The 72,089-nt window shown below is 37.2% G+C and overlaps 1 protein-coding gene and 1 long non-coding RNA gene across 2 annotated transcripts; both read left to right on the top strand.

Annotated features, from left to right (window-relative positions):
• Positions 1–52,308: 52,308 nt before the first annotated feature.
• On the top strand, positions 52,309–59,133 carry LOC132283889 (uncharacterized). The gene is made up of 3 exons (XR_009472157.1): positions 52,309–52,728; positions 53,103–53,156; positions 58,807–59,133. It is a non-coding gene; the product is annotated as an uncharacterized LOC132283889 (long non-coding RNA).
• A 3,248-nt stretch (positions 59,134–62,381) lies between these two features.
• On the top strand, positions 62,382–64,436 carry LOC132285958 (vignain-like). Its single transcript, XM_059788199.1, has 4 exons — positions 62,382–62,848; positions 63,060–63,295; positions 63,401–63,541; positions 63,979–64,436. Exons 1-4 carry the CDS (start codon positions 62,404–62,406, stop codon positions 64,240–64,242), a joined length of 1,086 nt encoding a protein of 361 aa, XP_059644182.1. The 5' UTR covers positions 62,382–62,403; the 3' UTR covers positions 64,243–64,436.
• The last annotated feature ends 7,653 nt before the right edge of the window (positions 64,437–72,089 follow it).

Genomic DNA, 72,089 nt, shown 5'->3' with positions numbered 1-72,089 from the left:
CCAAAGCAGAATGAGTGGTTATACCTATATCTTGGAGTGTCGAACGCTACAACCAATGTTGCCCTAGTTCGAGAAGATGAAGGGAGGCAGTACCCGTATTCTATATTAGGAAAATGATGACTAATCCCGAGAAAAGGTATTTGAAAGCAGAACGAGTTATACTGGCATTTGGTGCATGCCAAAAAGAAGCTCCGGCACTATTTTGAGTTTTACCCCATTGTTGTCCTCACCACTTATCCAATCAAATCATTCTACACAAACCATACCCGTCAGGAAGAGTAACCAAATGGGTGATCGAAAGATAAGGAGGAGATCCTGGGGGACCTACCATGGAGGCTCTATGTTGATGGTTCATCCAACCAGATGGGGGTAGGTGTTGGAGTTAAACTGCAAACCTCAGAGGGCACAAGCCTATGCTAGGCAGTCAGACTTGAGTTTAGGGCAACCAACAACAAAGCAGAATACGAGGCGTTACTAGTTGGACTAAAGCTTATGAAAGAGCTGAAAGTTAAGAGCCTGCACGTTTTCAACAACTCACAGCTGATTATAAGGCAAGTGACTAGGGAGTATGGCACCAAAGACATCATAATGGAGGCTTACCGTTCTGCTGTGAAAGAAGAGGCAAAAGGATTCGATCTGGTCAAGTTCGCACAGTTACCTAGAGAAGAGAATGGCGATACCGATTGGCTAGCTTGCAATGTGTCTAGCTCTAGAGAAACATTAACAAGGATAATACCCGTTGATGTGTTGTACCAACCGTCAATCTTTGAAGAGTCACTCGGCCCCGAACGCCTACAGGTATGCATTATACCATACGTGCCAAGCTGGATTGATCCGATCATGTCTTTTATAAGGGATGGTAAGTTTCCTGAACCGAAAGATGAGGCAAGAAAAGTCTGGGCGAATGCTGCAAAGTATGCAATTCTTCATAACCAAATTTACCGAAGGTCTTTTTTAGGCCCTTACTTAAAATGTGTAATCCTTTCAGAAGCAAGGCAAGTCCTATACACCTTTCACAAGAGAGTGTGTGGCAATCATACCAAGGGCAGATCTCTGGCACATAAGGCAATGACCCAAGGCTACTTCTGGTCACGCATGTCACGGGATGTAGAAGACTATTCTAGAAGGTGCAACAAGTGCCAGAGGTACAGACCACTGATTCACCAACCACCTAAAAATTTACACGTAATGGCTAATCTATGGCCTTTTGTGCAATGGGGGATGGATGTGGTTGGTCCTCTACCGAAGGCAAGGTTACAAAACCAATACATTCTACTTGTAATAGACAATTTTACTAAATGGGTAGAAGCAGAATCGTATCACAACGTAACTCACATATAAGTGAGGCACTTCATTTAGAACAACTTAATTTGTCGCTTTGGGTCCCAAGGTCAATCGTTATGGACAATGGTACCAACTTAGACAACCAGCATGTGAGGAGCCTGTTGGATGAGCATGGGATCAATCAGAAGCTTGCCGTAGTTAGCCATCCGCAAGGAAACAAGCAGGCTGAGATCACAAACAGGATAATCTTCAGCTGCATAAACAAGAAATTGGAAAAAGAGAAAGACAACTGGCTTGAGGAGCTTCCAACCGTCCTGTGGGCCTATCGAACAACCTCAAAAAGACCAACTAGTGAAAGTCCATTCATTAAGCAGTGATACTGATCAAGCAAATAGTGCCAACTGTTCAAAGCATAGCATGGAACCAAGAACAGAATGACAAAATGTTAGAGCTCAACCTCAACCTTTTAAAAGAATAAAGGGATGCGGGAGTGATCAGGCTCACCTTATACCAATAGACGCTCGTGAATAGTCATAACAAAAGGGTGAAGTATAGAGACTTTTCTCCCGAAGAGCTAGTGTTAAAGAGAGTGGTGGGCATCACCAAGAAGATGATGCCACTATGGGAGGGACCTTACAGGATCACAGTAGTCATAGGGAAGGTGGTATACATGTTGAAGACATTAGCCAAAAGGTAGGTTGCCAAGCCACAGAATGCAACATATCTGAAGGGGTACTATCAGTAGAACAAAACTGTTAGATAAGTTTCTAGTTGAATTATCTTTCCTTATATGAATGTAAGATGATTAAACAATAAGAAATTTGTAAAGAAAATAGTTTTTTTTAGAGAGAGAGAAACTTGAACATAACCAAGTTAGTGGCAAATGGCATTTTAGCCGAACGCCAAACACTTGTACAAATTCATATAGTTCGGTGGCAAATAACATTCTAATTGACCGCCAAGAAATGACCAAGCCAGTGGCAAGTGGCACTATGAACCGAACGCTAAGCACTTGTACAAATTCATTCATGTCAGTGGCAAATGGCATTCTAGCCGAACGCCAAGCACTTGACCAAGCCAGTGGCAAATGGTATTCTAGCCGAACGCCAAGCACTTGACCAAGTCAGTGGCAACTGGCACTATAAGCCGAGCGCCAAACACTTGTGATAATTTACAAATAAATCAGTGTCAAATGGCATTCTTGCCAAACGCCAAGCGCTTGACCAAGTCAGTGGCAAGTGGCACTATAAGTCGAGCGCCAAATAGTAGTGAAAATTTATAAATAGGTCAGTGGCAAATGGCATTCTAACCGAACGCCAAACACTTGTACAAATTCATTCAAGTCAGTGGAAAGTGGCATTAGAAGTTGAACACCAAGCACTTGTTAAATCCTTTTAAGTCAGTAACAAATGGCAATAAAAGCGATTGATAAACACTTATAAAACTTTACAAATAAAAATGAAAACAAAATGGAATCCGAAAAGTTTTTCATTGATAAAAATTCTAAGGGTTACATTAATAGGCGTTTTCAGCCTTACAAAATTCAGATTCAAAAAGTAAAAACAAAAAATAACTAGTCCCTAAGCAGTCTTTTCATCCTCCTAGGTGGATCCTGAGTCATCTTGAGCATCCTCCACCACCTCATCCCCTCGGGAGGGAGTGTAATACCCCTAAAATTAAAAAGGATATAATTGGGATTTTACTATTTATTTTAAGTGTTTTATGTGTTTATGTGGATATGTGTTTAGGTTTAATTGATTAAATTATTTGTTCGTTCTTTATTTTATTTAATTGTTTTTGTCTTTAATTGATTTAATTGTCATTTGGGTTGTTTTTGAATTGTTTTGTTGGTTAATTATTTTATGTAATTTAATTGGGGTTTTAATTGATTGAATAATTGGTTTTTTTTAATTTAATTTATTTAATTAAATAAGTTAAATTATTAGGGTTTTGTCTCTTTACCATCATGTGTGAATAAAGCCGCCTTGTTTAATTAAGCCGCCTTAGAGATGTAAGGAATTGTTGATTTCCGTCTCTACGATTAAAGTAGAATTAGGGTTAATATCTTTTCCTAAGCCTATAAATAAAACAATAAGGATCTGCTGAGGGTTGTAAGCACAAACCTTATTCACGAATAGTGTAAATACAGAGAGTGAAACAGAGAGTTTAAGAGTTGTTTGAGGGTTAGAACCGGAGTAGAGGAATCCTTGACGGCGGTCACGATCGCCGGAAAGTTTAGGAAGAAGACGACGTTGAAAGGTTTCAAACCGAAACCGAAAGGCAAGTTCTTCTACTTTCTCCTTTCCTTTAGCTCGTGTTCTGTGCACCTAGATAATCTCTAGGGTTTAATCAATCAGTAACTGGAATTTACATGTTCAATATATGTTATATTAATGATCTAGTTGTGTTGAAATCAAAACTGTTACAATTTCTACATGTCTCGTTTCAATTTTCAGTTCTTTAAGCATGTTACTCTGTTGTAACTTTAGACTTTGTAATTTAGTTCATCAATTGCAAACGAACCATGGGGATGTCATAGGGATTTATATAGGATCCTTAGGTTCAGTGGTGAAGAGGAACAGAGAGTTTGGAAGAGAACTGAAATTTCTTAAATTAGTTTCAGGGTTGTTCTTCAAACATATTGGTTTAATGGCTTTGTTTAATCTCTGTAATTGATTTCAAATTGTTGTTCTAAAACCATTGGGAGTCTGTTTTGGTATTAATAAGACCTTAGGATAAGTTTTTGAAACCAACTGAATGGCAGAAACATGCCGGAGAAGAAGCAGAAAGTCAGAACGGAGCAGAACGGGGACAGGGGCTCTCAAAGGAGGTGAAAGCCGGCTCCATGGATGTGGGAGCCGGCTCCCATACTCATTGAGCTGGCTCTACATTCTTAGAGCCGGCTCCAGGCTCAAAAAAGAGCCTGCTCTTGGAATTTAGAGCAGGCTCTTTCAAATAGGGATTTTCTGAATTTTTTTTTACGATCTGTTTGCAACAGAGGGTTAATGATATGTTTGAGTTAATGATATGGGTAATTGGTTTTGCTAAGAAACAGAGCGTGAAACTGGGGAATTGGCAGAGCAGTTCAAGGAAGACTACAGAAACTGGGAATTTAGAACTTCAAGTCTGTAACTCAAAGGCAAGTTCTTATCTTCCTCCTTCCCTTGGCTCGTGTTCTGTGCACTTAGATTATCTCTAGGGATGAACTAATTAATAATTAAAACTTACGTGTTTATTATATGCTCTGTTGATGATCTGGGTGCTTGAAAATCAAATATGTTTACAGGTTGTGCGTGTTTGTTTCAGTTCTATTCAGTAAAGCATGTTAAACTCTGTTGTAGTTTTAATTATCATACTTGTTTTTATCTTCTGTAAACGGATCATGGAGATGTTATTGGGATGATATAAGACTCCTAGGTGTAGGGGTGAAGAGAAACAGATGGGTTGGGTCATAACTGATATTGCAAATTGTTTACAGTGCTGCTCTTCAAGCATGCTAGTTCATTGGTTTAGTTTAAACTCTGTAACGGTTTCCAATATTGTAAACAAATCTTGGAGATGATTCTAGGCTTAATTAAGGCTTCTTGATTTGTTCTAAAAACCCACAGAGTGGTAGGAGTAACCCAGTGACAAAGCACAAAAGCTGAAACGAAGCACCGGGGACTGAAGGCTCTCAAAGGAGGTGAGAGCCGGCTCCATAGAAGTGGGAGCCGGCTCCCACAACAAGTAGAGCTGGCTCTAAGGAGTCCTAGAGCCGGCTCTAGGCTGAAAAAGAGCCTGCTCCAAAATTTGGAGCAGGCTCCCTTTTTATTTTATGATTTGTTTTAATTTTTTTAAAAAATTTTCTACGTACTGTGCTTACTATTGGAGCATGGGTTTTAAATCTGTTGGGTCTGGGGTTCCACAGAGAGTTTAATAGGCTGAATTTGGGTGTTATTAGGACCTTAAATTGATTAGGGTTTAATTCTAAATTGTAGGGACAAATAGTGTAAAAATTAAGACACTCCCTATGTTGTTAACAAATGGAAGATAAATTAATTGTTGAATTAAATTTCAGCAATTTGATGGAATATAATGTGTTTATAAAACTTGTTTTAGAATGCATTCAAGTGCATGATAAGGTCATTTAATTATTAATTTTGATCTATGCATGCTTAGGAGGCTAGTTGCTGAATTATTAAATCGTTTCCTACAACTATATGGTTAATGCTTGGATTTAAATTGCTAAATTATTAAACAATCTTCTGAAATTGTTTTAGCAATTTATTGGATAATAATAGGAGTATTTAACCTATTCACATGCATGATGGAGTCCCTGACATATTAAATTTGGTCTATGCATGCTCTGGATGTTAGTTGTTGATTTATTAAATCGTCTCCTGCAACTATATGGTTAAATGCTTGGATTTAAATTGCTGAAGCTTTAAATATTTTTCTGCAATTATTTGGATGGTGGTTTTTGGGTCTGTAAATTATGAACTGTTATATATGTTGTAATTTACATGGATATGGAGGATTGTATGTACCGGTATGGGACGGTGACATACTATGGACGATTTAGCTCAAAACGCATAAACCTAACCTAATGGATTAATGGAATGGATTGAAAGATATCGAATCCTAATTGTGACTAAGTCAGATCAGCTGTAAACAAGTTGGATGACTTCCTGGATTAACGGATGGTAGTTAAGTCATATCAACTGAATAAGTTGAGTGACTAACTAGTTGGTTTATTGTATGTCAGTTTAATAAATAGTTGAACTGCATACCCTGGATTTGGACGGACTTTATATATATGTTTATGGTACCACGAGTTGAGCTTGAGTCTCAGACTCGTTGGTTAGGGTGCGTATATGCAGTGGATACGTAGCTGGTTATAATAGGTTGAGGTGTACCCTGTTAGGTCTAGGTACTCATGCCCACCTCTGGGTGCGTATTCGCATGTTGCCTTCTATTTAGGTTGAGACCCCTATTATAGACTAGTGAATGTCCCTTAGTGTGGATATATTTATACGTATGGACTAGATAGATATTGTGAGGTGTCTACGGTGTATCTGCGTATCGGGTCACTGTGTGGATTGCAGTTAGATTAGAACTTGCTCGTGGGTCTGACCCACTCCTTTATTATTCTTTTCAGGTACATGACGGTTCCAGCCTTAGAGCTTGATCGTGCTTGTCGAGGACAGTCTCACATCCATCTGACTACGTAGGACTTCTCTCGATGTTTCTAGCATTATCTATTTCCAGTTTTCAGTTTCAGTTGAATCTTTTGCTTAAGGGTCCACCAATGGATTCCCAAGTTGTAACCTTGGAGTTTTGGAGGATTGGAGTTTTATTTTTTAGTTATGCATGGAGGGTTTTATAATTAAATGTTCTTTCAGTTTTATTTCTATCTTTATTATTTCATTTTGTAAGCCAAACTAAGGAGGAAGCTTGGGAGCTGTTTGAGGGTTAGAACCGGAGCAGAGGAATCCTTGACGGCGGTCACGATCGCCAGAAAGTTTAGGAAGAAGACGACGTTGAAAGGTTTCAAACCGAAACCGAAAGGCAAGTTCTTCTACTTTCTCCTTCCCTTTGGCTCGTGTTCTGTGCACCTAGATAATCTCTAGGGGTTAATCAATCAGTAACTGGAATTTACATGTTCAATATATGTTATATTAATGATCTGGTTGTGTTGAAATCAAAACTGTTACAATTTCTACATGTCTCGTTTCAATTTTCAGTTCTTTAAGCATGTTGCTCTGTTGTAACTTTAGACTTTGTAATTTAGTTCATCTACTGCAAACGAACCATGGGGATGTCATAGGGATTTATATAGGATCCTTAGGTTCAGTGGTGAAGAGGAACAGAGGGTTTGGAAGAGAACTGAAATTTCTTAAATTAGTTTCAGGGTTGTTTTTCAAACATATTGGTTTAATGGCTTTGTTTAACCTCTGTAATTGATTTCAAATTGTTGTTCTAAAACCATTGGGAGTCTGTTTTGGTATTAATAAGACCTTAGGATAAGTTTTTAAAACCAACTGAATGGCAGAAACATGCCGGAGAAGAAGCAGAAAGTCAGAACGGAGCAGAACGGGGACAGGGGCTCTCAAAGGAGGTGAGAGCCGGCTCCATGGATGTGGGAGCCAGCTCCCATACTCATTGAGTCAGCTCTACATTCTTAGAGCCGGCTCCAGGCTCAAAAAAGAGCCTGCTCTTGGAATTTAGAGCAGGCTCTTTCAAATAGGGATTTTCTGAATTTTTTTTTACGATCTGTTTGCAACTGTTGGAGCATGGGAACTGTTTGGATGGGTCTGGGTCTACACAGAGGTATTAAGAGATTTATTTTGGGTGTAATTAAGACCTTAAGTTGATTAAAGTTGACCTCTAAGTCAATAGGACAAACAGTATAAAATTAAGGAATTTTTTTATGCTGTTAACGGATGGAAGAGATATAAATTGCTTAATTAAATTTCAGCAATTGTTATGGGATTTAGTAAGTTATTTAAACTTATTTTATATGCATGGTGAAGTATTTTAATAACCAATTGGACTTGTGGCATAGTGTATGGCTCCGTGCTAAAAGATGAAACAGAATACGAGTATACAACTTAGTACGCTGTTATCGGACGAAAGGAACTAAATTGCCTAGATTAGTTTAGCAATTAATTGGACTATACTATGATTATAAAACTTATTTATAATGCATGATAGAGTCATATATATATTAGATGTGATCTACGCATGCTTTGGATGCTAGTTGATGAACTTTTAAACCGTTTCCTACAAATACATGGTTTAACTCTTGGATTTAAATTGCTGAAACTATAAATAGTCTCCTGCAAGTATTTGGGATGGTTCTGGATTGTAAATTGCTAAACTGTTAATTATGTGTTGTAATTTACATGGGTTGGATGTTAATTGTGGAATCTTATATATTATTCTACAGTTAATTGGATTATGGTTTTGAACTATAATTGTTGTGGCATTGTATAAACTATTCTGCAATGATATGGATAATTGGTTTTGGACTGTAAATTACTTGCTTATTATTTATATGTTGTAAATTACATGGATATGGAGGATCGTATGCACCGGTATGGGATGGTGACATACTAGGTATGGTTTAGCTCAAAACGCTCATTCCTATCTTATGGATTTTAATTGGTGAACAGTTCTACCTGTTCAATCAATTATATGGATTTTGTGGATTGTATGCACCGGTATGGGACGGTGACATACTAGGGACAGACTGATTCAAAATAACTCAGTCCTACCTATTTTGGATTAAGGGTTCGAATTATAAAAATATAATTCTCCTTATATTTAAGTCTGTGCAGCTGAATAAGCTGAACGACTTATTGGATTTCCTATGGATGGATATGAATGGATTTTAAATATATGTTTATGGTACCACGAGATGAGCTTGAGTCTCAGACTCGTTAGTTAGGGTACGTATATGCAGTGGATGCGTAGCTGGCTATAGTAGGTTAAGGTGTACCCTGTTAGGTCTAGGTACTCATGCCCACCTTTGGGTGCGTTTTCGCATGTTGCCTTCTATTTAGGTTGAGACCCCTACTGCAGTCCAGTGAATGTCCCTTAGTGTGGATATATCTATATGTATGGACTAGATAGCTATTGTTGAGACATCTAGGGTGTATCTGCATATCGAGTCACTGTTTGGATTGTAGTTAGAGAAGAATTTGCATGTGGGCCTAACCCACTCTTATTTTTACAGGTGTTCGTTAGTTCCAGACTTAGAGCTGGATCGTGCTGAGCAGATACAGTCATTCCCTCCACCGATGACCAGGGTTTTATTTCATATTTTAGACTTGGGATTCGTTTCCAATCTTTTGAGCTCAGTGAGATATTTTAGGGGTCCACCAGATGGATTCCCGAGTTGTATTATAATTGGAGAAGTTGGATGTAACAGACTAGTTCTTATTTATAAGATTTATTCTGAAGTTTTTAATAAAGGATTTTCATTTAGTTTCTTTCCAACGAAATTTATTTACTCATGTTTATCTTAATTATATTCTGTGTTCGATTATTGCTAATTGGTTTGATATCCTCGGGTAATCGGGCGTGGGCCTGGCCAACCCGCATCCAGAAATCCAGGGGTATCACAGGGAGAGTCAAGGTCAACGATATTTTTAGCCATTTGAGCCTGGCAGTAAGTAACACGACCGGGTGAAGTCCCATTCCCATGATATATGACAGAAGGAGCAGTATTTAGAGGATGAATGGTGGAGACGGGAGGGATGACCCCAGAGGTCACAATCTTCTTCCATTCCTTAAAGACGAACTCGGCCTGATCAGAAGCTAGATCAATATAATTGCCCAGCAGGTTGATCCGGAAATCGCGGTCACAGTCGTCCAGATAATCATAGAACTTCTTCTGCCCTTCGGGGGGTGGGGGAACTGTCTGTGAATTCATCCCTATATCCTTAAGTATACCAGAGGGCTCCGATGTGGGAGAAATGGCCATGCAGAGCCTTAACCCCACCTTCAACCCTGCTCATAATGCCCAGAAGGGCCATACGCTCATCTGAAGATTTATTCTCCAAGGCAAACCGATCAAGTTCCAATTCCTTCTGTTTGGTATTTGACTTTTTCAGGTCATAGGACACTATCTTGTACCTGTTGGAAAGGGTGTGCACCTTCTGGTCGGCTATCTCAAGATGCCTCTGCAAAGTGACCATCCCGAATAGGGTCTGTATACAAATAATAGAAAGCTATTATGCCCAATGTAAGCAAGACATTTTTAGAGCATTCAGAAGAAGAAAGTAAGTATAAAAACGAAGTTACCTCTATAGCAGAAACTGGAAACCGGGTGAACATGTCATTACGAGACATTTCCCACTACACCTTCACGTCCTGAGGAGACCATAGGTGAGAGTAGTAGGCCATGAAAGTCAGAGCATGCTTGAACATGGTGTCGTTGGGAACAACCACGGAGCCATCCGCCTGGGTGAACTTTAGCGTCCATGGGATTACTGCAGGAGGGTTAGATGAAGTCCCCCCTGCTTCCCCAATCATGCCAACTGAAGCGGGCACCTTTATCTGTGCATTGGGCTTAGGCATCCCAGAGGTCCTAAACCTCTGGGATAAGGGAACATCATCCAAGTCAGCCTCAGTATCCCTCTCGGATAAGTGCCTCTTTCCTCTCCCCCTCTCTCGGGCAGACTTCTGAGCCTGTGAAGGATCATCAAACCCAGAAGCTGAGGCAGGGGCAGCATTAGGAGTACCTCTCTTCCTTCCAAACGAGGGGATCTATAGTTCATCCATGTAGAGCCCTAGGAATGAGATGTTGTTAAGAGCTGCTGAGGTAAGTAACTTGAAAGACGAGGGGATGCTATTCCACACCTTAGCTTCCAAAATACGAAGAATAGCCCTATAAACGCCGGAGTAACCGAAGTTATCATAAGGGATTTTCTGGGAGTGGCAGAGGAAAGAGCAATAGTGTGGGAGACAAATTTTGCACATACATTCGCTCTTATATTTTTCATATTTAGTATACAGGGGGACAGAGCACTCGCTAAAGGCGGTTAGGATAGGGAAGTTTTTAGAGGATGGAGCTTGCCAGGCCCCTCTAACCCCTATAAGGCCTTTCTTCCAACCCTTCTCAGAGTTAGGGTTATTAGTGTAGATCGACCATTCAGGAAGAGAGAAAAAGTGATAGTACACGTCTTTTTGCCTAATCTTATAGATCCTATAACAAAGTAGAAAAATCTAGAAGGTTAAACTCTAGATTTCTGTCATTGTTCACTACTAAAAGGACCGACATGATCTTAAGGAAAGGTTTAGTTTATTAAAGGCATAGTGAAAGAAAGGGTACAGAGGGAATCTAATTACATTTATATGGAGGGTAGAAAAGAGGATCTCCCCTTGCAGGAGACCCTCACCAGTTCTTACATTTAGATTCCTAGAGCAACGTCTAATGAAAACGTCGTCGGAGATCTCATATCGGGCTCAAATGGAATCTAAGTTACTAGACATGACGATGGCAGGAGGTACCCTCAAATATAAAGAGAAAAAAAAAAAAGAAAGAATTTTCTAGAAAAGAGAAGAGATCAAAACTGACCTTAAGGAATGGAGTTAACGAAGTCACTGCCGAGAGTTGAAGATGAAAAACCTCTAAGAAAGGCTCGCCAAAGAAGATTTCCTCGTTGCCGAAGAAGAATGGAAGAACGGAATACTCAAAGAAGAAATGGAAAAAATAGAAGAAAGATCTGAGGGCACGAACCAAAAGGTTTTAAAGAGAGTAGTCTCATTGGCTGAGGCGTCATAACAATAATGAAGCTTCAATTTTTAAAGCATTGATCTTTGCGTTTACCGTCCGCTTCCCCACGTCATCACATCGAGCCATCACATTATGATTATATCCCCTCATTAATCTCACCCTAATTAATTAAGGAGAGATTAGGGGGCAGGTGAGGGTACCGAAAGTGGACCAGGCCATATATGGTCTGGTCCGCTAGGCTCAGAGTTTAGAAGGGCCATTGGTCTGTTTGCAAAATAACCCGTCAGGCCCAAAGATCTATTAAACCACCTTCAGGCCCAACCTCTTCAACATGGTGAGAGGGCCCTCCATTCACTATGGCCCAAAGAAACGACCCATTGAAGATAGGCCCAGGTTTGAGAGTCTTGAGAGAGGTTTTAGGGCAAATGTACACTTCTATAAATAGAAGTTAGATAGATGAAAAGAGGCAAATTGTGTGGAGTGTAAGAATATACTTTCCTAATATAGAGAGCAATTTCTTGAATCTTCACTTATCTAATAACATATTCAGTGCATTTCACTTTCCTGTCCAATAGTTACCTTTCTATAAGTAGCACACATCATTTCCTTTCAACCATCACAAATTTTTTTTTTTTTTTTTCATAATTATGGTTGTATAAAAAAGAAAAGAAAATTATATACAAAAGCACAGAGGGCACTCCCCCGTTGGAATGGATACATACATCCACCCCCTGAAAACTTAGAAAAATAAAACTAGGAAATTAGTGGATAAATCTCCACTGCCCTAGCACATTAAATAAAAAAGAATCTAAAGCAATAAATCTGAAATTGAGGTATTGTGTATACCTAACACCTCCAGCAAAAGATTTCTAACAACAACTTCAGGATCAGTAAAAGATCCATGCAATCTAGCATTTTTCTCATGCCAAACTGTAATACCCCTAATTTTAAAAGGATAGTCCTGGTATTTAAATTATTGTTTAAAATTGCTTTTCTTTATTTCTTTGGTTTGATTTACTTATTTTAATTGTTTTAAGTTCTATTAAATTTAATTGGATTAGTTATGGATTTAATTTAATTGTTGCATTTGATTACTTGTTTCAGTTACTTGCATTTAATGGAGTTAATTTATTTAATTTATTTGTTTTATTTAATTGTCTTACTTATGGATTTAATTGTTTTAAGTCAAATTTAAATTTAATTGGTTTTAGTTGGTTTGCAACATGAATATATTTGCATGGGGTTTATAGTTTTCATAGGCAGCCGACATTGTATATCCTAGGTTTGCTTATGGGCCGAATTAGACATGGATTGGGGTTTTGTGAAAATCTATAAATATATGTAATGAGCATCTGCCTAGGGTTTTAAAACCCTATTCACGGCATACTGGAAGCAATAAACGTATAGAGAAGTCTGGGACAAAACTGAAGGATTTCTGGAAACACTTAGAGGAAGGACATTGAGATTTTTGAACCGAATCTCACAGGCAAGTTTTATATCTAACTCAATCTCTTTGGCCTGTGTTCTTTGCATCCCTAATTCAGTTCCAGGAAGAATTAAAGTTAAATTAATTTGGTTGCACAATTAATTGTTTCATAACAATATTTGTTCTTATATATGTTTTTCCTTCCGTTTTTGAACTGCTTTTGTTTGTTCTTGTTCTAATTGTTTTTGGTTAACAAGTAATGAATTTAAATAACTTTAGAGCACCTTGGGGCTTAGTTTTAATCAGTAGTGAAGTTGGTTTAGAGGATCTAATATTGCCGGAGTGGAAGGAGACGACGCACAGAGGAGGAACTGGGTCACCAAAATGCAGAGCAGGCTCCACCATGAGTGGAGGCGGCTCCACCATCATTGGAGGCGTCTCCACTTTGTGTGGAGCCGGCTCCTCCAAGGAATTTCAATTTTTATCTGTTTTATTGTATTTTCTTGCGAACTTAGGCTACTGTATTTGGAATTTTAAAGTTCCAGAATGTTTTAGGAATGGTTCTAGGGGTATTTTGTAATGAATAAACCCTTGATAAATTCTAAGAAGGCATGGTAACTCATAATATATCATAAGAGGCTAAAATAGGGACACAGTCTGAAACTCTTAGAGAAGTTTTCAGGTTTACTTTGATGGGGATGATCAAAATTGCTTAGTTTTAAATTAGCAATTTTAACTTGGAATTTTTATATTTATATCATATAACAGTGGCAAGATTAAGCATGTCTAATAATAATTTCTATTGTGCTTAATAAGAAGTTAGTTGATGATTACAAATCGGTGTTTATATTAACTTACGGATATTGTGGTAGTTACAGTAAGCATTTAATTCTAATGTTATTATGCTTATCGTGGGTTGCTGAATGATTATATTTATTCTCTGTACTTTAAAATTTGTTAGAGAATCATATACTGGATGTATTTAACAAGCATGATATTTAAACGATCTTGTTGTGCTTAGACTGGGTATGCTGGTATTTACTGTCGTTTATATTGAAAACACTGGATGGATGGATTGTATGCACCGGTATGGGACGGTGTCATACTAGGGGGATTAGCTCAAAAATGTTAAGTCCTACCTACATTGGATAAAAGGATGGATTAACTACAAAAGTTAAGTCCTACCTGTATTTTGTGTCAGATCACTAAATGGTTGAGTGACACTTTTGGTTTGGAACGGATTTTAAATATATTTTTATGGTGCCACGATATGAGCCAGAGTCTCAGAGTCATTGGTTAGGGAGCGTATATGCATTGGGATGCATAGCTGGCTACGATGGTTGGAGGTGTACCCTGTTTAAGTTAGGTACACATGCCCACTTTGTGTGCGTTTTAGCATGTTACCTTTACTCAGGTTGAGACCGGCCTGTAGGCCAGTGAGAGTCCTTTAGTGTGATTATATGTATATATACATATATATATATATATATATATATATATAGCTACGGACTATTTAGTTATTGTTAGATTGGTTAGAATGTACATGCGTATCGGGCCTCTGTTTGGATTATAGTAGTGTAGTAGTATAGAACTTGCGCGTGGGCCTGACCCACTTCTATTTTTCAGGTACACGACAGTTCCAGACTTAGACGTGTCCGTGCTGAGCAGAGGTTTCTATTCACTCTACCGATGATGTAGGACTTCTCTTCGTTGCTTACTTCTGGATGTCTTATCAGTCATTTTTATTATTGTTTAGATTATTATTAGGGGTCCACTAGAGATGGATTCCCGAGTTATACCCTTGGAGGTTTTGGAGTTGGATTATTTAATCTTTATTATTTAAGGATTTTATTTTAGTTTATTTCAGCTTAAACTTTATTTCTTATTTCATGTTGTAATCTGTGTTCATTACGTATTAATTGTTTGATATTTCCCTCGAGTTTGGGCCTGGGCCTGATCAACCCATGTCTCGGATCCGAGGGGTATCACAGTTGGTATCAGAGCACTCCAAGTTCAAGTGTCTCTAGGATGTTTCGTATTAAGACTTCCGCGTAGCGTTCTCCATTGTTTAAAGCTTAAGTTTAGGATTCGTCGTATTCTTTTACGGTTCGTTTAGAAGTGACTGATGTTGAATTTACTCTGTAATTGCAGAATGTTTGGCACCAGGAAAAGAATAAGAGCCACAATGAAAGCCAAGAAGGGCCCAAGGCCGAGGAAGGTTACTCGGGTAATTCCACTACGAAGGCCGATCAAAAAGGCGGAATTGGAGACCAACGAGTTGATTCCAATAGGTGTTGTTTAGAAGTATAAGTCAAGGAAAGTTTCTTGCGTGCGGGATTGGCCACCATACTGTGGGCCTAACACAACTTCGGTGGTGCTCGAAGCTGAGCCAAGCGGAGAGGAAGACTGTAATACCCCTAGTTTTCAAAAGGATAGAATTAGAAATTTAATTTATTTTTTCATTGATTTCTTGTTTTAGTTATGTGACTTGTTGTTTTGTTTTTAGTGATTAATTATGTTTGCCTAATTAATTTAATTAATATTTGTGTGTATTTAATTTACATGTTAATTATGATTGTTTTAATTATATTATTTGAATTTATTTAAATTAATTGCCTTAGTAATATGTAACTTGGATTCATTACCTGTTTAATTACAATACTTATTTAATTGTTTTATTTAGTTAATGTAACGTGTATTTATTTTCTGTATGGTAACTTAGGGTTACAGTTATAATTTTTGGCTTATAATTCACGTATAGGTGAGCCGCCGTAGATTAGAACTGAGATAGTTCATGGGCCGATTAGGATGGGGATTAGGGCTTAGTCTCTGATTATTCGTGGACTAGGGTATTCATATACACCTATAAATATAAAGCAAGACAAGGTTTAGGGTTTGAAGAACAGAATAAACTACGTTCTGTAAACCACAAACAGAGCCCTAAATTGGTAGTGAAAACCAGAGAGATACAGGGAGAATCGGAGTGGGAGGTTGAGTGGTTCATAAAACAGAATCATGGAGGGAAGTTTGGTGTGTGTTTCTGGACTGCAATAGGAGCAGCAAGGGTGGTTTAACACTCAGAGACGTGGAATTAGCTTTACAAGTTTGAGTTTCAAAGGCAAGTTTCTGATCTTCTCTTTCCCAGGAATTTGTGTTTTGTGCATGCTTTGATAGCCTCCAGGGATTAAATTAAGTCTTAATTACATCTGTTATGCATGTTTAATTTGTATTTAAATTCATGAAATAAATATGTTCTTAGTTTGCTTTACAATGTTAACTTGAAACCTTGTTGTTGTTGTGTAACAACTTGTGTTTAAATTCAAGTTTTGGTTGTATGTTCTTATTCTGTGACCAATATGGAATCTGGGTGGACTTTAAAACAAGTATTAAAAACTACTACAGAGGACTGGTGATCATCAGAATCGGAGAGGAGGAAGATGAAACGAATAGAGGCTGTTAAGAGGAGGGAGAGAGGGCTCCTAAACCTCTTAGAGCCGGCTCCCAAAGGGGGGAACCAGCTCTTAGTGTTCTTGGAGCCAGCTCTAAGAGCCTAAAGCCGGCTCTAGATGAAAAGTAGAGCAGGCTCCCAATTTTGAGAGCCTGCTCCTTCTTAAAACGCACAGGAACGAGTTTTAGGGACTGTTTGGGTTGTACAGACTTTTCTTAAATGGTTTAATTGATTTTCTTGGATGTAATTAATTACTAGGAACTTATAAAACTATTGGAAAACATTGGTACAGTATGGTATTAAGAGATGGAGTAGCATTCAGTTTAAGAAACCTTGTAGTATTGCAACTGTTTTGCTAGGTTTATATACTGGAACTTATCAAGGCTTTTAAATATGATTTAATTATAGATATAATCATGTTTTCCATAGTGTTATAAGTATGGTGAATTAATTAAATCAACTATACTTAGTATAGATTTAATTGGTACTCCAATTGTATTAAACAATAGGGAAACATCAATTCATAATTGAACTAAGGAATGGAGTAGGTTGAATTTGGGGGAAAACCTGTAGGTGGTGCACTGTTGTGGTTAAGAAACCTATTTACTATACTTGGAGATTGTTTTATTTATGATTTAATACTGTAAATCATATTTAGGTGGAGTTATAAGTGTAGAGATTTACCTGAAATTATCTATGTTTGGTTTGGATTAAAAATTAATATATGTTTGCTATTTAACTGCATCAATTTATGGGCAAGTTGGAGAATGTAAATGCTTAGATTATTTTAGCAGTTTATATTATTGGAATGTTATTTTTAGGCCCTATAGTGAATGCCTAATATTCATATATATGTGTTAAATTATATTGATGCATATTTTGGAGAATAGTTGTTGAATACATAGTGTTATTTTATAAACTGTGCTCTTGGGAGGATTGTATGCACAGGTGTGGGACGGTGGCATACTAGGGATGGATTAGTTAAAATACTAACTCTTACCTATTTTGGAATAAGTTGGATTAACTATAAACATTAAGTCCTACTTATATGGATGTATCTGTACCGGTATGGGACGGTGGCATATTAGGGATGGCTTAGTTCAAACACTAAGACCTACCTACTCTGAAATAAGATGGATTAACTACAAAAGTTAAGTCCTACTTATAACTATGTGTCAGGTCAATAAACTTTTTTGAATAACACACTTTGAACGGACTTTATATATTTATGTTATGGTGCCATGGTATGAGCTTAAGTCTCAGGACCATGGTTAGGGTGCGTATATCGCCTAGGATGGATAACTGGACAGTGGTTTTGTTCCCTGGTAAGTCTAGATACACATGACCACATTACGTGCGATTTGCATGGTATCTCTACTTAGGCTGATACATACATATTGGACTATTGAGCGTCCTATAGTGTGTAATATATACATATATGGACTACTCTAGATATTGTTGAGTCTATCTAAGATGTATCTGCGTATCGGATTCCTGTTTGGATCGTAATAGAACAAGACTTGCATGTGGGCCTGACCCACTTTATTATTTTTTTCAGGTGGTTGACAGTACCAGGCTTAGAGCGTGATCGTGTTGATGCAGATACAGACACGCACTCTTCCGATTACATAGGATTTCCTTTCCATTTTAATGTTGGCTTTTAATTCTGTAAATTTATTCAAGGATTTGGGATTAGGGGTCCATTAAGTGGATTCCCGAGTTTTACAGTTTTAAATTATACTTAATTTATTATTTCAAGTTTGAGGATTCTTATTTTAGATTTCTTTCTGTGTATTATTAATTTATCCTTAAATTCAGTTTTTAATTTCTGCTTGTTTACATATCGATTGTCTGATATTCCTCGGATTTGTGCTAGGACTTGATCACCCGTGGCTCTAGAATCGAGGGGTATCACAGTTGGTATCAAAGCCTGACCCAGCCGGAAGTGTGTCGACGGGGACGTCGGGCCTCCAAGGGGGGTGGATTGTGATGACCTTATGGGCGGGTGTGCCGTAGGCGGGTGTGAGAGACACTGTCAGGCTACCACACTGGCGAGCTGCGGGTGCACAGTCCCACATCGCCTGGGTAGAAAAAAGGTGAAGTGCTTATATGTAAGTGTGTCTTCTCCAATTGGTATGAGGCCTTTTGGAGTGAAGCCCAAGAGCAAAACTATGCGGGCTTAAGCCCAAAGCGGACAATATCATACTATGTGGTGGAGTAGGTCGTTACAGTTGGTATCAGAGCACTCTAGGTTCTAGTGTCCTTAGGAGTGTCTTTCGTTAGAAGTCTTCCGCGTTGCGTCTCTTAAAAACTTAGAGCCATATTAGGATTCGTTGTACTCTTTTACGGTTCGTTAGGAGGAGCAACTGATGTCAATTATATTCCATAATTATGGAATAGTTGACACTAGAAAGAGGATGGGGTCCGCGGCGCCAGCGAATCAGACCGAAGGAGTAGAGAAGTACGTTAATAAGTTCTCTATCAGTAGCTGAACTTGGGATTGAAGGTCAATTCCGATTGGCACTACATTTAGAAGTATATGCCAATGAAGGATTTAGGAGTGTGTTTTAGGTCACCGCATAAAGGGACCAACACGATTTCAGTGTTCTCCTAAAGGAGACAACCAAGGAATAGGAGTCCAAAGAGGATTCTAGGGGAGGAGTTTTCAACATACTCAAGAAAGAGGGTATTGAATCTTGGAAAGCAAGGATCACGCGAGAGTGATCTTGTTCGCTAAGAGTATAGTGAACGATGTTAGTCGAGTTGGCATGGATCGACTTTCAGATAGTTAACCTTTGGGATTACCTTTAGAAAAGGTAGATAAAGTGAACTCTTCAGGAGTTTAGGATCGGATGGAGTTCTTCTCAGAACAAAGTGATGATTTTATATCACGTTCTGAGGAGTATGGGGATTAGGTTGGGACTTTCTAAGTTGCTTTACAAAGCTATATTAGACGGTTTGCATTCCGGGGATAAGGAGGGTGAAGGTTAAGCCTTTGGAATTTGCTGAAGCAAATAGATTGTATTGAGCTATGATTTGAGCTTATGTTTTGAAGTTGGATGATTTCCTCTGAAACTGTAAAAGGGAGATTGTGAACCAATCAGGTAAAGTTGATTTCTAAAAGGAGATTTTCTTTGCTAGGAGGAACGATGTTTTACGTAGGTTCTATCGTGTTTTTATTGTGTTTATTGTGTGTGCTTTATGTGCTTCCTTTTCGTTAATAATTCAGGATCGGGAATACGGTTTGGTTGGGGACACAAGAAGGTGATCAGTCAACTACCGTTTTGGAGGAATAGCGTTAAGTACGCTAGGCTTTTAGGCATATGGTCATAGGATTTGGTAAGTCTATCTACCTTGGGACAATTTAATGAACCTAGCTATGCGTAGTTATAGTATGTTTTCAAGGTGGGATAAGTAAACTAGCAGTTCGAGTCAAATGATATAGATTCATTTGATAAACTGTAATGTCACGATGATTTATCGGAGGAACTGACTTGGCTGAATATTTTCTTGAAAATTTTTAAACAGGTGCTTGGAAGTCAGTAAGAGGATTTTGGTACTGGTTTAAGTACTTATGGAAATGACATCGACTGAGGTTAGTAGGCAGATTAACTATTCGTCAGTCTATCCTTAAATCAAGAATTTGGTTCATAAGGGTGTGTCTATAGGAGGAGTTACCGGAGTTGCATATCGAGGATGAAGCAACATCTCTTTATTTGCACAAATAGTATGGAATTTTTTTTTTTTTTTTTTTCTAGGTAATGGTTCGCAACAAATAGTTTTTGCTCGGGAATTGTTATCTATTTGGAGGATGATAAGATTCCATATGAAGTTGCGTTTGGACAGGATGTCTATTAGATACTTGTATTAGAAAAGTAGGGTGTCGAAGACTTGAAGGTGGGACCAAACACCTAAATCTGGAAGCGGGTGTTACCGGATTAACAATACGTCCACTAAACAAATTGGAAGGGGAATATACAGACTGAGGTTCGTAACTTTTAGTTCTTTAATTGGTCTCAAAGGAAACTTGATGCTTCGCAAAAAGAAAGCAGATGTTTGGGAGGCAGGTAGGAGGAGGGACATAATGATTTGTCTTAAAGTCTGATATCTAGTAAATAATCTAGATGGACCGTCAGAGATCATTAGATCCTTGCAGCCACTTCTCATAATAGAGCGGGACTGACGGAGTAGTTTCGACAGAACTAGATGCGAGATTGCTGATTCTACACAAGGGTCAGGATTCTGGGTGACTGATACAATTTAATCAGCTTTGTGTTGTCTATTTTAGAACTAGTAAGATATCAGTTCCTACAAATAGCACAGATCACGAGATGGCTTAGATGGACAAATGTGGTGATTCATACTTTACATTAAGTTGTGTCTAGTGGAGGTGGTGGGGAGAAGGATGATGTTACCAACCGTTATGGTAATTAAACATTCGGTGGTTATTTTGGAAGTCAGTTAAGTTTTAGCATGTGGAAATAATAACACTTGCTGTTACCAGAAAAATGTAGGCGATCAACTTGGAATGTTTGGGCTGACCCATTGGAGGTAGTACCTTACTCCGATGAGTTTAGGGTACTGAAGGAGTAGTAGTAGCTGTCTTTTTTATTCTGGTAAGGTCGGAGTGACTGAGGGGTAAAATTCATAAATTTTACATTGTAGTTAAATGGATAGGAGTTATAGTACGACTTATCAGGTTCGTCTTGGTGAGCCGGTATGGATAGAGACGGGTATATCACTGTTTCTAAATGTATCACCTGTTAACAAGGTGGAAAATTGATACTTGGCTATCACTGGAGGTTTTAGCCACTTCTTATATCGAGATGGGAGTAGGACTAATCAGGAGGGGATGGTTGGTAGAAGTTACCAACATTAGTTGGAATTTTAATTCCATATGGTTTAAGAATAGTGGATAAAGCAAGTTCGCTTGGGGACTACACTTTAGTGGTGTTTACTTTGGCGCTTCTTATCCGTTCTCTATTGCACTAATAATGGATTTATAGCATGTGGTTATTCAATATAGAAGATAACCGATGTTGTGTCCAAGGAGTTTTCTGAAGGTGTTGGAGCAACAACTATGCTTCGCATCTCTAGACGGGAAATATGATCGCAATATTATATTTAAATCATGGCAAATATGTTTAGGATATATCTTAGGTTGGCATGGGTAATTGGAAGCGGTACTTAGCTTTTCAAATATTATCTGTGCTATTGTTGGCACAAGGGGGGTTCATGCGACAATGTCTGGGATTTTGGGTAATAGGTGGTGCTGATCTCTCACTGGTTAGTCCAGCCTGGAAGCGAGGTTATATGATAAGACCTTGACTTTATGTAAGGATACATTGGAGAAACATACTCTCTTTTAGTAAGGAGTGTGTACGGTTTGGAGGCAGCAATTGGATTTTGTAGATAGTTGAACTCGTACATAACAGTTCTCTATCAGGAAATGGTTGTTTTGGAGGAAGGTTAGTTTTTTGTATTACACTGCCTTTTCATGAATTTGGCTAATCGAGTTAGGCAGTTGCTTATACTATAGCGTTACCAACTTGTTAAAGCGCTGCATGCATAAGAATTTTATGCGTCTGTTCTATGGAACATGGAGGAATAGGGATCATTACCCTTCGTTAAATATTGGGTATGATTAGATCGTTGATAGATACAATATGGGAGTTATACAAATATGCTATTTCTTAAACATGGTATATTGTTGGATATGTTGGAATTTGGTGGAGCTCATCTAATGAAGCTGTGCCACACGAAAACGGAAATGAATTTGGTAAAGTCATTAATTCAGAGTTTCGTGAATTCCGAGGACGGAATTCCTTTTGTTAGGGGTGAAGAATGTAATACCCCTAATTTTCAAAAGGATAGAATTGGAAATTTTATTTTATTTTTCATTAATTTCTTGTTTTAGTTATGTGACTTGTTGTTTTGTTTTTAGTGATTAATTGTGTTTGCCTAATTGATTTAATTAATATTTGTGTGTATTTAATTTACATGTTAATTATGATTGTTTTAATTATATTATTTGAATTTATTTAAATTAATTACCTTAGTAATATGTAACTTGGATTCATTACCTGTTTAATTACTATACTTATTTAATTGTTTTATTTAGTTAATGTAATGTGTATTTATTTTCTGTATGGTAACTTAGGGTTACAGTTATAATTTTTGGCTTATAATTCACGTATAGGTGAGCCGCCGTAGATTAGAACTGAGATAGTTCATGGGCCGATTAGGAGGGGGATTAGGGCTTTGTCTCTTATTATTCGTGGACTAGGGTATTCATATACACCTATAAATATAAAGCAAGACATGGTTTAGGGTTTGAAGAACAGAATAAACTACGTTCTGTAAACCACAAACAGAGCCCTAAATTAGTAGTGAAAACCAGAGAGATACAGGGAGAACCGGAGTGGGAGGTTGAGTGGTTCACAAAACAAAATCACGGAGGGAAGTTTGTTGTGTGTTTCTGGACTGCAATAGGAGCAGCAAGGGTGGTTTAACACTCAGAGACGTGGAATTAGCTTTGCAAGTTTGAGTTTCAAAGGCAAGTTTCTGATCTTCTCTTTCCCAGGAATTTGTGTTCTGTGCATGCTTAGATAGCCTCCAGGGATTAAATTAAGTCTTAATTACATCTGTTATGCATGTTTAATTTGTATTTAAATTCATGAAATAAATTTGTTCTTAGTTTGCTTTACAATGTTAACTTGAAACCTTGCTGCTGTTGTGTAACAACTTGTGTTTATATTCAAGTTTTGGTTGTATGTTCTTATTCTGTGACCAATATGGAATCTGGGTGGACTTTAAAACAAGTATTAAAAACTACTACAGAGGACTGGTGATCATCAGAATCGGAGAGGAGGAAGATGAAACGAACATAGGCTGCTAAGAGGGGGGAGAGAGGGCTCCCAAACCTCTTAGAGCCGGCTCCCAAAGGGGGGAGCCGGCTCTTGGCGTTCTTGGAGCCGGCTCTAAGAGCCTAGAGCCGGCTCTAGATGAAAAGTAGAGCAGGCTCCCAATTTTGAGAGCTTGTTCCTTCTTAAAACGCACAGGAACGAGTTTTAGGGACTGTTTGGGTTGTACAGACTTTTCTTAAATGGTTTAATTGATTTTCTTGGATGTAATTAATTACTAGGAACTTATAAAACTATTGGAAAACATTGGTACAGTATAGTATTAAGAGATGGAGTAGCATTCAGTTTAAGAAACCTTGTAGTATTGCAACTGTTTTACTAGGTTTATATACTGGAACTTATCAAGGCTTTTAATTATGATTTAATTATAGATATAATCATGTTTTCCATAGTGTTATAAGTATGGTGAATTAATTAAATCAACTATACTTAGTATAGATTTAATTGGTACTCCAATTGTATTAAACAATAGGGAAACATCAATTCATAATTGGACTAAGGAATGGAGTAGGGTGAATTTGGGGGAAAACCAGTAGGTGGTGCACTGTTGTGGTTAAGAAACCTATTTACTATACTTGGAGATTGTTTTATTTATGATTTAATACTGTAAATCATATTTTGGTGGAGTTATAAGTGTAGAGATTTACCTGAAATTATCTATGCTTGGTTTGGATTAAAAATTGGTATATGTTTGTTATTTAACTGCATCAATTTATGGGCAAGTTGGAGAATGTAAATGCTTAGATTATTTTAGCAGTTTATATTATTGGAATGTTATTTTTAGGCCCTATAGTGAATGCCTAATATTCATATATATGTGTTAAATTATATTGATGCATATTTTGGAGAATGGTTGTTGAATGCATAGTGTTCTTTTATAAACTGTGCTCTTGGGAGGATTGTATGCACCGATGTGGGACGGTGGCATACTAGGGACAGATTAGTTAAAATACTAACTCCTACCTATTTTGGAATAAGTTAGATTAACTATAAAAGTTAAGTCCTACTTATATGGATGTATATGCACCGGTATGGGACGGTGGCATATTAGGGATGGCTTAGTTCAAACACTAAGACCTCCCTACTCTGAAATAAGATGGATTAACTACAAAAGTTAAGTCCTACTTATAACTATGTGTCAGGTCAATAAACTTTTTTGAATGACACACCTTGAACAGACTTTATATATTTATGTTATGGTACCATGGTATGAGCTTGAGTCTCAGGACCATGGTTAGGGTGCGTATATCACCTAGGATGGATAACTGGACAGTGGTTTTGTTCCCTGGTAGGTCTAGATACACATGACCACATTACGTGCGATTTGCATGGTATCTCTACTCAGGCTGAGACATACATATTGGACTAGTGAGCGTCCTATAGTGTGTGATATATACATATATGGACTACTCTAGATATTATTGAGTCTATCTAAGATATATCTGCGTATCGGATTCCTGTTTGGATCGTAGTAGATCAGGACTTGCATGTGGGCCTAACCCACGTTATTATTTTTTCAGGTGGTTGACAGTACCAGGCTTAGAGTGTGATCGTGTTGATGCAGATACAGACACTCACTCTTCCGATTACATAGGATTTCCTTTCTATTTTAATGTTGGATTTTATTTCTGTAAATTTATTCAAGGATTTGGGATTAAGGGTCCACTAAGTGGATTCCCGAGTTGTATGGTTTTAAATTATACTTAATTTATTATTTCAAGTTTGAGGATTCTTATTTTAGATTTCTTTTAGCGTATTATTAATTTATCCTTAAATTCAGTTTTTAATTTCTGCTTGTTTACATATTGATTGTCTGATATCCCTTGGATCTGTGCTCGGACTTGATCACCCGTGGCTCTAGAATCGAGGGGTATTATAAAGACCCCGAAGAAGATCAGGATGGAGGAAATACTGGAGCATCCGAGATGGAGGGCACCGGTGTTCAAGGATGACTACTCTTTTAAGAGTACTTTTAATTACTAGTAGAAGATGAGGTATTAGTAAAAGTGTAGTACGGATATAATCACGTGCATTAGGATTATGTTAAAATACCTTACGGTTATTTGTTTGACAGTTTTGGTATGGAAAAGTTCTTAATAAAGTAAACTTGTAGTTTTTGCTATCACTATATTATTTTATGGAAGTTGTGTTGTGATGTGTACATGAATGGTTTTATTAAACTATACTGGAATGTGTACGTTGCGATCAGGAAGGAAAGTCACAGTAGAGTGATTTGTATCTGAGCAAACACGCAAAGCTTTCTTATAAGTTCGTGGTGTTAAAACGGAACGATTACCAAGAAGTTTATAAAAGACCTTGTAAATCAATATAGTAGGTTTGGTTTGGAAGGAGGAATTCCCAGGATAGAATAAAATCTAAAAGGGAAGATTGCGGAGTATTTTTTTGTCTTCTTAGTGTGTTCTGCTCTACGGAGTATTCAGAAACAGGAAATTTTCATAGGTCGGTTGGTGATACACTTATACAATAGACTTTAGGATATTTGTTTTGAGGCATACTGCCATAAAGGATGGACCTGTGACACTAGATATTGGTAGACTCAGATATCTAGCAAATCTTTTGGTCTTGGACAGGCATACTTATGCCGTGATACTTGGGATGGATTGGTTACCACTACCATGCTCAAGTTATATGTTTTGGATAGGTTTATTGTGTTCACCATACTTGGTCAAGATATCTTTTGTAGTCGCTATGCCGCATTCTAGCAGAGTCATTGGCACCTATTTGTTCCATGTGGAGGGGGAAACGGAGGAGGGACTACTGTATCATTAGATAACATACCAATTGTACAGGATTTCCCGGATGTATTTCAGGAGATTCCAGGGTTGCCACCTAGTCGCGAGATCGATTTTGTGATAGACTTAGCTCCAGGCACTGCGCCTATTGCTAGGGCACCCTATAGGATGGCACCAGTGGAGATGAGAGAGCTAAGGGATCAGATTCAGCAGTTACTCAGCCAGGGTTTTATTCGTAGGAGTACATTACCTTGGGGAGCACCGGTTCTATTTGTGAAGAAGAAGGATGGTTCGCTTCGCCTGTGTATAGATTACAGGGAGTTGAACAAGGTTACTATTCGTAACAAGTACCCTCTACCCAGGATCGATGATTTGTTTGATCAGTTACGGGGAGCCACAAACTTCTCCAAGATTGATCTGCGTTCTGGGTATCATCAACTGAGGGTTAGGGAACAGGATGTTCCTAAGACAGCGTTTCTCACGAGATATGGTTCTTATGAGTTTCGTGTCATGCCGTTTGGGACGACTAATGCACCTGCAGTGTTCATAGATTTAATGAATAGAGTCTTTCGAGCTTATTTGGATCAGTTTGTCATTATCTTTATTGATGATATCTTGATCTATTCTAGGTCTAAGGACGATCATGCGAGACATCTGCAGATGGTGTTGCAGACGCTTCATGAGCACCAGTTATATGCCAAGTTCGAGAAGTGTGAATTTTGGCAGCGGGAAGTGAAGTTTCTGGGTCACGTGGTGTCAGAAAGGGGGATAGCGGTTGATCCAGCCAAGGTTTCAGCTGTAGTAGAGTAGGGACAGCCTACTTCACCTACCGAGATTCGGAGTTTTCTCGGTCTGGCAGGATATTACAGGAGGTTCATCCAGGGGTTCTCAGAGATAGCGAGACCACTCACTCATCTAACTAAGAAAGGTGTACGGTTCATGTGGGATGAGCACTGTCAGCGAGCTTTTGATGAGCTGAAAAGGAAGTTGACTTCTGCACCGGTTATGGCTACTCCACAGAGCGGGATACAGTATCTTGTTTACACGGATGCTTCGTTGCAGGGTCTTGGATGTGTTTTGATGCAGGAGGAGCGACTGATTTTTTATATGGATCTCAGAAGCTTAAGCCTCATGAACTTAATTAGCCAATGCATGATTTGGAGTTGGCAGCTGTGGTCTTTGCCTTACGTATTTGGAGGCATTATCTGTTGGGTGAGTCTTTCAAATTGTTTAGCGATCACAAGAATCTATAGTATTTGTTCACTCAGCGGGAGCTGAATATGAGACAGCGCAGATGGTTGGAGTTTGTGAAAGACTATCACTTTTCTATACAGTATCATCTAAGGAAGGCGAATGTGGTGGCGGATGCACTCAATCGCCAACCTGTTGGTAGTCTTTCTGCTCTATTCACTACTAAGTGGAATGCTTTGAAAACGGTGGATGAGTTGTCGGATGCTTTCATGGTTTGTATGGTAGTTACACCTTCTATCATTCATAAGGTTCTGAAGGCATAACTCACGGATCGGCAGTGCATTGACAAAGTTGCAGAGATAGCTTTCGGAGAGGTTCCATTCTACTATGTTGGGGCTGATGGAGGTTTACGATACAAGGGACGGTTAGTGGTACCTTCTGCTGATGATTTGAGGAAGGATGTGATGACCGAGACTCACCACTCTGAGTTTTCTGTTCATCCAGGAGGCGACAAGATGTATCAGGATATGAAGCGACAGTTTTGGTGGGCAGGTATTTAGAGGGACATTGCTCTTTTTGTCTCGCGATATAGTACTTATCAGATGGTCAAGATTGATCATCAGAGGCCGCTAGGAGCTTTACAGCCACTACCGATACCGAAGTGGAAATGGGAGAGCTTTTCTATGGATTTTATGGAAGGTTTGCCAAACTCCTTTAAGGATCACAATTCCATTTGGGTCATTGTGGATAGACTGACTAAATCAACTCACTTCTTACCTATTTGCACTGACTACACTTCGGAGCAGTTGGCGAGGCTTTATATCTTAGAGATTGTGAAGTTGCACGGTATCCAATTGTCTATTATATTATACAGGGATTCGAGCTTTGTGTCGGATTCTGGAAGAGTTTTAAGCAGGCTTTGGGTACAGGGTTGCACCTTAGTACTGCTTATCATCCTCAGACTGATGGACAGACTGAACGGGTGAATCAGATTATGGAGGATATGCTTCGGTCCTGTGTTCTTGACTTCAAGGGCCATTGGGAGGATTACTTACCGCTTGTGGAGTTTGCTTATAACAATAGTTTCCAGAAGACTATTGGGATGGCACTATTTGAGGCATTATATGGCCGACCGTGTTGATCGCCTGTTTGTTGGATGGAGGTTGGTAAGAGCAGATTCTTGGGTCCTGAGTTCATCAAGGATACTTCAGAGAAGATTGCTCTTATTCGAGATCGCATGCGTACTGCCCAAAGTAGGCAGAAGTGCTATGCTGATCATCGCACACGTGCTTTGGAGTTTCAGGTTGGGGATCAGGTTCTTCTTAAAGTATCGCCTATAAAGAGTGTTATGCGCTTTGGGAAGAAAGGGAAGTTGTTTCCACGGTTTGTTAGTCTATTCATGATTACGGATTGAGTTGGAGCTATGACTTATCGGTTGGCACTTCCAGATAATTCGAATCGTGTGCACAATGTGTTCCATGTTTCCATGTTGCGGAAATTTCTACGAGATGAGGATCGGTATCAGCATATCGATGTTGGGGAGGTTGAGTTGCAGCTGAATGCAACTTATTTAGAGCCACCGTGTCGTATTATAGATCGTCGGGATCAGATCCTTCGTAATAAGGTTATTCCTTTGGTATGTGCTCAGTGAAGTCATCACAATGAGGCTGAGTCCACTTGGGAACGGGAGAATGTCATTCGCTCGCAGTTTCCTAAAATATTGGAAGGAGGTAAGAGCGAATTCTGAGGACGGAATTCCTTTTTGTTAGGGGGGAAGAATGTAATACTCCTAATTTTAAAATGATAGTCCTAGTATTTAAATAATTGTTTAAAATTGCTTTTCTTTATTTCTTTGGTTTGATTTACTTATTTTAATTGTTTTAAGTTATATTAAATTTAATTGGATTAGTTATGGATTTAATTTAATTGTTGCATTTGATTACTTGTTTCAGTTACTTGCATTTAATTGAGTTAATTTATTTAATTGATTTGTTTTATTTAATTGTCTTACTTATGGATTTAATTTTTTTAAGTTAAATTTAAATTTAATTGGTTTTAGTTGGTTTGCAACGTGAATATATATGCATGGGGTTTATAGTTTTCATAGGCAGCCGACATTGTATATCCTAGGTTTGCTTATGGGCCAAATTAGACATGGATTAGGGTTTTGTGAAAATCTATAAATATATGTAATGAGCATCTGCCTAGGGTTTTAAAACCCTATTCACGGCATACTGGAAGCAATAAAGGTATAGAGAAGTCTGGGACAAAACTGAAGGATTTTTGGAAACACTTAGAGGAAGGACGTTGAGATTTTTGAATCGAATTTCACAGGCAAGTTTTATATCTAACTCAATCTCTTTGGCCTGTGTTCTTTGCATCCCTAATTCAGTTCCAGGAAGAATTAAAGTTAAATTAATTTGGTTGCACAATTAATTGTTTCATAACAGTATTTGTTCTTATATATGTTTTTCCTTCCGTTTTTGAACTACTTTTGTTTGTTCTTGTTCTAATTGTTTTTGGTTAACAAGTAATGAATTTAAATAACTTTAGAGCACCTTGGGGCTTAGTTTTAACCAGTAGTGAAGTTGGTTTAGAGGAACAAAACAGTCTAATACTGCCGGAGTGGAAGGAGACGACGCACAAAGGAGGAACTGGGTCACCAAAACGCAGAGCAGGCTCTACCATGAGTGGAGCCGACTCTAGGAATCAATGGAGGCGGCTCCACTTTGTGTGGAGCCGGCTCCTCCAAAGAATTTCAGTTTTTATTTGTTTTAGGGACAATTACACTAACCTCCCCTGAGGTTTCGTCAACCTACACCGACCTCCCCTCTTGTTTGTCATATTACACTCACCTCCCCTCACAAGCATAAAAGATGGATGGCGTTAATGGAGAGAGTAAAGTTACTAATTTACCCTTTGTCCACACTCTCTCTTTACAATAACATCACGGTGCTCCAAACACCTTCTCCGGCGAACTCAGTTCAGTCTGGTGAAAGCCACAATGGCAACCGCTGTGCCACTTCATATATATATATATATATATATATATATATATCCACATATATAATGAGATATACGTATCCCACGGCCACTGTTCTCTTCAAGCTCTCTCTCGGTTGGGTCTCTTAATGAACAAGCTCTCTCATATATAAATCACTAACCTATCATATATACACGTGTATAGCTCTGTATTTGTATCGTTGAAGTACGGTTCAATCAAAGTTCACCGAAATCAATGGAGTTCCAATTCTATTGGATGTTTTTACCTGAATCAATGGAAGATGGTGCCGGCGAACACCATGTCCACGTACCCTGTAATCCTGTATACAATATATACATACATACATACATATATATATATATCTACACATGCCATAACCATCCACACACCGTCATCTTCAACCCAAACATGACCCAAACCACATGAATGATTCTAAACTGATTCTTGATCTTTAATTTCTCAAAAAAAAAAAAAAAAAAAAAAAAAAAATGAAAGTAAGAAAAAGAAGAAAAAAAAAAAAACCAGAAGTTGTATCTGTTCGTAGAGAAAGAAAATAGCTTTCTCAACCATCATGAAAATAGGTCCGCTCGTTGCATGAAGCATTGCCGGAGAGGAGTGTACCAACTTGCCAGACTGAAATGGGTTTACGCCAAAACTATCAGCTCACCGTCACAATTTGGAGCTTTGCCCTTTGCCGTTTGCCGTCGTGAGCTTCGCCAATGGATTCTTCATTCCTCGCCGGTGAGTTCTCCATGTCGCAGTTTGTCCTCACCGATAAGCTCCTTTACCGCTGTTCATCATTGCTCGCCCCTGTTCTTGTTTGCTTGCCAGCCTGTTCTTGTTAAATTCAGTGATTGCATCACGGCCGGATCCTTACACTATGTTGCTCACTACCGTTGTCGGAATCGCGACTATTCACTATTATAGTCGTAGCTTGCTCGGCGACACCTAGTTCCAGCGAGAGTCCATCATCATCTTTAGCTTCGGCCAACCTTTAAGACCCATCTTGACAAAGCTTCCCGGCACTATCACAGACCGCCCATTGTGAGTTTTACCTTCCCAACAACCATTGTTGCCCTTATCAAAAGCTAAGCATTCTTTCTCTCTGGGTGTGTATCTATATTTCTTTGTCTACAAATTTTTGGTTCCGATGTGGTTCAGTATGAACTAGGTTTTGGTGTCACCGGAACCAAGGAAGGTCTCAAAAGACAATGATTTTGTTGTCACCGGACTTGCAGTTTGTTCGCCGGAACTGGGTTTCACACCGAGTAGTGTTCTTGCCGATTTGTTCCCTGATTGGTTCGTTTAAGCTACACTGCTGCTTGGACCATGTGTCTCGGAGGCTCACCGAAATGGTGAACCCAAACTGAAGCTCGTGGGTTTCGTTGAAGATGATGGTCACCCAAACTGAAGCTCACAAGGGTAGAATGGGAATTTGATAAATAAAAAATTGCTGTCATCATCATTTTACGTCAGAAACAGTGTTTTCCATTAACGGAGGGGAGATCTATGTTATCTATATAGAAACCTCGAGGGAGGTGAGTGTAATATAACAAACAAGATGGGAGGTCAGTGTAGGTTGACGAAACCTCAAAGGAGGTTAGTGTAATTATCCCTTTGTTTTATGTGATTTTCTTGCGAAATTAGGCTACTGTATTTGGAATTTTGAAGTTCCAGAATGTTTTAGGAATGGTTCTAGGGGTATTTTGTAATGAATAAACCCTTGATAAATTCTAAGACGGCATGGTAACTCATAATATATCATAAGAGGCTGAAACAGGGACACAGTTTGAAACTCTTAGAGAAGTTTTCAGGTTTACTTTGATGGGGATGATCAAAATTGCTTAGTTTTGAATTAGCAATTTTAACTTGGAATTTTTATATTTATATCGTATAACAGTGGCGAGATTAAGCATGTCCAATAATAATTTCTGTTGTGCTTAATAAGAAGTTAGTCGATGATTACAAATCGGTGTTTATATCAACTTACGAATATTGTGGTAGTTACAATAAGCATTTAATTCTAATGTTATTATTAATGTTATTATGCTTATTGTGGGTTGCTGAATGATTATATTTATTCTCTGTACTTTAAAATTTGTTAGAGAATCATATACTGGATGTATTTAACAAGCATGCTATTTAAACGTTCTTGTTGTGCTTAGACTGGGTATGCTGGTATTTACTGTCGTTTATATTGAAAACACTGGATGGATGGATTGTATGCACCGGTATGGGACAGTGTCATACTAGGGGGATTAGCTCAAAAATGCTAAGTCCTACCTACACTGGATTAAAGATAGATTAATTATAAAAGTAAAGTCCTACCTGTATTTTGTGTCAGATCACTAAATGGTTGAGTGACACTTTTGGTTTGGAACGGATTTTAAATATATTTTTATGGTGCCACGATATGAGCCTGAGTCTCGGAGTCGTTGGTTAGGGAGCGTATATGCATTGGGATGTATATCTGGCAACGATGGTTGGAGGTGTACCATGTGTAGGTTAGGTACACATGCCCACTTTATGCGCGTTTTAGCATGTTACGTCTACTCAGGTTGAGACCAGCTTATAGGCCAGTGAGAGTCTTTTAGTGTGATTATATATATATATATATATATATATAGCTACGGACTATTTAGTTATTGTTGGATTGGTTAGGATGTACATGCGTATCGAGCCTCTGTTTGGGTTATAGTAGTATAAAACTTGCACGTGTGCCTGACCCACTTCTATTTTTCAGGTACACGACAGTTCCAGACTTAGACGTGTCCGTGCTAAGCAGATGTTTCTATTCACTCTACCGACGATGTAGGACTTCTCTTCGTAGCTTATTTCTGGATGTCTTATCAGTCATTTTTATTACTGTTTGGATTATTATTAGTGGTCCACTAGAAATGGATTCCCGAGTTATACCCTTGGAGGTTTTGGAGTTGGATTATTTAATCTTTATTATTTGAGGATTTTATTTTAGTTTCTTTCAGCTTAAACTTTATTTCTTATTTCATTTTGTAATCTGTGTTCATTACGTATTAATTGTTTGATATTTCCTTCGGGTTTGGGCCTGGGCCTGATCAACCCTTGTCTCAGATCCGAGGGGAATCACACAAACACCCCACAAAGCAGCAACAAACAATGTTTTATGATAGCCCACAGTAGTGAGTTCCTTATACCAGTGAAATAGGTCCTCCAATGACACAATTGTAGCAAACTGTTGCATATTCCACTGCAGCAACTCTCCTAACCATCCCCGAAATTTCTATGAGATACAGTATCCAATAAATAAGTGATCAGTTGTATCCAAGGCACTATGACATAGTGTACATCTAGCCACCAAACAGATCTTCCTTCTTTGAAGATTCACCATAGATGGTATTCTATTTAATAAAACAAATACTACAGTAATAGACCATCTAGGCCTAGCTTTTCCCCAGCAAAAACGATGCCAGACCACTTCAGTTGCTTGAACTTTATTAGCTAACCAAGCTTTCTTGAAAGAAAACTTGCCATTATCCCACAGTAATTTATCCACATCAATATGTATAACCACCAATCCCAGAAATTTTCTAAGCTGGTGTAGATCTTGACCTTACAACCTGTTCAAATCCCAAACACCATTCCTTATTAAACTGTTCAAAACAGCTGTTCGAGGAACATTTAAAAACCTTATTACTCTATATCCAAACTTCTAAGCAATTGTCAAACCATTACACCATGGATGTTGAAGAGAAAAAACTAAGCCAGTTCCAATATAAAAACTAACATGTTCTAACATGGTATCTCTCTTCTCCACCACAGATTTCCAAATAACTGAGTGTGTGACTTTAGGAATAGCAGTCTAGTAAGTTGAGTGAGGAGTGTATTTATTCTTGAACCATGCCACCCACAACCTATCTTTGCTAGTCAAAAGATCCCAGGCTAAAACAACTTTAGAAGCATCCTGAATATCCACGAGTTTTCTCAAACTAAAGCCTCCTTCAGTTTTATCTCTAGTAATCAAATCCCAGCTCATAAGATGTGATTTCTTTGAGTGATCAGTACTACCCCACATGAAATTTCTACACATTTTCTACCAATTGATTAACCACTGAAACTGGAATATTATAGATGTTACACCAATACAAGAATATAGGGGTCAAAGTTGATCTAATGAGTTTCACCTTACCAGCAACTGACAATAACTTAATGCACCAACAATTGATCATGTTAGAGACCTTATCAATTAAACCTTGACAGATTGCTCTCTTTAGACCAAATGGACACAAAGGCAGTCACAAATATTTAATGGGAAATTGATCCTCAGAGCATTTCAAAATTCTCAATATAGACTGCTTTCTCCTCACCACTCTTGAGAAGATAACACTACTCTTCTATGGACTGACTTGAAGACCAGTTAAATCCTCAAATTTCTTAAACAAATCACCTAAGGTTTTGGCATTAGAAACTGAAGCCTTACAGGTAATCAAGAGATCATCAGCAAAAAAAAAATATGGCTTAAAAGTGGTTGAATTTGACCAGCAGTATTAGTAACACACAGTTTCTCCCTCTGAACAGCATCATTGATAATTGAAGTAAGATGTTTTGTAATTCAAGTGAACAGCAGAGGGGACAAGGGACATCCTTATCTAAGACCCCTACCTGGCTGAATAAAACCATGTGGAGAACCATTAAGCAAGACAGTGTATCTAGTGGAAGTAAGAATATTGGATATCTAAGCAATCCACACATCATTAAAGCTATACCCCTTGAGAATTTTTAGCAAAAAACTCCATGATACTGAATCATAGGCCTTTTTAATATCCACCTTAAGAGCCATAGAGGCATGTCTTGGACTTTTAAATTCCTTAACCATTTCATGAGCCAAGGTCAATGAATCTTGAATTCTTCTACCTTTCACAAAGGCACTTTGTTCAGGACCAACCAAAGAGGTTAAAACCAAAGACAGTCTATTAACTATAAGTTTAGTAATGACCTTGTATAACAGATTACATAAGGCAATAGGTCTAAACTCACCAAGCTTCTTAGCATTGCCTACCTTAGGGATTAAAGTAAGAACGCAGCTACTGACACCCATAAGCAGAACACTAGTACTAAAAAAATATTGAACTGCATCAATCACATCCATTCCCACTGACCAAAATGTTTGATAGAAACAAGCAGGGAAGCCATCTGGACCAAGAGATTTATCTGGATTAAAACCCATGATAACCCCCTTAATATCTTCTGCACTTACCATCCTATTAAGGGCTTCAACCTCTTCAACTTTAAGCTTTTTAACAGGAGTAATAACCTGTAATACCCCTAGTTTTCAAAAGGATAAAAATGAGAATTTAAAATTTATTTTTGTGTGAAATTTTATTTTGATTGTGTGGCTAGGTGCTTATGTGTCAAATTGGTTATGTGTTTGATTTTGTTTTAATTAATTGTTTATTTTATTTTGTTGATTTAAATAGATTGTTCTCTTTACTTGTATTTTTAATTGATTTAATTGATAAATTGTTATTTAATTGGCTTGTATATTTAAATGGTTTATTTTTGGTAATTATTAATTTTGATATAAATAAGTTAAATGAGTTTTTGGTTATTACGTTAGTTAACTAGGGTCTCTAGGAAGACAGTTTGTTTAACCGACATGGATAAATCTTGGTTGCTTTATGGGCCGACTTGGGGTAACATTAGGGCTCTGTCTCTAATATTACAAGGATTAGGGTTTTAGGATTAAGTCTATAAATACAACCATTATGTTGTAACCTAGGGTTTACACTCATAACTCATAGCACAAGAACGTGAAGATAATTCTGTAAAAACAGAGGGTAGAAGGAACAGAACACTGTATGGGTGGCAAAGAGAAGAATAGAGGGGACCAAGGTGGGATTTTGGTGGATTATTCCAGAGCACTAGGAGGCTTTACAGTGGTTCGTGTTGCCGGAACAGTGGACACGATACCGAGATTTCATAATTGAAATCACAGGCAAGTTCTTTCCTTTCTCTCTCCCGTTGCCTGTGTTCTGTGCATCCTTAGACTGTCTCTAGGGTTTTAATTGATCAATAATTAAATTATACATGTTTGTTATATGCTAAATCAGATGTCTATATGTGTGGAATTATTCTGTTAAAGTTCTTGTACCTTTGGTTTGCAGTTTGGAGTGGAAGCATGTTTAATCGGTTAAGGTTTTAAACACTGTAATTGAATTGAACTATTATGAATAAGTCATGGGGATGATATTGGGTGTAAATAGGATTCTTAAACTCAGTATTAAAGATGAACCGAAGGTTGGGAATAGCTGAAGACGAAGCTAATAGTCAAAACGGAGCAATAGAGCAAGAAAAATGGGCAGAGAAGGCTCTCAGAGAAGGAGAGCCGGCTCTGGGAGTAAAGAGCCGGCTCCCACTCTATTAGAGCTGGCTCCAAGGGTTGTAGGAGCCAGCTCTAGGCAGGTTAGAGATTCTAAGAGCAGGCTCTGTGATCGTTTAAGTGTTCTGAAGTAGTTTGGGGCTTGTTTGGTTCAACTGTGGGCTTCAGAACTGTGTTTAGGCTACTGTGATGGTTTTAAACACTAAACCATGGAATATTAATGCCCTAGGATGTATAAACTTATTTATATGCTAAGGTTTTAAATTGTAGGAAAAATCTAGGGCAAGTCGCAACAGTTTACGGACTTGACAGACCGGAAGGATTTAATGGTACAAACGGTGTCTAGAAATTAAAAAGGGATAGAACATAGATTCTAATCATTGTACCATGCTACATTAGAGCCACACTTGATAAATTAATGTCTCTGAACTCATGGATTTAACCGTAGGAAAGTATACAACAGTGCAGGTTGTTAATGGATGGAAGAGGTTTAATTGCTTAATTTACTTTTAGCAATTTAATGAAGTATGTATATATTTATAAATCTGGTTGTAGGTGCATGCTAGTATCATTTAATTAACAAGTGTGATCTATGCATATCCTAGATGTTAATTGTTGAAATATATAATACTTTTCTGTTATGCATGGATTTAAGCTTGGAACTTTAGTTGCGGTAATTTTAAGCATTACACTGCAATTATTTAGATTAGAATTTGGACTTAAATTGCTGAACTAGTACTTAGGTTCTGTCAATCTAATTGGATGTTGGCTTGGAATTAATTGAAGAATTAAATATATATATTCTGTCAATTACCTGGATGGACAACTGAGTGGCACTACATTGGTTTGGATGAGAATTTATATATATAAATTATGGCACCGCGATCTGAGCTTGAGTCTCATAATCGATGGTTAGGGTGCGTATATGCAGTAGGATGTGTAGCTAGCTATGTTGGTTGAGGTGTACCCTGTTAGGCTTAGGTAGTCATGCCTACTCAGGTGCGTATTGCATGTTACCTTCTATTCAAGTTGAGACCCTCAGCATAGTTTAGTGAGAGTCCTGTAGTGTGAATATATATTTATCTATTACGGACTATATAGATATGGTTGAGACATCTAGGATGTATCTGCGTATCGGATCTCTGTTTGGATTGTAGTTAGGATAGAACTTGTTTATGGACCTGACCCACTATTATTTTTCAGGTAACGGACGGTTCTAGGTCTTAGATCTTGTTCATGCTGAGCAGAGACGGCTTCTCATTCTTCCGACGACGTAGGACCTTCTTCATGATTTAGCAGTGGAGTTCTTCAATTGATGATTTCAGTGTTAGAGTTTTTAGGGGTCCACCAGATGGATTCCCAAATTGTATTAGAAATGGAGAATTTGGATGTATCGGAATAATTCTTTATTAGTTTAATTTTATTCTGAGGTTTCAGTATTTGAATTATCATTCTAGTTTCTTTTCAGCAAATTTTTATTTATTCCTGTTTCCTTATTTATATTCTGTGTTCGTTTATTACTAATTGGTTTGATATCCTCGGATAATCGGGCGTGGGCCTGGCCAACCCGCATCCGGAAATCTAGGGGTATCACATAACCTCTGGAAGACTTTCAGTTTTCTTAAAAAACAAACTTTGATAAAACTCCACAAACCATTCTCTGATTAAATCCTGATTCACAGTAGACTGTCCATTCTCTTTCTCCACAGAAATAATAGCATTGAAATTCCTATGTTGTTTCATTTTGTTGTAGAAATAACCTGTATATCTGTCATTATCTTTTAACCAAAGAATTCTAGATTTTTGGGCAACCAATACCTCTTGATCCACAGTAGCAGCCTGATAATCAACTCTAGCTTCTTACTCAATTTGAAAATTAGTGTCAGTAGGATCTCTCAACAGATTCAGCTGTGATTGTTTAAGATGTTGCTTAGTCTTGATTAATTTCTCCCCCACATTTCCAAAACAATTCTTGTTCCACTACTTGATATCATTCTTCACTAATCTCGGTTTCTTCTAGAGAATATGAATGGGATTACCACTTACCACATTATTACAGGCTTTCTGCATAATAGAATGAGTACAGCCTTGCATACACCATACCTTTAGCATTTTGAAAGGCTTAGGACTAGTAGCAAATTCTTTAGAAATATGGATAGACATCCCATAGTGATTAAAGCAAGTTATTGTTGTGTATAACACCTTAGTACCAGGTAGTTTATCTAGCCAGGTCTCATCCAAGAAAACTCTATCCAATTTGACAAAAATTCTCTTAAAAATATTTTGTCTATTACACCAAGACCATTTACTATTTGTAGGATGCACTTCACTAAGAAACAAACAGTCATTGAATTCATTTAAAAGTCTCTGTGGAACCCTTCTCCCACCCTTCTTGTCACTAAAGAATCTAATGGCATTCTAATATCCCATAGCCATCCATAGACAAGTGACCATATTTGAATATTGCCTTATAGAATCCCAAAGATCCTTCCTATTCTTAGCCAGATTCAAAGCATATACAAGGGTACAAAACAAATCTTCTCCAGTCTCCACAATTCTCACCTTGAGTAACATACATTGACTTTTCACATCAATAACTTGGACAAAAAAGATAAGAGGATTCTAGCCCACCCAAATTCTACCATAGTCATAAGCATCATAATTGTGGGTCCACTCCCAGTAAAATCTCAATCTTCTAGAAATAGAATCAAAAACATCTTTTTTTCACCTTAGTTTCAATAAAGCAAACAAATTGAGAGGCCTCCTTAGCTATCCAATTTTTGACCTCCCTTTGTCTTATGGGCTTTTTCAAGCCCCTTATATTCTAGAAACCAATCATTTAGAAGTCGAGGTTGGGGCAGGAACCCCTACTTGACTCCTAGTAACCCTATTAGAAGCAGACAAAGCTCAATATTTAGATATTTTTCCCAATTCCATCTTTAATGCACCATCTGTACTTAATGATTTTTGCGGAGTAGCTTCTCCCAAACTCAATGCAGTGGTTCTCTCTTCCAAGATATCACATTCAGCAGCATTGGAACCATCAACCATAATCTTCTCTATAACTGTTTTTGATAAATCAATCATTGATTCATCTCCTATAGTATCACCTGCTAGCACTTCATTAGCATCCTCCACATTGAGAACTGTAAGATCTTCAATTAAATCAGTATTCGTTGCCGCTTCAACCATTGGTTCCACCTTATCAGTTGGCACTCCATCAATAGCCTCACATTGGGTAATTCCTTCATTAAACCAGACACCTCATTCTCCATCACCTTGGCATTATTGCATCCCTCTTTCTCATGAGTATTCTCTATATCCACTTCCAATTCAAGCATTGCAAAAGAATTATGTGTAGCAACTTATGGGATTTTAACCTCTCTCATAGGCGTTTTAACAGACACTTGATGGGCTTCATCAATATCCACCATTTTCCCTTTCTGTTTCACAACCCACCTATCGCCCATGTGTTTTTCAGGTTTAGGTATATTCAAAACTTTTTGAGGACATCTCTCTGCTACATGATCCACCCGTTTGCACAATGAACACATAGCAGGCTTCCATTCATATTCAATATTGACCATGCAGTCCTCATCATGAACATCAATCACCAATTTCTCTGGTAACTCTTGCCTAACATCCACCTCTACCATGACACGAACAAATTGACCTTTATCTCGATGTAGGGAAGGATCATCCATGTATATAAGCTTCGAGAACAAAGAACAAACCTTAGAAAGTGATGTAGTATTTTGACAATGCATGGACAGGAAGACCATAGATACGAATCCAGACTGGCAACAAGTCAAACTCCTCCCTTTGTAGAACAACATTCTTGCTTCATTGTTTGATAATAATCACTCGACCTTCAAACGTATGAATACGTGATAAAACTTTTTGTACATCAACCGAGTGTTGAGAACGTACCATAAAAAAAGTTATTGTTCAAGTAAACCAACGTAGCTGCCTTGGACCAGTGTTTTTCAATGAACGATTTGAAATGAGGGTAATATGGTCGCTTACCCATCACATAACCCACAACAGACGACTTCTAATATTCAATTTCGTCTGCAACATCTTCTTCAGTGATAGTAACCTTGAAACCAACCGCAGGTGCAACATAGTGTAAATTAATAAAGGACTGAGATTCAGTTCCTTCAAAAAAAACTTTGCCAAAAGGGGCAAAAGGGTACTCTTAATTGGGAACTTTGCCAGACAGTTGCCGGCGGGGAGGAGGAGGTGGTAGCCTCCTCCATCAAAGCCTTCCCCGACCAACTCATATGTCGCATGCAAACCCTAACCCTAATTCACCAAAAATAGCATACTAGAGAGAAAAAGGGTATCTTCGGTATATAGCTGTCTTCTATATTTGGTATCGATGAGAGTGAACTTGTGAATTTTCAACCATCACAAATTCTCTATCATCAAGTTTTTCTAACTAGAGAGAGAACCGGGGACGACTTGCAGAACACACAAAAAAAGATGGCCATTCGCGTGGAAATGATCGGTTATTTGATCGTTGTGGCAGCCACTCTACTGGTGGGTGGTGCAACTGCGACAACATACACGGTTGGAGACGATTTGATGTGGCTGAGGTATCCCAGGCCGACTTCAGCAACTGTACAACCGCAAACAGCATTGGTGCAGTCCAAACAAGTAGTCCAGTAAACATCACTTTTTACTTCCGACGTTACACGCTACTTCATCTGTTAGTTCACACTGCTATCTTGGCCAAAAGGTTGCCATCGGGTTCGGAACTTTGAGTGCATCTCGGACCATCAGTGCTTTGTCTGTGCCTGTGCTCCTCTTGGCCATTGCCATCTCTTTCTTAAGTCATCTATAATTTTCCCTCCATATTTATAGTAGATTTCTTGCGTCTTTTGTTATGTTTTTCTATTGGTACTGAGCTGCTACGCATAAACTATTTGAGTGCATTATACTATTCAAATTGATTGCAGATAGATTCTTTTAAGTGTCATAGTAGTAACCAAACCAGCAAGATTTGTGACGATCAGACTGTGTCAATATCTATAGGCAAACACTTTTTTTTTATTATTCTTTTTCCTTTTTTTTGAGAAACTTTGATGAATTAAATTTGAAAATTTATATGTATTTACTAACATACAATAACCACTCTTCATAATTGGGAATTCATAGACAAAGGCATGAGTTAGGCTTGTTTGTAGGGTGGCATATGAATTGAACTGTTTATGAATTGTGTTTGGATCGTTAAAAGCTGGGTTCAGGATAAACGAACCAATCCAGATTGAAGCTCTGTTTACATTATTTATTGAGGAGTAAATTTCCTCAACTCCCATAAGCCTTGAGTGCAAAAAATTGGACCGGGCCTCAATTCCTTATATTGGATTGAAGTAGGAAAAAAATTGGACTGGCCTCAATTAGCCTTATATTGGATTGAAGCAGGCTTGAACTCCATTATTGTAATGGTGGGCCTACAGGCGCTTTCCAAATATCAAGATGCCAAATCCAGTAATCCTAGTAAGAGACGGAAAAAATAAATAAATAAACCAGTAATGACGAAAAATTATTACCTTCCAATTGAACAGACAACAATTTTAACTACTGCACTCTTTTTTTCAAAGTTGCATGGTGGTGGCATGCATGTGATATATAAACATGCATGTCACCACCATGGAACTTTGAAAACTCTCAACATTTTCTTTGGAGGGGAACGGAGCTAACTATTCTTTTAATAATTTTATTTTTACCTATAATAATTACACTAGTATTTCCATAATCTTATTTTTGCCCCGCTTGTTGCTTTATTTTTCTTCTCGCTCATGCCTACTTACATAAATAGGGTATTCGGATCCGATCACCCAAACTCGCAACACACTCCTTACAATCAGACCAGCCTACCTATTTGGCCTAAATTTCTTTCCCATTCAGATCCAATCACCCAAACTCACAAACGCCTTCATTGCTGATCGGGATCTCCCAAGTAGGCGCTTCGCAATGCCCCTATTGTGATTAGACTATCCTGCCTATTCGGCTACTGACTGGGACTTCCTGACAGGAATTTGGAATGACATCCGGGCATTGTGATTAGATCACCATAACAAGGGCTTGGCATGACATTGGAGTGATGTGATTGGTGAGGGTAATTTAATAACCACAACCCCCTGGGTAGCAGATAAATTCTCCTTTCAGACAGGCATTTAATCTTACACCGTATGAAGGATTAAATTTGACTCTGAGAATGAGACTTTCCGAGCAGGCGCTTGGTATAAATGATACCGGATCAAGAACTGAATTTGACTTAAATACCATTATAATGGGTCGAGTACCTGCCTTCTAGATTTTGATAAAAAAAATAAGTTGTTGAGTAGCACTACACCCATATATAGCAATAAACATTTTCATCCGAATCCAACGGGTAACAAGAACTTCGAACACAAGTCTTGTTCTCATATAAATTCACCAAACCAATGAAACTTTTTTCATTTTTTAATCGGAATGCAGGGAGGAACTTTTTGGATTTCTTAATCTAAAACACATGCTAATATATTCTTCCTAAACGCCAAAAAAAAAAAAAAGTGTAACACTTGTTTTTTCACATAAATTCATCGATGTGTGGTAAAATAATTTTACAAAAGACATACAAATACTTTTGGATCGAGTATTAAGAATGCTAATATAGTAATGAGGAAAAAGGAAGAAATAATACACTTTCAATATCCATGTTAATTTGCAATGTTGATCCAGTTGTGTTTGAATAGCTAAACCTAAAATATAACATTTCTTTTAGTTGGTTCTTAGAGATGTATTGAAAAAACATAAAGTATTTAATTAGTATGTAATACCATGTCATCACTGTATAAGGAGCATCATCACTGTATAAGGAGCATTTAATGTGTGATATATAGCTATTTTTATTTTTTATTTTTTATTTTTTATTATTATTATTTTTTTGGGGTATGATGTGAATAAAAATGCTTGTAAATATTTTAGTCAAATTTTGACCTCCTAATATAGGTTTAGATTGGAGAGAAACTAAATGAAAATTAGTGGTATCAGAAAAGAGTGAGTTGTTTTGTATTTATCTTTTACTTTCTATTTTATTTATTTATTATTTAAATAAAAAAAGGATTATAGCAGGCGACCTTGAAAAGGAAGTTTGGAAAATCTAGTAGCATATATATTCCTTCTTATATAGTTATCATTGATTATAATATTTACTAATTCTATAAATGAAGGAAATGATTCTATAGAATATACAAGATTTGAATGGTAATGTATGCGAAATATAAAAAAATGGCATCTTATATTTTGTGAAAATGACCCATCAAAAATTCAAAACTTGTACATTAGACCATTCCCTTTCCACCCAAATATCACTACTTATAATTATGTTTTTGATTTGGTCAATTTCATCTGTATCTTTCTTTACACTAATGATTCCTAGGATTCTCAGTTCATGTCCTTAGTGGGACTTGAACCCGATCATGTACCAATCAAAATTTGTCATTTCAATTGTTTCTCATATTTGTCTCTTTATATATATATATATATATATAAAGAAAGGTAGAACGTACATACTGTTATGTCACAATACACATAATTATAAAGGCATAAGCATGCTATTGGGTTGAAAATAAATGCTGTGGTAGTTCAATACAACATTTGAGTCTGCAGGAAATTAGAGGCAAATATTTAAATACAAAAGCCCAAGTCTGAGTCTATAAAAGAATACATTTTGTGGGAATACATCAAAGATTTATTTTGTATATAATGACTAGAGAATGCTGTTTTCTTTGTTTTAAATTTTTTTTTCCTTTTGTTTGGCTTTTTTTTTTTTTTAGGGGTGTGTCAGAGTCTTTCGACCCAAGGGATTGGATAGCCAAACTATCCTTGGCGCTGACCGAATTAGTAATCGGCCCTTTCGTGAATGAGGCGATTGTTGGAAGGCAAGAATGACCCCTTCCTTCAAGTTCTTCAACGCCTCAATAAAGAAGATTTTTAGCACTATAAGTGGAATGGATAAAGGGAGTAAAACAAATTACACGAGCATTCATTTATTCCAAGAGACTTAGAAAATAAAAGTAAAGGGAATTGAAACCAAGCGTTTGACTTTTATTTCATAAGTAAAAGTCTCATACAGAGTATAAGAAGTGATTTATTCTAAATCTAACACTAGATTACTAAGTAAAATACTAAGTAAGAAATGGCAGAAGTAGGAAATTTGTTGTGGTCAGGGACTACCTTCTGCACAAGGCTCTCATGGTGTTATTTATAGATGTCTAGAGCATCATTTCCTTCCGCAGTTTCCTTTTCAATTCAAATATTATATTTGAATTAAAAACTTCCTTTGTTTAAGCTTATCCAAATGCAACTCTTTTTGTCTTTTGTCTTAAGCTTATCCAAATGAACGTGTTTTTGGAATTAAATTTACATAACTTTAAATTAGACAATTTATTGACTTTAGATTCCAATTTGAATAAGAGTCCTATTAGTAACATGGTATATATCTTCATTTAATAGGCTCAAGCATCAACTTGAAATAATCCTCTATTATTGCAGCCTATTATAAGAACTCACCCATCAATTAATTAACTTTAATTAATTAGAGTAAGAACTTTTGTCAAGTTATTCTACTTGTGCCACGTGGCCGAATAAATATTTATTTTTACTATGCAAACAATGCCACCCAAATCTTTGAAATAAGGGTAGACCGAAATTTTAAAGAGTTGAACTGATGGATCATAATTTTAATCAGTTACTCTTATTCGACCCTTCGCATAGCTAACCAGTCCCTACATCTTCTGACAATTCTTCGATTGCTTTTCCGATCAGCACCTTATTGCCGTCAGTCCATTTTTTTATTTCGTTTATTAGCAATCTTTCAGCCACATCCTAACTACGGCACATTCACTATACAATCATTTTGAGCACTTAATTAATTGAGGTACTGATCAAACCTTGCCACCAAAGTGACAAGTAAGTGGTCTAGGTGTAGGATTGAATTATGTAAAGGCTGATTGTATTTAGCCCCCGGGTAATTTTCAATCTCAGTACTAAATTGTTGACATTTACAACCAAAACGTATATATTTGGTTGTCAATCAACAACTCATAATTTAAATTGGTCACAATAACTGATTCTTCTTTGGTACCCTAAGTGGTTAAACAACCTAATGGATCATCCAGGATCGAACGAAAATTCTTTTGGCCTTTTTGGGCTTCTTGGGGCCGAACAAATTGCCATCCATGGCCAAGTAGGCCTTGGAGCAGAAGCATATTTTCTTCCAGCTTTTTTTAGTGTCCTTCTGGTTGTTGAATCTGACACACGGGCACCACTGACGGTTTCTAGCAACTTTGTCGACCCTTGACATATGCAAGGTGCAATACTTATTTTTTCAGTAGCGTCAACATCAAGGCCAATTTTAGCCTCTGTCAAATGAATCTCATAAGTAGGATCTTTGACATAATTATTATTTGACGCCTTTGTCACTTGAATTTCATAGTTTGGGTCCCTGTAATAGGTACCCCTAGAGGCATTCTTCTATATTGTTATTCTTTCAGGACCTTTTCATATCTTGCAACACTAGAGGCTAGTTGGAACAAGTCCCGAGATTGCATTCCCTCAAATACATTTCGTAATTTAAAGTCTAAACTATTCAAGGCTAGACTCACACATTCAGTTTCTGGAATGGCCACTCGGCATTTATGTCTCGCTCTTTTAAACCTACCAATAAAGCCTTCAGCCGTCTATCCAGGTATTTGGGACAACCTAGATAAGTCAGCCATCAATACCTCTGGTTCGGTCTTATAAAATTGGGTATGAAACATTTCTTCCAATTGTTACCAAGTATAGACCGAATTTGCCGGTAAACTTGTATACCAAGAAAATGCGGCCCCTGTAAGGGGATTAGCAAATAGTCTTAATTTTAAGAATTCATTTGCTCTAGCTTCACCACATTGAATGGTAAACCGACCAATATGTTCTATGGTCGAAGTGGAGTCTTCTCCGAAAAAGGTAACAAAATTGGGAACTTTGTAACTGATAGGGAAAAATATAAACTTACCCTACCCTCGATAAGATTGATTAGATTTCATTATCAAGGATAATGAAATCAAATCTGACGTGGTTCAACAAGTAAGAATAATCCTACTATAACTAGAGGAGGTCAAAAGGATTAAATCATATCCCGACAAATCTGGTAATAAATCTCCTATGATTTCGCACAAGCGGAAGATAAGGTCAACCATCGATATCAGCGGAACGATTTTGATTCCAATCGACAGCCATAAATAGGGCATCAAGCCATTAAAGAAGGTACGACGTAAAAACTATTATTGATCCCTGCCTTCTTTTTAGACCTCCGTGACTAATTTGATCGTCGGAGAGCTCTTGGCAGGCACCACACCGGTGCCGTCAAGGTTCATCGATCTTCTTCTCTCTTCCTTGCAAGAAAGCGGTATCGTATCGGACTGCGCGAATTTCAGCCTCAACAGTTGGCGCCGTCTCTGGGAACCACGATTCCCTTGAATCAATTAATTACTCGTTGGGTATATACGTTTGCAGTCTGGTATGGTTACCGAAAGAACACCGTCGCAGGGATCTGGTCAAAGGGTACAGTCGGGTGAAAACCTGGACGTCCCAAACGACCAGGCACGGCTTACAGCGTTGGAACTACAGGTTCAAACTCTGAGTCAGGGTATGAACCAGTTGATCCAGCAAAATGCAACGCTCTTGCAACACCTTGTTCCACCGGCTCAACAAAACTTTCCAGGACAAGATCTCTCAAGTCCAAATAGGGGTAATGAAAATCTTGAAGAGAGGGATAATCATTCCCCCCAAAATGAGACTGAAGTGGAACAAAGCCAGGTGGGAACCCGACATAGAGAGGTGGTTCACCTATCTCTCCTACGGAGTTCCCGACCTCCTGAAAGCATAGCTTTCTATCTTAAGGAAAAGACAAAGAAAGTTACCCATCTCGACTTGCAGATGAAGGATCTCGAGGGGAAAATGGAAGATGTAATGCAGGCTATGAAAGGGAAAGGTCCTGCCGCCGTAGATGATCTGGTACAAAAGACTAACTTACCTTTCAGCCCCGCCGTTATGAAATGTCCACTACCTAACAAGTTCAGGATGCCTTTGTTCAAAAGCTTCAATGGGACCAAAGATCCCCTCGATCACCTGAAAACTTTTCAAGCTCTTATGCATTTACATGTTGTGCCAGATGAAATCATGTGCCTAGCTTTTCCCATTACACTTAAGGGATCAGCGAGAGCTTGGTTCAACAAGTTGAAGCCAGGAACCATCAACACCTTCGAAGAATTGAGTAAGCAGTTTGTGAGCCACTTCATTGCAAGTCAGAGGCATAGGAGGCCGGCTACCTACCTGTTTACCGTGGAGCAACAAAAGGAAGAGTCGATTCGGGAATACATCACCCGATTCAACGCAGAGATGTTGCAGGTAGAAGAGGCGGACGACAAGGTAGCTTTGACCGCTTTCATAGGAGGACTCCAAACCTCCAGATTCTTGTTCTCCTTATCAAAAGAACCTCCCACCAGCATGATAGAGTTGCTAGTCAGAGCGCAAAAACACATCAACGCTGAAGACACCATGAGTGCACGGAAGGAAGGAGAGGACAAGAAGAGGCCAGCCCCTCTCGTCAAGGATGAAAATAATACCAAATATAAGAAATCGTTCTTCAGCCAGAGTGACAGCACATATCATGAGAATGACTCAGATGAGTATACCGACTAGAAATTGTCTCGCGGCTGGAATTAGCCTTATCAAGTCATTCACAATAAAGACTGGGGGCATCTTAGTTAATCATTTTAAATGGAGGGTAGCTCTATCACGTGTTATTTTGTTTTTAATAATGATGGTCTTTAATAAAATTCCTTTTAGTTTATACGTGCAGTATCCCCGTACTATAAGGGATAGTAAATGAGTGTCCTGTATTACAAGGACCCGGGCTGAATGTATCCCGTAATCCGTATCCCCGTACTAAAAGGAGATAGTAAATGAGTGTCCTGTATTACAAGGACCCGGGCTGAATGAATCCCGTAATCCGTATCCCCGTACTATAAGGGAATAGTAAATGAGTGTCCTGTATTACAAGGACCCGGGTTGAATGAATCCCGTCATCCATATCCCTGGACTATAGGGGATAAGTATCTTGTATTATCAGGACCCGGGTTGAATGAATCCCGTAATCCATATTCCTGTAATATAAGGATAATAAATGAATGTCCTGTACTACAAGGACCTGGGTTGGATGAATCCCATAATTAATATCCCCTTACAATAAGGGATAGTAAATAAAAATCCTTTATTAAAGAGGTGAGCTGAGTAAAACTCGTAAAGTTCAATTCCTTTACTAAAGGGACGAAACTCGTATAATTTATTCCCTTATAAAAGGAAGAGTACTGTTCCCTCGAAAAAAAAAAAAAAACCCTGAGTACTATTCACATGAATAGTGCCCGCGGGAATAGTACCCGCGGTACTGTTCACCGGGGTTGGAAAAAAAAAAAAAAAATTATTATTACTATTCATGAACAGTACCCGCGGGTACTGTTCCCTCGGGTGCAAAAAAAAAAAAAAAGGAACTATTCAGGAACAGTACCTGCGGGTACTGTTCATGAAAGTACCTTGTTCCCTCGGGTGCAAAAAAAAAATCCCTAAGTTACTATTTTTGTGAATAGTACCCACGGGTACTGTTCACCAGGGTTGGAAAAAAAAAAGAAAAAGAAAAAGAAAAAGAAAAAGTATTATTATTATTTATTACATTCCCAAGCTAGACGTGCAAGCTTGGGAATGGGGAGCAACTGATAGGGAAAAATATAAACCTACTCTACTCTCGATAAGATTGATTAGATTTCATTATCAAGGATAATGAAATCAAATCTGACGTAGTTCAACAAGTAAGAATAATCTTACTATAACTAGAGGAGGTCAAAAGGATTAAATCATATCCCGACAAATCTGGTAATAAATCTCCTATGATTTCGCACAAGCGGAAGATAAGGTCAACCATCGATATCAGCGGAACGATTTTGATTCCAATCGACAGCCATAAATAGGGCATTAAGCCATTAAGAAGCTACGACGTAAAAACTATTATTGATCCTTGCCTTCTTTTTAGACCTCCGTGACTAATTTGATCGTCGGAGAGCTCTTGGCAGGCACCACACCGGTGCCGTCAAGGTTCATCGATCTTCTCCTCTCTTCCTTGCAGGAAAGCGGTATCGTATCGAACTGCGCAAATTTTAGCCTCAACAGTAACCTCTTGAAAACTTATATCGGTCTATATAATCCGAATATGTCTTTCTATATGTAAGGCGACCAACTCTTCTTAGGGCTGGTCCATAAGTTTCTTGAATTAAATTAACTAATTGATTTCTATCAACCATCAAGGGTTGATGATTTGGTTGTTGTGCCTGAGGCTGATGCATATAAGGTGCCTTAGGCTGAGGTACATACGACACCTGAGGCTGAGGCACATACGGCGCCTAAGGCTGAGGCGCTGGAAAATTAAAACTAACATTAAAATTATCTCACCCCTCTTGGGGCTAACATACCTGTGGTTGGTATTGATAAATCAGATTAAGTGGTCGCCAATTCACATTCTGATTGGCCCCTCCGATTGGTTAGTACTCCGCTGGTATCTGATGTTACGTCTGATTAGCCTGCAGTTGATCAGCCTGGGGCTGACACAAATAGTGCCTTAAATGTTTTTTTGAGCAAAAAAAAGTTATAAAAAATTGAAAAAAAGTGATTTTATTTCATTTTCAAAATTTTCAATGTTTCTATTGACATTATAGCCGTTTTAGGTACTGTTTAGCGTACCCAAACAGTGTCTTAACGGCTATATTGGCTAACCAAACAAATTTTTTTTTTTTAATTTGGTTTTTCTAACAAATTGAAATTTATTTTAAAATATGATTTTTTATTAAAAAAAATGTGTCTTTATTTTCACTATAAATTAATAAATCAAATAATATTAGATATTGTATTGTTTACAAGATTTCATACATATTGGCTAAATAATTTAATTAATGATGATGAAATAAACAAATGGTTGTTTATATAAGATGAAAAATATAACTATTATAAATATAGATGTTAGGAAAAAATTAAAAAATAAAATTTATTAAAAAACTTTAAAATATTAAAGTATTAATATTTTTTAAGAGAAAAAATGCACCATTGGAGTACATGCAATAGCTAAAATTTGAAGATTTTAAAACGTTGATGTGGCTATGGAAAATACTGACGTGGCTATTGAAAAATACTAATGTGGCAAATACGGAGAGCCCATTGGAGATGCTCTAAGGCCATCTACACTTAGCCTCTTTGGATTTTGGCTATCTAAAAATGCCACTTCGGCTTTTTCAAGAGCCACGTCAGCAATTCCAAGAGTCACGTCAGCAACTTTCGCTCTCAAAAAATATAAACTTCATTAGGCTGTCTGAATTCTCGCTCTCCAAAAAAAAAAAAAAAAAATTAAATTTTAAGATTAAAAATAATGAATTGGAATAAGAAAATAAAGGTTACAAATTCTATGGGAATAAGAAAATGAAAATTTAATTCTAATTGTTTTTTTAAAATTTTTTTTTACCAAATTGAATTTTTTGAACTTTTTTTTTATAAAAATTATAGTCATTAAGACACTGTTTGTGTCAGCCAAACAATGCATTAAGGACCAAATGCATTGTTTATGGCAGCAATTTAAAATTTAAAGCAAATTTTTTTTAAAAAAAAAAATCAAATTTTTAGGGGAAAAAACAAAAAAAAAAAGTTTTTTAATTTATTTTTGGCCCAAATAAATATTTTTTTTTTTGGGACAAATAGAGCCTAAATAATATATTTCTTATTTACTGAATTTTATTTTATTTTTTAATAAAAAAATGAGCTCAAAATAACCTATTTTTGAGTTTTTCCAAAAAAAAACTAGGCGGCCAAACAGTGCCTTTGCAGCCTGAAGTAAATCGCAGGCAAAAACGCACCATTTCGCTAAGGAAAAAAGACAAATTTTTTTTTTTCATGATCGGGCTTAATACCGTGAGCCATCCCGTGAGCCGAAATGGACTCCACTCATTTTTACTAGCCCGCTACAGTGCGCTTGGGCCTCATCATCGTCACAAATGAACTTTGGTGCATATGCTCTAGGATGGGAATCATAACCAAAATCGTACTCTAAAAAAATCCTAAGCAGCGTTTGTGCACCCCCACACACAATCGAGAGACTAATTTTTTTTTTTGATTTTTTAACTGTGAAATATACTAATAGCAGCTCTTTTATACAGTAAAAATAGTGCTTTTATTCGTTTACAGCTAGTTGTGTGATGGTCCTGATGGAGTACAGTAAATCTGACCCAAACCCCATGCATTGTCTGGCATTTTTAATATTTACAGCTAGCTTTTTGAAAAAGTCAAAAAAAAAAAAAAAAAAAATTGACTTTTTAACAGTGAAATATAGTAATAATAAGAGTTGTTGGGAAACGTAGCAGCTAAACGCTGTATAGTGCTTTTTTACAGTAAAAATAGTGCTTTTCTTGGTTTTCAGGCAGTTGTGTGATGAGTACAGTAAATATGACCCAAACCCCCCATGCATTGTCATTTTCATGGTAGCTGGCATTTTTAATTTTTACATCAACCTTTTCAAAAAACGTAAACAATATTTTGGATGAATACAATATATATATATATATATATATATATATCTATGCATCAGTTCATGGACTGTCCTCTGTAGATGATGATCTTATCTCATCTCTCTCTCTCTCTTCCTCACACTCTCTCCCTTCTCCATCAGTTCACGGACTGTCCTCTCTCACTCTCATCTTCTCCATTTCCCAGACACCTACACATTTTTTTACGTCTTTTTATCTCCATGACACATCTCCATCTTTGTCTTAACCTTATACATCTCTCCATCTTCTGATTTTAAAGGCAACACACACACTCTCTCTCTATCGTTTCTATCTACCCTAAATATCATATCATGCCTCCTCAATCATTAGGTACCTAACTCCTCTTATTCTTCTTCTCTCACATTTTCCAGTGTTGATGTGAGTAACTCTGGCGAGAAGGCGAGAAAGGACACAACCTTGTGAGAGTTTGAGCAGAAGGAGCAATTTGGAGGTAAGTCATTGATCAATTAGGTTTATTTGATGGAGTTTTAGGGTTTGATTTTTTAGTTGTTCTATTCGATTTGATTTGGGACTGTTCAGCTTCTTTGATTTCTACCACTGATTTGTTAGGGTTTTAGATGTGCAAGCATGATGTTTAAATTTAGGTATATTTCATTTTATGAGTATATTTCATTTGATCTGGAAGATATGTATGATTGTTTGGATTATTTTAGTAAATCAGAGTTATATATATATATATCATGAATTTCTTAGAAATTGAATTATTTAATCCCTCTGCCACAATGAAATTTACAACTCTTTCTGAATTCTTATTTACTGAAATCATCATTGGATCTAAAACATGTAATCAAATTTCTATCTCAGGTGATTGCTAAGTAGCATCGCGGATCATCGAAGTATCTGAATCCAAGTTTGAAGGTGACCTCTTATTCTAAGTCGATGTTTCTGCAATGCAAAATGTTACATTTGTTATTTGGTATTTTTGTGGATTTGTCAAATAGTTCTTGCATTCATCTTTACAGAAGCTGCAAATGCATTTGTTCTGAATGAATTTTTTTTTTTTTTCATCATTCTATTACGCTTGTAGCAAACCATATGCTTAGCATCCTTGTACTAAATTAAGGCATCATATTATCCATTAGTTCTCTATAAAATTACAATCTGATATACTTAACAATTATCTATTCTATGCATTTCATACATCACATAAATAAATAAATGACAGATAAAGCAAATAAAATGGCCAATGGACTTAGCTTTTAACATTTAAATGATGTTTTGCTGTACGGGCGTCCACCAACGGCTTGTAAACACCTGTAGGGAGCTTATACGCGCTAGGAGAAGCAAAACAACGCTTGGAATGCGCCCGGAGGACCCCACACGCGCTGGGGTGATCAAGTGGCGCGTGGCACGCGCCTCCAAGTGCTGGCACTTGTGTGGACGCGCCTCCACGTGCGTGCACGTGCGCGCATGGAGATGGAAGCCTTGCTTGGCGCGTGTTCTTCATGCGCCAGCAAGGTACTAAGGTCCGGCGTGTGAGGAGCACGGGCCGGAGTGTTTCTTTGGTGCGCTGCACTAGATCTGGACCTCAATCGTGTGGCTGATATTCCGATTGCACCGCAAAGCATGGGATTAACCAACCTCCTTTCCGGCACTGCCCTCGCCGCCGGCGACACTCCGGTTGCCGGAAAATTGCCGATGAATTCCAGAAAATATTATTTAGGCCCTAAAAATTTTAGAAAAATTCCGAAAAATTTCTAAAAAATCCCAAAAAATTCCTGAAGCCTAATTTAACGCTCTTGGACCTTCTTGAAGCTTCAGAGCATCCTTTGACGAAGATTACATGGCTTTAAATAAATTTACAATTTGAAATACAATGGAAAAAATTAAATTATATCATTGAACTTTCAAACGGCTAAACCAAAGCCTTAATTACATTCAACCAAAGATAAAATTACATTCAATAACTTATAAGCTTTATACATAGCCCAAACACACATTGTCATCCATTCACAATTATATTTACATCATCATGTATCAATATATTAATTCATATATCAACATACATCAATAAATAAATATATGTATATCAAAATTGGATCCATGAATGATGAATTTTGATAAAAACATGATCTCTAGTAATGAATCAAGCCATGCTCTGATACACTGTTGGGAAACGTGCTAGTTTTAAAAACTTTTCGAGAGATTTTCATTCACAGATCTTGGTTCATCACATAGAGACAAGTTTTATGCAAGAATAAAACATGATATTTCATTCAATTAACAGATTGAATATTTACATCAAAGGTCTGAGTAAAGTTTTAAATCTTTCCTCTAAAGTGAATGTTTTCACTTATTGTAGATCCCTTAGCAAGATACTTTCTCCTTGAGTCTCCATCTTCTCGGTAATTGTTTTGCCTTTAGGAATCACTCATAAGCTTCCACTCCATGAATGACCTTGGAAAACTAGGCTTGTGGGAGCCTCCATTAAATGAGAACACTAACCCTAATTTTGTAGAAAGAGAAAATATATTCTTTTTTCCTTCTTCCAAAAATCACCCTAAAATATACATAGACCATATATATATATAGGCAACATAAAGATAAAGAAAAAGAAATAATAAATCATTCTCAATCTCTAATTCACATGTCTCAAATGTAATAGGATTCCAATATCAAGTTGGGCTATGATTGAGAATCCTTTGGGCTTATTATTTTATTGGCTACAATGAATTAATAATTGATCCGGTCCATAGACTCAATTCAATTAATTCATAAATTAATTTCTACTCCACTAAAAGAAATTAATTGAACTCCAATTAAATAATAAATAACCTCTAAGTCAATGTTGCACTTTGACCTCTCTATGCATAATTAGTTATTGAATAAATAAAGCCATCAATTCGACTACTTAATTAATATATTTATTTTGGTACCATTGATTATATCTGGCTCGATCCCAATAAAACATTTGTTTGACAAAAATAATAATTTAAATAAATAAATATATAATAAATCATTTTGTCTAAAAACACACGAAGGCTTTCGAATTTACTTTATGATCAACCATAATCAATGCAAAATAAATACAAGTAGCAATGATGCAAATATTAAAAATATAACTCTCTAACTATTAATTACATAACTACCCAAAGTGTCAGTCTAAGGATCCCGAAGTATCCGTCGAACAAATCAAAGTAATTATTAATTAATAAAAGAGTTTATACTTTTCTCATGCTTAAAAGTCAAATACCATGACGGTGATAGGGAACAATTGCATACGACGGCTCTCGCAATATATCTCAACCTATGGCGGATTCAGTTCAAGTCTTAATTAATTATGAGTCCATCCATAATTACCGATTATGAACAATTTATGATTACTATTTATATTCATATATTGATCGCCATCACATACGTATATAAATATCTCTTGTAATCAAGTGGACACTATCAATTCTATAATGAATCGAAACATAATACATTGAATTCACCAATTGTATAAAGCATAAATATATCAGAAACGTCAGGCACATATGTCACTATAATCCAAATAAGAATTTGCTATGCTAGGGCATATAAATCCCAACACTTAGGTACTCATATACCAACCATGGAATATGGATATGCATTAAAATTGATGGGAATATGGATATACTTTAGCTTCTTTTAATGGAAAACCCCACTCCTTGCTTTGCCAAATTAAGAACCTCTGTTAATCTCTTTACTTGAACTGACGACGTCTCAGCACATAGAGTCTCATAAACTAATAAATTCTTTTTCTTTAATTTTGTGTGTTCGTATGTAACTGAGGAAATGTTCTAACAATGCTTCCTTTTTCCATTACCTTAACAACTAAAGATGATGGTATCACATTGGGTATGTTCAAGCTGCTGAAAACTAACTAAATTAACAATGTCCATTTTGCATATCATTTTACTCCTTAATAATTATTAATTAGGATGTGCCTCAAGTCTTTCGATCTTGTGTTTGTTATATTATATATTCATATGTACTTTTCTACTAATCAGATAAGATTAATCTATTTTATTTACTTCCATCTTGCCAGGCAGAGCTTAAGATTATGAGTAGTCATTGTGTGCTCTCTTGTATGACACCCTAATTTTACTTGGCTTCACCTTTATTTTTTTGTTGGCGCCTTAATGTGATGTTTTATTCATGTAGTTATATTGTTCTACTAATATATTTTTGTATTAGATACCGAACTACTGGTTAAAATTTATAGAATTGCAAATTTGGATAGAAGTTCGGACTTGTTTTTGGAGATTCGTGAGCTCAAAAAAGAACTTAAAATGAATCAAAGGTAAGGGCACCCTTGTTTCTTGCTTTACTAGTAAAAAAACTCAGTACAAGTAAAGCAAGAAACAAGGGTGCGCTTGCCTCTCTTTCTTTTTAAGTTGTTTTTTGAGCTCACGAATCTCCAAAAACAAGTCCGAACCTCTATCCAAATTTGCCATTCTATAAAATTGAACCAGTAGTTCGGTATCTAATATGAAAACATATAACGGTATAACTATATGTGAATAAAACACCATAAGGCGCCAAAAAAAAAAAGAAAAAAAAGGTGAAGCCCAAGTCAAATGACTACTCATAATCTTAAGCTCTGCAAGATGGAAGTAAATAAATTAATCTTATCTGATTACTAGAAAAGTACACCTGAATCAATAATATAACAAACACCTCTTGAAGACCGAATTATTTCAAGACTTGAGGTACATCCTAATTAATAATTGTTAAGGAGTAAACTGACTTAAAAAATGAACATTGTTCATTTAGTCTTCCCATGCCAACTGTACGTCTTCATGTGTCCTAGCACATCCAAATTAGCTACTGTGGCTATGATAAATAACTTTCAGCCAAGAGAGTTCTATTATCCAAATTCCCATTAAGCTCCACTAGTTCCAATTGCATCCTTTCAATGAAGCAAGAAACAAGGGTGCCCTTACCTTCTTTAGAGTCTTGGGATATTGCATTTCTGTGCCATCACCTAGTGTTCTGATTGTGCGACTGCACAACCAAAGGCCAAAGGGATGAAGCTGAAGAGGAGTTGCATATCATGGTAATGTTAAAATGCATTGCACGGATGGATTGATGCTTGAGACAAAGTTGTCAGGAAGTACTGTCATTTTTCAATGTTCCTAAGCTGTAGTTTGTATTTCTTATATAGACGATGTGAGTGTTGTTGTTACTTGGATATTCTAATATTTTAATGTCAACCTCCTTAAACTTAAAGGAATTTTTGTGGCCGAAAAGGGGGGAACAATACATATTTCATAAAACGCCCCTATTCATGCATGTGTTGTGGTTTTTTGATGATTAAAGGTGTATGTATTTAGTATTTTTAAATGGTGGGTCAATCTCTTTTCAGTTTTCAGTGGAGCTAACACTGTTTAATAGTGCATGCAATCAAAAAAATCAATGAAAATTAGAACAATGAGAATTTATGATGGTTCTTATCAAATCCAGAGGGCTAAGGGATCATTCTCTTAGAAGAGTGTCTGGGAAGCATATAGAATTGTACCCAATGTTAACTGGTTTAAGCTCTGAAATGGAGGTGGTCTATGTTGAGTGTTTTTGTTCTCTAATATGTTGTTTGAACATGGAGGTGGTCTATGTTTAGTGTTTTTGTTCTCCAATATGTTGTTTGAACTTGGAGGTGGTCTGTGTTTACTGTTTTTGTTCTCCAATATGTTGTTTTAACTTGCTCTAATTACACATAACGAGTAAAGTTCACCCTTATGTTATGTCATGTAGGATTTGAGAAAAATCTATTCATATGACAATTGTAGTTTCCATAAAATTATTCTTGTTATAATATGATTTTATATTGAATGGTTCATTTGTATGGTGTTTAGGAATAGTTGTATAAGAAAATTGTTTTACTAAGCCTGGTTAAAAAAAACAAGGAGAGGGGAAGAGGGTTCTCATGTTCTAGGAAAAAAGATGAGCAAAAAAGATGAGCAAATGTGTGGAATTTTGACATTTGTGGTTATATATTTTCTTATTTGATAAATCACTCTCCATGGACGTAGTCCTAAAGTTGGGTTATCATGTAAAATATTGTGATATCTCTGTGTATGCTTGTGTGTGTTGTGTGATATATGTGGGTTTGATTTATCTGTGCTGTGTGATATATGTGTGTAAATATAATAATATATGTGGGTTTGTAAGCGAGTTTTGAGCCTGAGTAATTTGTGAACCTAACCAAACCGAGTTCAAACCCTAGGATGGAAGGAAGCTCGAGCCAAGTCAAGTTCAGCTAAGGCAATTTTAAAACTTAGCATGCTCCTCAATCATCATTTAACCAACTCATCTCATCCCCCCCCCCCCCCCCCCCCCCCCCCCGCGGGGCATGATGTGAATTAAAGTGATTGTAAATATTTAAGTCAAGTAACTAACTCATTTTATTTTTCTTCTTCCAATTAAATCTTTGCTGTATATTATTTTATTAATGTTTTGCATAATTTTTTTGTTTTGTTTTTTTTTTTGTTTTCAGCTTATAAAATATTTAAGTCTAAGTTTTTAAATTTTGTTTAAAATCTGTCAGGTTTGCTGCGTCTTGCAATAGGAGAAACTAAATTGAAATGAGTGGTAACACTTTTTTAAGAGTTCAATAACCGTTAAACGCGGCCGGTTTATATTGATATTCGTCTGAGTCCGTTACAGTGCGACTGCGAATCATGGACGGTACATGATGGGATTACTGCACATATATATGTTAAATATACTGTTATATAAGAACTGAAAGGAGTTTGGGTTATATAAGAGCATTTCCAATGTAAAATGTTATTTCTCCATTGTAAAATTATATTTTAAGAGGATTTAGATGTACAGTACCAAAATGTTATATTTTAATAATTATGTTTTAATGATACATTACATCTAAAATGTTATATTTTAACAATCATATTCTAATTGTGCATTATCCTTATTTTAATAAATGCAATATCCTTGTTTTTTCATGTGATTTTTCAGCCCATATCTGCACAAGAATTCAAAAAACTTGACATCTCAAGTTTTCAACTTATAGCAACTTGTTTTATATGATAATGTTTTTAAGAATTTCATATTTTGAAAGGCTGTATGACACACTATTGAAGTATATCAAAAAAACAATATCTCATATTTTGAGCTTGAAAGGACATTTGAGAAAAAATAATATCTCATATTTTGAGCTTGAAAGGACATTTGAGAGAGGTATTGCAGCCGCTCTAAAGTTGAAAAAATTAAGAGTAAAAGTTACGCCCTATCAAGTATTTTTGAAAGACACATTTATGTGTAAAGAGTTATATATATATATACTCCAATGTCATCAAAAGGTATCCCTTTATCAGCCGAGACTCGACTGGATCCCGGAATGACACCTTTGACATGATAGGTCTAGGTCAGATTATAACCTTTAAAGTGGAGAGAAAAAGCACACACACACAAACATATTTGGGTTGCTTTTCTGGGCCTACTGCAATTGTTGGGCATTCTCAACTCAATTAGTCATTAGTGACTATTAACACTCTTTGTCGTGTTACATGTTCATTCATGTGCTTGGAACATGATTTTAAACATCCTCAAGAATATTGGGATATACAATTTTGGTGTAAAGATGAAATGTGATGTTAATATATATAGGCATCAGCTAGGCCTGTGGTCAAGCCCCTAATCCTATGTGGTCCAGGTTAGTCCCTTTCTTAATAAGTATTAATCCAAATAATATGATATCCCTTCTCTAAAAAGGATATTTAGTGTTTGAGCGCTATTATGAACAATATGACATGCATGTCTACGTTTGCTTGAATTTTTAGAGATAAAAATAAAATAATAATATATAAAATAAAATAAAATAAAATTAGACAACTGCTCCAATTGTTGGCATTCTTATCCCAAATAGGCAAGAGTGACTACAACTGTTTGTCATGCTACTACATGTTCATCCATGAGCTTGGAGGATGCAACTCTTTGACATGGTACATGTTCATCCATGAGCTTGGAACATGGGTCTAAAACATCCTTAAAAATATTGATATATATCATCAATATTGGTGGAAATATGAAATTTGATCTTAATATTTTTTCAAAAATAATTTTTGATATTTCTAGTTGAAGTTTGATTGAAGCACCCATTAAATTTATGTAATATAACTTTGTTATGATTGTGAATAACATTTATAATTAAATTTATACATATAAATGTTGAATATTTTTTTCAAAGACATAAAAAGAACCGAAAAAGTAATCTACTTGGCTTAAAAAGTCTTAATATGAAATGTCCATTACCAGTACCACTGTTATGGTATTTGACATTATAAACCTTGTAATTAAATGATTAATTTATTGTTTTACCATTTATGATATTTGGCATTTATGAATATATGGATGTGTGTACATTTTTATGTAACTGAAACTCACAAGTGATAGATCCCAATACTCTACGGTAGAGTAGTCCTACAAGCGATGTCTTCACCATTATTATTGTTGTCATCAGTTTTGGCCCACCCCAATGATGTTATCATACGTAACAACTCAACTTTTCTAGCCAATTAAATTTTTAAATCTTACAACCTCCATAGAATTTTAAAAATTATATTCCAATAAAACAAAATAAAAAAATCACCATTTATTTTATTACCCATCAAATCAATGAAAAGGCTTTTACCCTTTTTTATTATTTTTGACTCCTCTTATATAATGAGTATAGTATATATAAGTTTTATTTAAAAAATATATATCTATCTCATAATATACTTACCATTCGAACTATTAATATAATTAAAAAGCATAACATCAACGATTTACCTTCCAAATCTCACCAATGCACTTGGAAACGAGTATAAATTTTCTTTCATTGCCCAAGATCATGCCTAGTATCATGATGCAAGTGCAGTTGCGACTACACTTAGCATTCCTTTATCTAAATACGTAGTAGTTCTTAGATCACGGATCTACCTTGATACTCATAACATAGTATAGAATCAATTCGATTTCTTGAGGCATATCAGTAATTTTGGTTGGCATATTACTTCAAAGAATGGACAAAAATATCCTAACCAGTTCATCATCTTACAAAAGTTGAAACAAAATTTTAAGTTTTAGTGCAATCGACGTACGTAGTTCAATTTTTTGAAAGATGGGTCTCCACTATTTTGCAAGTCCATATTTGTTAATTAACATGATCTATTATTGTGAGTCGTGCTTCACAATATATGACACTTACTATGAGACGGAAGGAGTACAAAAACTCAAAGATCCAATGATTCTCTACAAACACAGGCATGGGATCCAATCCTCTCAATATACAATATATTTACATTGAATATGCAATAATGATACAATATATTACATGGTGTTGTAGCACTACAACACCATTAAGTAGAGATTTCAACACATTAAAATGTGTCGATTTAAGATTGTTGTGTTGTCAATTTAAAGTTGTTGCATTGAGAATTTAAACACATGGGACAAAATAAATAAATAAAGTAACGGGACAATATCATGACCCATACACATGCATGCATATTACACACACACACATATAAATAGAGAGAGGAATTACTCACGCATTCCTCTCATTCAGTTCTCTTATTTTCGGTCTTTTTCAGAATCTAGTTTAAACTTTGAAGTAACAGAGAAATCAGTTACAAGGTCTTTATATCCACAACTCGCAAGAAACCGTGGACTCTATATGATGTAACCATGACCCTTCACGGGGTCCTCCCATGTTTCTCTCTCTAGACTTTCTCTCTCTAGATAAATAACTCAAATAACGTATTTAGCATGCAAGGATCACCCTATACTGCACAAAACAATCCCCACAAGTTTTCTATGTTCACACACTTTGACAACTACGCAGTGACTAAAAAACTTTTATCCTTTCTTTTCTTCCTTTAAGTTCTTGGACTTTAACCAAACCTAGTTACAAAAAAAGTTGCTAGATTTAATTCCACATAACCAAATATAGCATCTGCTCAATTATAGTCATACCCTATCTTGGTGTCTACTATCTTATTGATTGTTCATGCCCATAAGAAACCTTCAACTTCTTTCATTTATTTCACTTGTAGTGTTCTTCCACCTTCATTCTTATCTTCTCAAGTCACTCTTCTATATAAGGAGGTTCTAGTATATCCCCTAAAATCACATATTGTGAGCAATGGCAATGAAGTTCCTTCTAGTAGCTCTCTCTCTCGCTCTGCTTCTCGGACTTGGCAAGAGTTTCGATTTCCTCGAAGAGGAATTGGAGACCGAGGAGAGGTTCTGGGATTTGTACGAGAGGTGGAGGAGCCACCACACGTTGTCAAGGAACCTCGATGAGAAGCACAAGCGGTTCAATGTGTTCAAGGAGAACGTTCGCCACGTTCACGAGTTTAACAAGAAGGACAAGCCTTACAAGTTGAAGTTGAACAAGTTTGCAGACATGACTAACCACGAGTTCAAGGTCGTTTACGCGGGCTCTAAGGTTAAACACCACAGTATGCTCCGGGGAAGCCCCCAAGGGAACGGGACCTTCATGTATGAGAAGGTCAATAAAGTCCCTACCTCCATTGATTGGAGAAAGAAAGGTGCTGTCACAGATGTCAAGGACCAAGGACAATGTGGTAAGCCTATATCCTCATTTCCTACCATGTTCACCTCACCCTAAGTTGCCATTTCACCATTCGCTTATTCGCCAATCAGAATTCATAGCATGCCACAGGAACACATATAGGGGCATAATTGTCCTTTTGCCAAAAAAAACAACTTGTATGTGTCACATAATATGCATGAAACAAATTGCTTGTTGTTCAATAATTCTTGTTGATGTCACAGGTAGTTGTTGGGCATTCTCAACAGTTGTTGGAGTTGAAGGTATAAACCAAATCAAAACAAGTAAGTTAGTTTCTTTGTCCGAACAAGAGCTGGTTGACTGTGACACCAAGGAAAATCAAGGCTGTAATGGAGGGCTGATGGATTATGCATACAAGTTCATCAAACAGAAGGGAGGCTTAAATACAGAGGGTAACTATCCTTACACAGCCGAAGACGGAACTTGTGATGCTTCAAAGGTACATAATATATGCAATACCTAATTAAGGTTCAAATAATATTTCAGTAAAATTATTTACAGCTTTGATTCTGATATTGCAGGACTAAATTTGATTATTTTGCAGGAGAATTCTCCAGTAGTCTCAATTGATGGACACGAGAACGTACCTGCTAATGATGAGGATGCACTGCTGAAAGCCGTAGCTAACCAACCTGTGTCTGTCGGCATAGATGCTGGAGGTTCTGATTTCCAGTTCTACTCGGAGGTAAATCCATAAGCCATGAAATTACTTTCATCAGAAGAACTCTGCTTTTCTTCTGCCACCAAATATAACGTGCCAAACCTGTATTTTTTATTTTTCATTTCATTTGCATAATTGTTCAAGAATTAAAACAACCTGCAAAATTGAAAGAAACTTGGAATTTTGAAAAAAAAAAGAAGGGCGGGGGGATATTTAATAAAGTTCTAAATTTTGCTTTCGAAAGTTTCTATCAAGACAAACACATCTTGGAGAATAACAACTATGACTGGAGGCTGTAAACAACCATTATATAAACGATTTTGAATCATCTGAGACAGAAGCTAGAGTTATAGAATAATATTCTCATGTTTTGAACAATTCTAATTAAAACAGGATTGAACAGCTCAGTTTTAAACAAGGAATTGAATAATTTCTGAGATTTGTTTTCAACTGGAACACAGGGAGTATTTAGTGGAGACTGCGGCACTGAACTGGATCACGGGGTGGCAATAGTGGGCTACGGAACAACCCTTGATGGGACAAAATACTGGACAGTAAAGAACTCATGGGGTCCTGAATGGGGAGAGAAGGGTTACATCAGGATGCAGCGTGGCATCTCTGCAAAAGAGGGACTGTGTGGTATAGCGATGCAGGCCTCGTATCCTATCAAAACCTCCTCAAATAACCCTAAAGGACCTCCATCTCCTCCTAAGGATGAACTCTGAACCACATTGATACCATATATTAAGCACCGCTTTTCAGTCTCGGCCGTTATTTCATCTCTGCTAAAGTTGCATCCCTCATCTCCCCATAAAAGTACATAATTTGTGAGACTGATTTGATGATGGTCTCATCTAATGTATCTCCTTAACTCTATCTGGATTTTGAGGATTAAATAAATTATTTTCAACTTTCTTCACTATTGGATAGGATGACGCTTGTCTGTAATGCAGCAGGAGCCAAGGAGGATAACTTCAAATTTGGCCTCTATGTTTTCAACTTCCTCAAGCATTAAAATGATGCATCAGTTAACAACTTAAAGCAATTTCTGCTATCAACTTAGAGAACGAATATAAAATAAGGATCACTTGCAAGGTTGAAAAAGTAGATAATTAAAAGTCAGAAGTCATATGTAAGTTTTATGCAAAAATGAACAAGATAACATTAGCAAGATGCTGAGCCAAAAAAGAGTATGCTATCGAAACAATTTTCGGTCACAACTTAATATTTTGTCATTTATGACATCAATGCAATGGGCTATCCTCTACAGAGATCATCCATGTTCATCCATGTTATAGGCAGATAACTTGAACGACAAAATGATGATTACATTCTTCTGAGATGGCAATAATTATCCCAACCATAAACACAAAATAAATAAGGAATTATTTCTGTATTCTGTTCAAGATATTGTGCCCAGTGCACAATATGAGGAATGGCATAGTTGAGACTGGTATGATCAACATACCATGTAACAAACCAAATTCAATTAGGGAATGTTTAAGCATACATATTTTGTCAGCCATAGCATCTGATGGGATCATTGCAGCCCTTTGCAGCAGATTGTTTTGAGCCGCGACCACCACCCTTCTCCAAATACTACTGATGGTACTCCTCTGCTCTATAAAATCTCTTTGCTAGAAGAATTTCTGTCACAATCTTACTGTCTTTGAGCTCCATCTGCTTAGATTCCATTGACTCACGTGCTTGCTGAGCCTGGGCCTCATTGTAGTAGTATATCCCTCAGCGGTACTGCGTGCCCACATCACCACCCTAGCAGATAAACAGGTCGTCAAATGTAACATGGATTAGAAAGGATTTCAATCCATCAGAAAAATGCTTTAAGCATTATTTACATTTTATATACAAGAGCAACTGTCGTAGAATTCAAAGTTCAAAACCATTTAGGGTTGTAACTTAGTTGTATCTCCTCAACTTCCCGAGCGAAAGGTTAAGGGTTCAAGTCCCTATAGGGGAAAATTGTGTGCGTGTAACACTACTTAATCTATCCTATAGATCTTAGTTAGGACATAGAACGAAAAGGAGTTTTGAAAAGTTACCACTTGTTGCTAATATTTGTGGCAAGTTCCAAATTTTTCCTCTACATACGTCGAAACCAAATGGAGGCTTGGGCTTACATATGGGTAAGAATGGAATACAATACTTGAACACTTGAGGTGTAATGACCTAAACCGGGGATCCGGATCGCTAACCGGGTCCTTACCCGAACCCGAGGATATACTAGGGGTAAAATGGTCTTTTTACAATCTAAAAGGATAATCCATCCTTAAACTAGTCAAATGAGGTTTAAAAAAACTATTCTAGTCATTCCATGATGCTCGGTGAGGTTCTACAGTCACCGGATATGAATTCCCAAAAGTGTCCTTACCGGTTCAAGGCAAATTCTGACACTGTTGCATTAAAACAACCATAACTCTCAACATGGATGGAATTTGAAGATTAGGTTGGTCTCATTAGAAAGATAACTCAAAATCCTTGAAAATGGACTCAAGAATGACCCTATTTGGGTTTGGAACGAAGAAGTTATGATTGTTCGAAGTCAAGTGTTTGAAGCTGTCAACTGAAGAAGCCACTTGAGAGCACCCGGGGACTTGAACTGGTTCAGTGGAGCTGAATCAGTTCATGATGGGCAGAATGCTCATCCTCAAACCAAAGGTCCCCCCTTGAACCAGTTCAATGGGGCTGAACTGGTTTAAGATACCCAGAACCTCAAAATTGCCCCAAACAGCCTAAAATTGAATACTTGAATGCATGAACAAGCCTATGGTCCCTTACTGACCTTATTTAAGGTCTAAACATGTCCCGAACATGCAAATTAACAGTGTAAAAACATAATTAAACCCCATGCCTTCAATTAAACTGAATACAAGTCCACTACATCGTTTGAAGACCGAATTATACAAATATCATTTTATACAATTTCCAAATAATCAAATACAAAGAATGAGGTCTCTGTGGTCAAAATTACATAGCTTTATTATGAATAAAATGAAATCCTAACTACGTCGATATCCATGAATGCATATCATTCACCGGCTCATCTCCAAGCCCCTGAAAAATGTTAATAAAGATAGGGTGAGCTCAACAACTCAGTAGAGAAAGCCTAAATCACATTTCTAAAAATCCCGTGAGCCATAACTAAAGAAAGGGAATCAAAAAAAATGGATCATGGATTATGGGTCATACCAATCATACATGAATTTCACCAATTCACAAACTATACCATCAAACATGAAATGTAAATGTTATTTTCCTCCCTTTGAACCCAATCCTTACTAAAACCTTCTTAACCACCACCTTAACTTGCAATACCCTCCTTCATCTCACTTCCTAACCTTTTCTCCCACATAAAACCTTTACCCTCTCAATTCACCCCATGCCAATTAAGAATATGCATGTCATACAACCATTATCAATCTAAAAATCATGATATACATCATAATCATCCTATTAAAACATCCAAAACATGAAGTCAATCATACAAATCATACTTTCACATTTCATCATAGAAAAATAGCATGATTGACACAAATAAAATAAACCATCATATTCTCAACCCAAGTAGTTAGATTAATACCATCTCATGCTTAACATCACAACAAAAAAATTTACAAACTAAGCAAGCTTCATAATATCAAGATTTTCATGTAAGAAAATACATAGGAACTCATTAAAACCATATGATTCATAATTTAGACTTTCCCTACCTCATTAAAGCAAGCCAAACAAGGCCTTAGCAAGGCCCAAATTTCGAAGTCCTTTTAAACCCAGCAATATTGGCCTTAATTTGAAGCTTATGCCAAGCTCTCCAACTTCCCTCCTTTATCTCCATCAAAATCTAACTCAAACGTTTCCAAAATCAAGATCAAAGGGTGGAAGACATTTAGTGAATATAGATAGATATAGAAAGAAAAGAGAATGGTTAGAGGGAGAGAACATAGTGCCAAAAATGAAGGAGGAAGAAAGGTGACGGTATGATCTTGCCATGTGTCAACTTTTGGTTGATTTCCAATTTTGTGAAAAGTTACAATCTTGCCCTTCTTCAAACCATACATTGTCTCCTTTGTCTCATAAATATCTACCTCTAATATATAGATTTAGATGTATACATATATGTGAGAAAAGTCCATTATGCTCCTTTCTTAAAATGACAAAACCGGGAGAAGTTCCCGAGTCCAGAAATTGTCCCGACTTCCAAAAATTTTAAAAATAATTCCGTCACTTCTAATTGATTTAAAATGATTAAAAATATGCTTCTAAAACCCTTGGCTCAAAAAAATGACTAAAACGCCACTCGGGGCCCCCGTGGCATGTAAAACAAGGTAAGGATTAAAAATAATCCAGAAAAATCAAATAAATTCCAGAAATAGAAAATAGGGAAAATCGGTAACATTACAATTTCCCCAACTTTCAAAGATTTCGTCCCCGAAATCAACCCACCTCCTAAGAGAAAATGAAAGGATACAAAAACGGAGTATGTCTTTGAGTACCCTACGTAACACGCTATACCTCAAAATCTCAATCCAAATAATCTCACATCCCATGTCACTCGCAACCTTATGCTTGTGACCCAACACAACCTCGACCGAACAGTGACCACAGCCACACATAATTTCATCCCCCACAACATTAACTGGGCATAAGGGCACACCCTATGCCAAACAAAATTTTCTACAGCCACATACCAAGCACACGAGGCACAAGCTCCAAACCAACTCCGTGACTCCACTAAGTCGTGACCACTGAGAACCATTAGGATTGTCCCCCTTCTAACCAGAACATACCACTAATCGATATTAAATCCGTAAACAACAACTTCAGTCAATCCATACGAATACACGCATCATGAAAAGAATTCTTCAATCCAAGTCAGTAGGACACTCAACCATCTACTTCCGTACTTGAGATCAAGGGAAAACACTCAACCTCGGTCAAAACCAACCCGATTCATAAAATTGCACTAACACTGTCCACACGAGACATCCCACCAGAAAACTGTTGGATTCCATACACGGTAGGTCCAACCAGTAGCGCCCCACACAATCTGCGCTTAACACCCATAACTGTAATCGAGAGAACTATCCAATCTGTCAAATGTACCATCAGGTACCCGGGAAAACAACCCATCAGCATAGCTTAAGGATCAACTGATCTAACAACTGAAACTCCTCGGACACGTAGTCTCATATTGAGTACACCACCATCCACAATAAGTCACCTAAACACGTACAAAGAATACCATCAATCCCAAGCGAGACTCACTCTAAAATGGGATTGTACTACTACATGTACGCAACGCACAACACCATACTCCGACTGTCACTAAACATATTAAACTCAATTATCGTTGACCTTTGACCCGACATTGTGTTAAGGAAAGATTGACTCAGAGAAATGGTTGGCTAGGCCATTCCCATCATCGATCCAACCTCAACACCAATGTTGTTCTTATCCTCAGGTCTAATCCTTAAGCACACATATACACATTAATCTCTATGTCTACTCTAAACACACGGTCTAACCATTCCGAACACGTGAGTCACATCATAACTACTAAATACTACTGCTAGCTCCAAGACCCTAAGAAAATGTACACATTGGTAAATAAGTGGCGTCTCACGCCGTATCAATCATAACCTCTCAAAACGAATCCCACAAAACCAAGGACTTCACCTCCTGCCGCGGAGGTAAGTCGAACGATCTAGATCAAACCAGTGGTCCCTAATAAAAGAGGAAACTCTATAAAGCCCTTCTGTCCACTCACTCGCACAACTCCAATGTGGAGATACGAAACTCATAGGCAACAATGTCTTTTCCAGGTCCAAAACAAGAAGAAGAAAAAAATAAGTCCCTCTCCCGCGACAGAAATGAACAAGCTCCTATTGATACCTCGCATACGATAGACCAAGAAAAAGGAACTATATGGAGACAACACAGCTCGATCTGTAACTCATACACCTAACATCCATACGTAAAAGAGAACAGTGCCCCTTCCAAAAATGCTAGAGGTTAGACAACGAGTTTTAGGACATCGCATCCCATTCTGCTTAAAGAAGAACCTAACAAGCGGTAATCTAGACCTTCCATTTATAGAAACAACTACGTAGCGCCAACAACTACATAAAAAACCTTTAGAGTAACATTGCTAAAAACCCTTCTGTCACCAATCTATTAACAAAGCCAATACATAGGAGCTCAACTTTTTATGAAATACATATCGTTATCCAATAAAATTGTCTGTGAATTCAAATATAGTCTTACAAATACATCATTGCTTTAATACATAATGATCACAACCGGTACAACACTACAACATAAAACCATTACAAAACATCTCGATCTATATTCTGCCCCAAGGGCTCACACTAAGCAACATCAACTTCACCTAGTCAGGAACCACATTACGGGATATGTCCACTATCTTAGCACAGATGAACCCGACACTGCACAAAGTGCAAAGGCATCTCCTGTCACACTTAATCTCGTAGGTATCCCCCGCTACAAACTTGTAAGTATCCCCCGCTACAGAACTCACAGGTATCCCCCGTTACAGAACTCACAGGTATCCCCCGTTACAACAGTCACAGGTAGCCCCCGTTACTGCACCAGACTCACAGGTATCCCCTGTTACGACATGACACGACTCACAGGTAGCCCCTGTTACAACACGACACGATGTACTGACAACAATATGACAAGACGCATATATGACAATGCGACATAACTCCTAGATAAATATGCAACACGACTCACAGACAACAGTGTGACACGACTCACAGACAACTATGCAACAGGACTTACAGACAACCATATAATACGACTCACAGGTGTCTCCCGTTACAATACAACATGACTCACAGGTAGCCCCGTTACAACACGACACGACTCACAGGTATCCCCCGTTACAACACAAGTCAGCTCATAGGTGTCCCCCGTTACAAGCGACACGACTCACAGGTATCCCCTATTACAACACAAGTCAGCTCACAGGTGTCCCTCGTTATAACTGACACGACTAATTGGTATCCCCCGTTACAACACAGTCACAGGTAACCCCTGTTACAAAACTCATAGGTAGCCCCCATTACATCCAGCATAACTATGCATAAGCATCTGCCTAATCTCATTGGTATCCCCTGTTACACAAAAATCAATCACAATAATGTCTCATCTCCTCTGTGGACAATCCTTCTTCATGTGGCCCGGCTGACCACATCAAAAACGAACTCCAAAACTAGGTCTATCAAGAGGACACTCTGCCTTACGATGTCCTGACTATCTATAGTGGTAACACACCAAACTCGTCCTAGATGACCCTAAAAAAACACCAACAATAGGAGTAGCACCTGTCGTTCACATCTCCTAAGAAAACAATGAAGCACCGCTGTGCTTCTTCCTATCTTGGCTCCCGGAAGAAGTACCCACACTTGTACTTTGTCCCTGAGAACCCACAATACTACTATTTTCTTGCCAGTTTTTGACTTCTGCTTCTGCCATCAATGCTCTCGTAACCAATTTTGAATAATTTTTTAATCCTAAAAGTGTCACTCCCGGTTTAATAAAACGATTTAGACTATACATAAACCGTCATGTCTTCTCTTCTTCGTTCCCTAACACATCTGTAACGAAACATGAAAGAGAAATGAACTTGTTCTCATACTCTGTCACTAACATGCCACCTTGTTTAAGCCAGTCAAACTGCGTCCTCAATTCCCGTCTCTTAGTTTACGGGAAATACTTATCAAAGAAAAGACTCTTGAATGCATCCCAACTCATACTATTAATATCATGTGCGTTAGTCATGGTCTTTCACCATATTGCTGCATCGCTAACAAACTTATACGTGGCTAAGGTAATCTTCAACCGATCATCGGGCACGGCTATTGCCCTAAAATGCTTTTCAACTTCATCTAACCAATTGTCCGCAACCAATGAATCTGGACCTCCCTCAAATACTACTATCATGAGTTTGTTATACTGTATCAGGTACCTAAGGTTCTGCTCCATTTCTATCTCCTGTGGCTGAATAACTGGTCGTGGTACCACTTGAGGAGCTGTGGTACTTGCTAAATTCTGAAAAGCTGAGGCTACAGCCTTGCTAAAAGAAAATCGTCCTTGTAATACCCCTAATTTTAAAAGAATAGTCTCGGTATTTTCTTTTATAGTTTTTATGCATTTTTAAATTCTTTACTTGATTTTTTGTTTAATTCTTTAATTGTGTATTTGAATTATTTGTTTTAATTACATTGTGTGCTTATGTGGCATTGCATTAATTGGTTAAATTGATTAATTTGTTTAATTGAAATTATATATTAGGTGACTTGAATTAAATTTTTAAAGTAATTGTTTACATTAAAATGTTTAATTTTGTTTAAGGATGGGATTGGATGGTATGGGTTAACGGGGTACAGTTAATACCCATGGATGTTTATACATTTATATATGGGTATATATGTATATATAAATTAGTTTAATTAATACTAATATTCATTATTCACTATATAATATGATTCTAGGGTTATCACATTGGATTAGGATAGCCGACTTATAT

The sequence above is a fragment of the Cornus florida genome, unplaced genomic scaffold (assembly GCF_030987335.1).
Source record: "Cornus florida cultivar Cherokee Brave unplaced genomic scaffold, ASM3098733v1 CherokeeBrave_3.0.0_Hap2_Chr11, whole genome shotgun sequence".
NCBI classification, from domain to species: Eukaryota; Viridiplantae; Streptophyta; class Magnoliopsida; order Cornales; family Cornaceae; genus Cornus; species Cornus florida.
Note: the sequence above shows the minus strand (reverse complement) of the source record. Positions and strands in the feature narration are given on the sequence as shown.

Bases quoted from the DNA above. Each gene is read 5' to 3' on its own strand.
- LOC132285958 (XM_059788199.1), top strand. From the start codon at position 62,404: ATGGCAATGAAGTTCCTTCTAGTAGCTCTCTCTCTCGCTCTGCTTCTC. The intron at 63,296-63,400 runs GTACATAATATA...ATTATTTTGCAG, and splicing joins GAACTTGTGATGCTTCAAAG to GAGAATTCTCCAGTAGTCTC. The intron at 63,542-63,978 runs GTAAATCCATAA...ACTGGAACACAG, and splicing joins ATTTCCAGTTCTACTCGGAG to GGAGTATTTAGTGGAGACTG.